Source organism: Aethalodelphis obliquidens, unplaced genomic scaffold (assembly GCF_003676395.1).
Source record: "Aethalodelphis obliquidens isolate GAN/ISIS:26980383/991018 unplaced genomic scaffold, ASM367639v1 scaffold19, whole genome shotgun sequence".
Taxonomy (NCBI): Eukaryota; Metazoa; Chordata; class Mammalia; order Artiodactyla; family Delphinidae; genus Aethalodelphis; species Aethalodelphis obliquidens.
The window spans coordinates 20216431-20288519 of NW_020837963.1; positions in this window are offsets into that span (position 1 = coordinate 20216431).

A 72089-nucleotide genomic window follows, 5' to 3' on the forward strand; every position below is an offset into this window, starting at 1 on the left:
CAGGACTGTAAATGTAAATAACATCTTTCTGAATTCAGTTGCCTATTAAAACTTGGCATCAGTTAGATATCAAATAATATCATAGCCCTATATCAAATACTCAAGTTGGAAGATGTTCAGTTCTGCTCTTCACCTAATTAACTGTTATAGATTTGAAAGATTGTTTATATAGGTTCATTCAATATTTTCACAAACGAAAGAATGCATATGCTCAATTAATTTACATGATTTGGGGTCCATCTCCTATTCTTTAGAATTTCTTTTATTTTCTTTATGTTATATGAATCCGAAGTGTTATATACCTTATCAGTTAATAAGTCGGGGGATGCATTTATAAGTGTAGATACTGGGCTTCCCTGGTGGCGCAGTGGTTGAGAGTCCGCCTGCCGATGCAGGGGACACGGATTCGTGCCCCGGTCCGGGAAGATCCCGCATGCCGTGGAGCGACTGGGCCCGTGAGCCATGGCCGCTGAGCCTGCGCGTCCGGAGCCTGTGCTCCGCAACGGAAGAGGCCACAGCAGTGAGAGGCCCGCGTACCGCAAAAATAAAAAAAATAAAAGTAAGTGTAGATACTGACAAGGGTGTGGTAAGGTGCTTTGTGATAAGACTTTGAATAAAAAAGCTTTTATTTTAATAGTGGTATTTGTTCTAACTATCTTTTAAAGGTCTTTGTAACATGAAATAGCTGTAATATAGATCCCTGAAGTAATTGAAAATTACACGTTTCCTTTTAACTCACGTATGTATGCTTTGAATTTCTTCTTCCAATTATATACATCTTCCAATTGTATACATCTTTTAATTGCTGTCTTAGAAAATTCTCAGTGATTAAAAAGAGACACGACATTTTCATCAAAGGAATTTTTGCCTACTTTTTTGTGTAGCTTAAAAATATTATAATTGTAAAACTCATTTTTAGTATGTTTCTTATAATTTGAATGCAACTTTATTTCATGCTTCCTAAAAAACAATTGAGCATTCCAATTATAAAAATTATTTTAGACAAATTGCAAAAAACATATTTGTAACAGGAACTGCAAGTTTCATACTGCTTTCAGAATGATTAAAATATTGTATCACATTTAATGTTAGTTGTATTTCTGCTAAAATATCTCCTTTAGGATGGCTTTCTGAGCTCTCATCCTCCTCCCAGGTGCAGTAAGTGCTTCTCTATGCATTTTCATTACAGTTCATCAGTTTTCCACCTGATATCTATACATTAATTGTTGGTTTCATTCTCTGTTTCTCCCCAGGATACCAAGGTCCCCTTGAAATTAAAGGCTATGCTTTTTATCATTGTTATTCACAGCCCATAGGACTATGTGTGTTGCATAAAAATGATGGTGAATATTCGTTATATAAATGAATTACTTGAAAATATACATTCAATTTTAGTACCTAATCTTGTAGTTATCATACTATTATTATACCGAATTGTAAACTACAGTGTGTTCTTTTAATGGAAAAATACTTTATGAAAATTTAGAAAAGTACATGAAAAACAACAAAAACTCCCAAAGTACTACTGAGAAAGAAAGCATGACTTTTAACTTCCAACAAAGAACATCAAAAACTTTGACCTGTAACTAGACCCAATATTTCAGTATTTTAAAAAGCCATTGTGGTTTCATAATTCCACACATGAGAGACACTGAAATGAGATAGCAAAGTACAAGCAAAGCAGCCATAAATATCTCTGTTGTGTTTCACCGCTAGTCTTTACCTAGCATCTTGACACATGTCTGGGCCTGCATCAGTAGTCATGTTCACTTCTAAACAGGATGTTTTTTTGCTGACACACAGTTTGAATCAGTATACATTATATTCCCCATGACAATATACTCTGGCAACATGAAGACAAATGCATTTTATTCCATTCTAACCACAGTGAGAAATAGCCCATATAACATTTACATGTATAAATTTGTTTCATACAGTTTTCTTACTGATAGAGTGTTTCCTTTTATAATTCAATGAAATACTTTACAATGCAAAATTTCAGGGTGATAGAAAAATAAGACCCCATAACGTATATATAGTATATATTCTATAGTAATATTATTTAAATATGAGAGTTGAGATAAATAGTATCAAAATTGTGTCTCAGTCTGACATCCCTACATGTAATATGCAGAAATGATAATCTCACTCCCATATTTTAATGTGAAAATGCCCAGACAGCTCCTGAGTCATGAGACTGTAGCTTAAACTGGAACAATTCAATTTGGATTTTCATGTAGCTCAAGAAATTCTCAGCCAGTGATTAGATATCAAGTTTTATTTAATCCCTGTATGAATATCAGGTAACGATACCTCTCAAGTACCCTACATTTATATTTGAAATATGATACAGCAGCTGGTAATTTCTTACAAAACTAAATACACTCTTAACCTATGATCCACAAGTGTGCTCTTTGGTATACAACCAAATGAGTGAAAACATATGTCTACATAAAAACCTATACATGGTATTTATAGTATCCTTATTCATAATTGCCAAAACTTGGAAGAAACCAAGATGCCCTTCAGTAGGTGAATGGATAAACAAACTCTGGTAGACCCAGACATGAACTATCAAGCCATGAAAAGACATAGAAAAACCTTAAGTGTATATTACTAAGTGAAAGAAGCCAAACTAAAAAGCATACTGTATGAATCCAACGATATGACATTCTGGAAAAGGCAAAATTATTGAGACAGTAAAAAGATCAGGGATTTCCAGGGATTTGGTGGTAGGGCAGACTGAATAAGAGGAGTACAGGGGATTTTTAGGGCAGTGAAACTATTCCCTGTGATATCATAATGGTGGATACATGCCGTTATTCATTTGTACCCATAGAATATACAACACTAAGAGTGAACACTGATGTAAGTATGGACTTTGGTTGATAACACTGTAGCAACGTTGATTCATCAGTTGTAAAACCGGTACCACTCTAGGGCAGGATGTAGTATGCTAGAGGTGGGAGAGGGTCTGTGTGTGATTTGGTGAGTGTGTGGGGAGGGTATTACGGGAACTCTGTGCTTTTTGCTCTATTTTGTTGAAAATCTAAAACTGCCCTAAAATATAAAGTCTATAAAAATATGCTACACTTCTAAATTGATGCACTTTCTTTGGTTAATTCTAATAAGCTTAGGACCCTCTTTGATTTTTGTATATTGGTGTTAATCCTTTTAACTATAAATTTAATTACAAAGGAAAAGGACAAAATTATCCTGTACAAAATATCCTACACAATATTCACTCATTTTTTTCCCCTTTACTGACAAAACTTTGTTCAGTATAGCAACTTACCCATTGAAAAATGACATTCCCCAACCTTCTTTGTAGTTAGGGGAGTTCATATTTCATAATTATGATCATGAGAAATATGTGAAAGACATCTGTGAATTTCTACTTTTTTTTCTTTTGTGACATACATGTCATCCCTTTTTCTTGTTTTTCTCCATTTTTCTTGCTGAAACATGGACATGGCAGTCAGTCACGGTGGCTGCAGCAGGCATATTGTAACCTTAATGAAAAGTTCAAGAATGTCTCAGTATCCTCAGCTTTGCCCGATTCCAGACTTCTAGCTTCATGAAACAAACAAATAAACAAGGACTTCTAATCTATTCTTGGAGGTGACATGATTTCTGTTACTCACAGCCTAATATAAGCCTAACTATTCAGAGAACCCGTATAAAATGCTAAAAGTAATCACTGACAATTGATTCTAATTGATAACGAATGCTTGGGCGGTTAAATATGGGACATTTTTGGCATTCTGGAGATTATCTTCTTTCTCTATTAACACGGAATTCCATTATTCAACTTTAATGTAGAATGAATACCACAGAGAAAGGCTTATAAAAAGTTTTTGTTTCCTATTACAGTAGCTTTCTTCCTTTCTAAAGCCTCTGTTTTATTTACACAAATGCCACAATCCCATATTAACTGTCCTTACTAGAAAGAGAGTGAAAGAGCTTCTGGGAGATAAAATGATGGTGAAGACATGGTATTTGCCCAAAGGTTTGCAATCTAGATGGAAGGAGAAAACATATGCAAAGAGATAAATATAATGTAAATGTGGAGATGAAGCAAAATATTTTTCAGTTCAGAAAGAGTAAAAAAGGAAAGAAAACAGAATAATATAGTTTGAGTGAAAGATGCCTTTAGACCAGAAATACAAGTTGATGCAAATTTGAAGAGATGTTTGAATAGAAGCTCAAGGCATTTGGACTTTATTTGAAAGGCAGTAAAGATATTAGTGTGTTTGCTTAAGGAAATGTTATAGAGTGCAGGCAGTGAAATGCAAAGAGACAGATGAGAGGTGTTTTTTGAAGTGAGAATTGACAGGAATAGGTAGCCATATTCACATTCACTCAATTGTCTCAGTAGAGTCTGTTTGCTCTTTATTGTAGAAAGTTGAGTTCTGAGAGAAAAAAATTTTGGGAGGGTGGGGAAGAGGTGAGAAAACAGGAAAAACATATAAATAAAGCTAGTTTCTTGATATTTATTTTTTGTAACAATTTTTGGTTCTTTCCCAATGATGAAGTTCTCAAGTAAAGAAATCTGTAAAGAGTTTCTTCTCTAACCATGCCATAAAGAAGATAAAGAATTTCTGCATACAGTGTGAAATAGAACACTTGGCTATTTTTACTTCGATCCAAGTTACAAAAGAACAGATAAATAAGTAGCTAAAATCTATGGAAATGAGAGGCAGAATTGTTTTGGAAGAAATAACAGAAAGGTTATTTCTAGCTGGGGAAGCAGCCACCTGGTGTCATTTCTGAACAGATGTAGAGAAGCTGAGAGTAGAGATGTTACGGAAAGGTTGTTTGATCGTTTTGTTAAAGTTTTTCAGAGAATTATGTGTGTTTGTCACAATATTGTGTGGTATACCTGACAAAGCATGAAATATTTTATTCTGATTGAGAATGACTGACTGTGAACAAATCTGATGTTGGAAAAAGAAAAAACATGGGACAGTAAAAATAATAAATTCAACTTCAAGGAGAGTATGGTGGTTTAATATCTTCATCTTTTATTATTTGCATTTTCATTGAATTAATTGCTAACACCTTTTATCCAATAGCACAGTGGAAATGAGGCAATATTTGCATGTATCTGGAGAGAATATATAAGAAAAAAGAGAGAGATTTATTATAAGAAATTGGCTCAAGTGATTACGAAGGCAGAGAAGTACAAGATCTGCCATCTGTAAGCTGGAGAACCAAGGAAACCAGTTATGTTTGAGGTATTGTTGTTACTCTTATTAACTGTTGTAAAAATTAGTGAACTACATAAGATCTCTGCAACTTCATGGTTCCCATGAAGTAAGTGAGAATTATAATACCAACAGCACAGAACTGAGTGAGCGTAAGACGAAGTACTGAATGCATATGGCATATATTCATTCATTGCTTCTAAGTGAAATTACTGTTACTACTTTTTTTTTTTTTTTTTGCGGTACGCGGGCCTCTCACTGTTGTGGCCTCTCCCGTTGTGGAGCACAGGCTCCAGACGCGCAGGCTCAGCGGCCATGGCTCACGGGCCCAGCCGCTCCGCGGCATGTGGGATCTTCCCGGACCGGGGAACGAACCCGCGTCCCCTGCATCGGCAGGCGGACTCTCAACCACTGCGCCACCAGGGAAGCCCTATTACTACTTTTCTTAAACTAATATAGTATCTAGCTCATGTTTTCTTTGCCCCCTCTACGGGTCTATTATAGTATCTAGTGATGTCAATTTTTTTAAAAAAATCCTCGTATTCAGTAAAATGTTTGTGTATTTTGTGTTTGTTTTCACTCATTTCTAGATCTCTAATGTCTATTCAGGGAGGCATTCAGAACACAATTGAAGAGGAGAAGGAGATTTGGTAGAGAAGGAGCCAGCTCATATATACTAGCCCAATTATAGGGAAGTAAAACTGGTAAAAGACTAGAACAGCTTCTAAGGAAAACAAGTATGAGACTGGAGTTATGTGGAATAACAAAACAAAACAATATAGGAGCTCCACTAGTTAGACGTCAAATCAGAGGACCTGGGTATTTTGCCACAGTCCAGTCTTCAAAACTCTTTTGGACTCAGTTTCTTCCTCTGTGAAGGATGAATATTATTAATTGCTTCAAAGAGCTGATATTTGTTGATATAATGTGATGACCTGATAAATAGTAATATGTGGGTTATCACTGCCCCATACTCTCCATGACAGTAGAGGACACCATTCTCTTGTTAAAAAACTGGCTGTTGCCCCCATGTAACAGCTAGCCAACCATAGGAATTCTACAAGCGTTTGTTACACAATGAAAGAATAAAGTGGGGTGATTGGTAATCTGTTCTCCCTAGGAAGACATAAAAACACCCAAGCAGGGTGAAGGAGATTTAAAGAATAGAACTTCCCATATATTTCAGTTGTTATTGCTTGAATCCATAATCTGAGGAGAGAGATGAAGAGGACCACCCCTCTTTCAATTTATCATTTGCCAGGTTTTCCCACTCAGGTTATCATGGTGAGGAGAGAAGCAAAGATACATTCTGTTTTTTAATAAAGACTGCTACTGACTGGTTCCTCTCTCATTTGTAGACAAAGGCATGACATATTGGATGCACAGAGAGAACTTAAATATTTAGACTCATACTTAAAATTTAATCATTCATTCATGAAGCACTTAACGCCATATTTATCAAGGCAGTGTGTCAGCATGTGGAATAAAGATATGAAGAGAAAAAGAGACAGAAAGAGAAAGAAGGAAATCAATCTCACAGCCCCATGTCCTCAAGAAATTCATTGTCCATCAGGGAAAACAAAAATATATATAGGCAAGCGCAATAAAATATGATTAAGAGCAGAGTTTGCACAGGGCCTGAGAGAAGGGGAAATTAACACTGCTTTGGGTATTTCATTTATTAACCTACTACTAAAGTTTATTTCCTGGTGAGTGATTTTAAAAACACCATGCTTCCTAGGTACAATTAAATTCAATTTAAAATGTATTTCGTGACATTCTGTGAAAAATACTTTACAAAATAGCTCAGCTCTAGGAAACATGCTGATCTTTGAGACACAGCTCTTATTCCAAAGGTTTTGGGGTATTATTATCACAAACATCTTACACACTTGTAAGTATATCTCTAGGTGTAAAATGTAATATCACCGGCCATAAGCACCACAGGAATTTAGAGTGGGGACAGAGTAATGTGATCTAAAGGAGTTTCAAGGGGTTGGGGGTGGATTTGGGATGTGAAATGTGGGATAAAGACAGTATTTGTGTGGCTAACATGTTAATGGGCATGAAATGATGAACTAGATAGTCTGAGCTGCCCTCGCCAGGCAGAGGGAGAAAATCTAATACTGTTGCACAGAGGGTATCATTGAGACATGGTTACTGTGTAATGGTGAACGTTTTTCAAGCTGTTCTCTAACTGAAAACTGCTTTCTGGCCAAAAGAGAGTGGAATGTAATTACTTCCAACATCACTTAACAGTGATGATCAGAGAGAAAGAACAATAGAGCAAAGAGCTGAGCACTTCACAAATAGAAATGCACTTTTATTTTCTTCCTGAAAAATAAAAGGAGAAATGAGAAAGCATACTGAAGGACTACAAACTAAATTTACATTTGCATGGATTTGCATAGTAGGTGCTAGACACAAGGGAAGCCAGTATTTTTTATTACACGGCATAAACATTTTGATCTTTGAGAAAGAAGACAGAATGAGGAACTGAATATTCTCTGAAATTAATAATCACAGCACAGAACCATGGCAAGCATACTACAAGTAAAGCAATGCTACCTTTGTGCTATGAGAATTCCCTTTAGCCTTTTTCCAAAAGTCATGAAAACTAGACTTGGAATAGAGTTCAGAAGAGTGAAAAATTTGAGTATCACTGGACCGAAATGAGATAGCAATTACAGAATGTCATCACTTTCAGTATTTCAAGGGCACTTGAAGAAAGCCCAGAAAGTTAGACATTCTGTCTGAACAAGATGGACAGAGGCTGAAAACAACCAGGCAGAACACAGCCAATCGGCTGCCTCTTTTTATAGACAGCACTGGTGGACTCCAGGCATTACCTTTGTAAAACTCGCTGTATGTTCTTTTACACGTTTTTTTTTTTTTTTTTTGGTTGTTGTTATTGTTTTTATTTTCAATCTTAATTTGAACTTCTAATCGATCCTAAAAATCAAATATTTTAGACTTTTAAGTTCATTTTAGAGGTGGCTCTAATGTCTTAGAATCCTATGAAACAAACCAAAACCTAAGCCAGAGTGAATTCCTGTAAACGAACTCACATTGGAGAAAACCAAAATTAAAGATAACCAATTACACACAGCCCCTTAGACTTTCCCAGATAAGGCTACTTGCATTGCTCCTGCATCTGCACTATAAAAGCCTATAAAATGCTCCTGTCCCCAGCATTCCAAACCACTTCTCGTTTGGCACTGCCTGACTGGAATCAAAATTTGCTCAAATAAACTCTAGAACATTTTCGTGTTCCTGAGTTTACCTTTTAACAGATTATTGTGCTTTTCTTAAATATATTATAGAGTACTCTACTGTTAGGGATTCTAACTATATAGCATATTCAATTAAAATATGCCAATCTTATGAATATTTAACAGATTGTAGTGAATATAATTCTCAACATGTGATAAAAAACCATGAGATGAAATGCCAGTTTTACCATGAGCAGCCATAGCTATAAAAGAAAACATCATCTTCCCTAGATACATTGCAGTTAGTCTGTGTGTGTGCAGGTTGAGACTGTGTATGATGAGACAATTAATAGCTTTTGAAACTGTTAAAATGAAGAGTCCGTTTCTCAAACATGAGTCAATACTCCAGCAGAAAGAGATCATGACCACCCTCCCAACTTCCTCTATTTCAACCCCTATAATAACCCAAATACTTGGTACTACAGATAACTTAGCAATGAAATTATAGTTTCTTTTTGCTGTCTCTGCTTTTGCAGTTTATACCATATGGATTAATTATGTAGAAATTCATGATAATTGATTCAGAATTTTCAATAAATAGCAGAGATACATTTTGTTTCAACTTCACTCCATGTTACTTCATCAAAATTAATTTTTTCTATTTTCCATTTTCAGATTCTTCATTTAGCTTTCTAATATATTGAAAAAATATATGCAAACATTATATAAAATCTATTCAAATATAAGTTTTTATTGCTTGTAATTCAAGCACTAAAAAAAACTTCACACTATTTTTGACAAAATTATAATTATATAATTATAATTTCATAATTTAAAAGTTTATCATTTAAAAGTTTAAATTTAAACATTATAATTATATAATTTTAAAGTTATAAAGTTTGGACTCCTGTTCAAAGAAAAAAGTAAATAAAAACAAATATTGTCAATGTATAATTAATGTTTTATTATAATCAGTGATTTTTATTATTGTTGGCCTTATAATTAACTTAGTGATAATGTGATATTAATTCAAATTCTTAAGCCATATTCATAAGCCAGTGAAATGATTCAGCACAAAAAATCTGTTTGGCTCTAGGTTCATTGGATTATATATTTTATTTATATTCTTATATAAAAATGTGGTTTCAGTTAGAAAAACTTCTAATCAAATCATTGTGTTTTAACTTGTGTTGTTAAAATAAATATCTGCTATATGAGTCATCAGTATGTTTCCTCTGAGGAAATAATATTGATTTAGAAAAATACTCCCAAAATAGATTGTAAAAAAATATTATTACAGTTACATAATCTATGACTAATATTTCTAAGAAAAGTCTTGATCTTATTTCTATAATATTAATGTTTTCTCTATATCTGACATTTAAATCTTGTTTTACAGATTTTTTTTAAGTAAAATATTCCTGGGGCTTTTTATATAAGATAATAAAACTATTTAGTATGATGAATAACTGCCATTTGTCAAGCTTCTGGTATATATATAGTCTCCCCTGACTTTTACCTTCAGCCCATTCATTCTACCCTCCATTTCCTCACTGAACTTTAGTCACAAAACTGGTTTCTTTGCATTGCTGAGCAGCTCCATTTCATGCTTCAGACCATCAGGCCTGCAGTCCTGTCCACCTGGACACAGGCTTCATCCGCCTCCTCATTGGCTGGATCCTGCTTGCCTGCCAGGCTTCAGCTTAAGTGAGACTTCCTTGGAACCCAGAATTTATGGAGGCTCTCTCACTGTTACCTATGTTGCTTCCTCATCAGAACTGCAATAGGGGAATTAAGGTATTAATTTTTGTTTTGTCTTTGCTAGTATATAAGAGTAAGAGAGGCAGAGGCTCACAGCAACAGACGGAGTGTTCACTATTCTTTTTATTATTGATGCCTTAGTCTTCTAGGGCTGCCATACAAAATACCACTGGGTGGATGGGTGGCTCAAACAAAATAAATCTATTTTCTCACAGTTCTGGAGGCTGGAAGTTCAAGATTAATGTGTCAGCAGGTTTGGTTTCTCCTGAAGTCTCTCTCCTAGATGTGCAGATGGCCACTTTCTCACTGTGTGCTCATAGCCTTTTCTCTGTGTGTGCATCCCTGGCATATTTCCCTGTGCCCTAAAGTCCTCTTCTTATCAGGACACCAGTGTGATTGAATTAGGGCCCACCCTAAAGCCTTGCTTTAAGGTAATTACTTCTTTGAAGGTCCTAACTCCAAATACACATTTTGAAGCAGTGGGGTTTAGAGCTACAACATATAAATTTTGGGGGAACTCAATTCAGTCTGTAACAGTTGAGGTCATCATTATTCTCTGTTCTCTATTTTATTCCAACAAGTTAGACTAGCTTATGTTTTCTTCCTGCACATTCATAAAGAAAACCTCCCTTCCTGAATTTTGTGGACTTTTCATCACGAATCATTTCAGCTATAGCACTTATCATTAATTATGTATATCATTAAAATAATAATTGTCATCTCGTTACAATCTTTTAAATTATCCTATCAATTATTTATCCTAGCTAATATTTAGTGAACATTGACAATATTCTATACATATTCTCAGGCCTTTCCAAGTACTAATCTTCATAATAACACTAAGAAATGGGAACTATTATGAGCACCTATTTTACAGATGAGAACATTGAGGGACAAAAGCAGTAGATGGAGCCTCTGGGATTTTATTAGAGAAACTCTGGCTCTAGAGCTCAGGCTCATAATCACTCCATTGTGCTGTGTTTCCTCTGTAATTTTAATATGGTAAGATTCATGAAGGCAGAGGTTGTCTACATCCTGGTCTTCATACTGTAATCTCATAGAGGGCTAAGACCACAATCCTTACGTATCAGAGTTAAAAATCTCTGACTTTACTCTCGGTTTCCTTGATGAACACTTCGACTGTCTCTTTTCAGAAACCCAGAGCTGTTAATTAATCTGTGACTCCTCACCTCTCTTGTTATTTCTTGTCTTTTTTTGCTTTCTGATAAAGGACTGAAGTGCCCATAACATATACATTATCTGCTAATTGCTAGGAGGTGGAGACATTATTACTCTGAAATAAAGCTTCGACTTTCCCATTTTTTTTTTTTCGGTACGCGGGCCTCTCACTGTTGCGGCCTCGCCCGTTGCGGAGCACAGGCTCCGGACGCGCAGGCTCAGCGGCCATGGCTCACAGGCCCAGCCGCTCAGCGGCCTGTGAGATCCTCCCAGACCGGGGCATTAACCCGTGTCCCCTGCATCCGGCAGGCGGACTCTTAACCATTGCGCCACCAGGGAAGCCCTCCCACGTGATTTTTTTGTCATCTTATTCTAGGATCGTTGACATTCCATAAATAGCTGTGGAATAAATGAAAGCATCTAGATTCTTCCATTAAATATGCCCTTTGTCTCCTGAAAATGTCTCCTGAAAGCATGCATACTATTTTTCCCATAGGGCCTACTAGAGTACTGAACACAGTGTAAGTACACAGCATACATTTACACAATGAATACAAACTTGATCAGAGCTGTATGATTAAATATTTTATACTTATTTTATACATGTCATAAAAAGATATTTAAAAAGCCTCTCAGCAGACTATTTTTCACAGCTTGTGTTTAAAAAGAGAATGGCTTCTTTTATAATGATGCGTGTGTATTAAATAAATGTAGCAGTTTTATTGAATAAGCCTCACTATATAAATTGTAAGTAGAAAATAACTTTACTATTTCCCAACACACCCTGTTAAAATCATTTTGTCCGTTTCTTCCTGTCCTTGAAAGAAATCACAGGATAAGTTCCATTGATTTTCTAGGTGTTCAAAGATGATAAACGTCAGGCTGTTATAGTCATCCGAACATTCTGATTTATTTAGGCCTGACTTCATTTAGTTTTCTTCTCCAATATCGGCTTTCTTGCTCAGTGAGGTATTTCCTGACCCGTCTGAGTAATAGAAAGCTCATACCTTCTTTATTCCCCTGCCCTGCTTTCTATTTCTTCACAGTTTATTGTCTCTCTTATTCAACTAGAATGCTGGTCCAGGAGAACAGGCATATTGGCTTTTTATTCACTTCTATAACCCCAGCACCCTGCAAGCGTGTCTATGACATTGTAGGTACTCCATAAATATTTGTTGACTGAATGAAAGTATTAATGAAGTTATTAACATAAAAGCCCCGTCCAGTAAAACTTCTCCTTCTTCCTACCCTCATCCCCATCCCCTCCTAGGGAGTCTTTTAGGCTTAGATACATTCAGTGGACACAGGGTAGAAGCAGGTTGATTTCTTCTTTCTTTTCTATCTCTACTCCCTCACCTTCTTGCTACTCCAGGACACATCACACCTCCTAGTGCATCAGAATTAACAGGACCTCACCCACAGTTTCAATTTCAGTTTAGCAGGTGTAGATGTTTATCAAGCTCCTCAGGACCTTGGCAGTGGTGTGTATGGAGGAGAGAGTTCTCACCAAGGTTCTCACCAAAGTTCTGAGTTGGGCTTAGGGGCTAGAGGATTAGGGGAGCAAATGCAGCTGTAATCTAGAGTTATCTCCTCCAGAGACTGGAGGCACAGGTGCTGGCTCTTTCTGTCCGGGGCTCTTTCTAGGAGAGCTCTTCCCACTGATCATACCTGGTACCCGTGTTCTTTACCTGCCTGTATTCTCCTCTCTCAGCCTCGGGCCATAGGTTTGTCTCCCCACACAGATTGACAATGATTGAACAAATATTGATCTTAAAGAAAGTTTCTTAATTGAAGAAATATTCATCTTACTCCCTAGTGATAGTATAATCTGAAGAATAATCCTAAATAATTTCTTCTAAAAGGAATCATGAAATTTACTTATCACTAAAATTTATATTTATCTTTTCTTTGAAGTATAAAACAATGTCTTAATTTTCTTTCCCTTACATTAAAAACCGCTTCATTAATATAGTTTCTAGGGAAACCAAGAACATCAGCATGGTAAATTATTCTAAAGAACATTTCTAAGAAAAAAAAATGTTTTTATTTGTCTGAGCTCTTCATTAGTAAAAATTAACCAAATGTCTAAATGTATATTGTACTAAGAAAAGATTGTGATAGACAGAAGTGCATATGAATCATTACTTCATATAATTGTTTGATGTTTAACAGCTTTGAATCAAATTCTACATAGATACCCCAAAGAAGTAATGTGTGTGTGTATTTGAGAAAAATAATATCTGCTAAATGTTATTGTAAACATATGTTAAGTATATGACATTTTAAAAAAAACGTATTAAGGTATAATTGAGGTATAATAAAAGTACATATTTAAAATATACTATATGAAGAGTTTTGATGTGTATATACAATTAGCAGACATTTGGTCCTGTCCAAAATGTCCATTGAGATATTTGGTTCATGCCAAATGGTCCTTGATATTTGGTCTTGTTGAAAACATCCATGCTTAGGAGACATCCCTGGGTTCAAACAGCCCATAACGTTTATTCATACATCTGGTTTACAGGATTAATATGTTAAAAATACTATAATGTTTTATTGGTCCAATGACTGTGTTGTCACTGTATAGCCAATAATAACCCTTGTGGCCTTGGTAGGCTAGCTGGTGATGGCACATGGGGTTAGGTAGGTGGCTCAGGATTTGAATCTTGTAGGAAAGCAGGATTTATATGAACTGTGTGTATTGAGGAAGAGCCTACAGTTAGAGAAATGCACAGAGGTTGACAAGCTGAGGGTGGAATCTTTCGATGCATGGCACGTTTAATATGTCACTAGACATTTGGCTGGATGTAGCTGGGTTGTTCAATAAGGGCTGAGTTTGAAAGGAGATTGGTCAAGCTTCGATGTAAAACAGGTGGCAAATAAACTTGATAGAAGGTCTCACTTGTTCAGGAGGAGTGAGAACAGGTATAGCTCTTCTACCACAGTGAAGGAGAGTGTAATAGCCACAATGAGGGGGATACTGGGCATTTAATTGACCCCCTACAACTATCCCATCACCCAGGGTTAATGGGCAATGTTTCCCTTCAGTCAATGTCCTATAGAGGTACGACTGCAGTAGACAGGAAGAGGCACCTGCTGCTATTTGGAGAGGTTTCAGTGGATGTAACTCTCACACTTATCTGCTAATCAGTGTCATCACCATGCCATCAGCCGGCGCCTACCTACTGGCTGATCCAGCCTGGCTGAACCAGGTGTCGAGACCATAAGACACTAGTAGGGTTTTCCCTACCAATAAACCTGTGACCATTGCTCAGATGGCTACTAAAGAAAAAATAATAATGATGATGCTTTTTCTGTTGCTTGGCAATATGATAACTTTCTTTGAAAATTCTCAGGGAATAAAGCAGAAATAGTATACTCACAACAAGAAAAGACAATGTTACTTTATAATGGTTTTTGTTACCGTTACCATTTAACAAAGATAGGAATGAAAATTACTGGAGTTGTGAAGGGCAGACAATCTGTAATGCCTGATACACAACTAGTTAGAATAACATTACAGTCATTCAAGATGGTACAGGGAAACGTCAGCACATGTTTGTGTTGAAGGGAAAGTAAGGAAAACCCTGAACAGGTTAAAACAACATGCAGAATAAGAATCAAATGCAACACTGTCCCAGGGACTTCAAAGAGCTCTTTGTGAGGTTCATGAGGAAGAGGTCCTATTAATGCTCCCAGAAAGAAACTCATTTGAGGCAAGTATAAAAAATAAAATCCAAAACAGACATCATTTCATGGAATCGAAATTCCAGAGGAGTATAAAGTAACCAGGCACAGAGAACCACTTCTTACACATGATTTCAGTGCTCAAGATGAGAAAAGAATTCTTATTTACACACCTTTGACATTAAGTTTGTATCTCTTCACATACTGTGAGTTTGAAACAGGGCAGCCCTTAGGTGTTGCTATAATTAAAAGTAAATAGAATACCAATCAATTCTTTGTACTTCAAGTATCACACTTCTCATGAATTTTATATTTTGAGTCATAAACCAAGGAAGCAGGTCTTTTATGTTATTTAGTCTTTGTCTGGGAAACTCTGTAGGTAGTTTGGGTTTAAAAGAATCCTTGTCAGTTTCAGAATTGGGAAGCTAAATTTAGAGAGTCAGTGTCAATATGTTTCCAAAGGAGGTTGTTTATTATATAGATGGATGACTTTAAGTCATAGGTAACTATAGACAAAAACTCATCACAGTTTTAGCTTTAGTTAATGAGTGCCAATATTTAAAATAAACAGGAGCAAGTTACAATAATTATTAATATTCTGACTTCAGAAAGGATAGCTTTTAATTATATTAATAGCACTACAAAAATCAGCATGAAAGCTTAAAATAGTGAAAGATTCAGCAAGTAAAGCTTTTTGGTGACAGAAGGGACGTACAGCTTCTTGCTAATTTACCTCAGGGATAAATTTTCTTTTCATGTACTGTTTTTCTTGCTGTAATTTTCAAAATTTTTTTAAATTTAAAAATACCTTTATATTCATGTACTTAAAAATATACAATCACCTGCATGGTGAAATGACAATATTATCCAAATGTTTCCATTCTGGTTCCACATCTCATATACTGATTTTATCACTTTAATGGAAGACAGAGCATCCATTACTTTATCATGTAATCAGAGATTTGCAAAGAGAAAATAATTTGTATATGGACAAAGATAGCAACTTAATTGGTACTTTCACACTTATATATGTCTTAACCTCTTTGGAAATTACCCAGTTAGTCAAAGTGACTTCACTAATTCACTTGATTTTATTATAGTCCAAGGACTCACAGTCAATTAAGGATCTTGGAAACCATATGGAGTATTACATTACAGAGCAGCACAATCACTACAGTCAAAGAGATGGTGTTTTAAACTTGCACCCATAAAACATAGAGTCTTTAAGTCCAAATGATACACAGTAGAGCACTTCTTGAGGTTTGTAAGAGCCAGTTCTTTTAAAAGATACCAGTCATTAAAATTAAATTTACTGGAACATTTTTATGATGTTAAATAATTCACAGAAATACTGACAATATATTTGACCCATGAAATTAAAGAAAAAATGGAGACTTCAAAATAATCATGTTTCATAAGAGATTTAAATATAAAAACTCAAGACCTTCAGAAAGTAAATATTGTGTTCTTATATTATTCTAAACTGAATGTGACCAGAGAGGAGACAATTAATACATTAAAAATTTTTAATCTAATTATTCAACATATATAATTTTTCAGATGATTTGCCTTCACTAGAAATATTCCACAACTGGATCACTCGATCCTTATTCAATTATTCATTGTTTATTTACAAAGTAAGTAATAAAAAAATGTTTTAAAAGTCTTTATTACTGCAACTTTGGTGACTGTTAGTCACAAAACTTTTGTGACTATTAGTTTCTGTCCTAGAGAATAAATGCATTTATTTATTTCATGTTTAGCAATCAGCTACTGTCTTCCCAGGCTGATTGTTATACAGCTTGTAAGATATATTTTTTTTTACATCTTTATTGGAGTATAATTGCTTTACAATGGTGTGTTAGTTTCTGCTTTATAACAAAGTGAATCAGTTATACATATACATATGTTCCCATATCTCTTCCCTCTTGCGTCTCGCTCCCTCCCACCCTCCCTATCCCACCCCTCCAGGCGGTCACAAAGCACCGAGCTGATCTCCCTGTGCTATGCGGCTGCTTCCCACTAGCTATCTACCTTACGTTTGGTAGTGTATAAATGTCCATGCCTCTCTCTCGCTTTGTCACACCTTACCCTTCCCCCTCCCCATATCCTCAAGTCCATTCTCTAGTAGGTCTGTGTCTTTATTCCTGTCTTACCCCTAGGTTCTTCATGACATTTTTTTTTCTTAAATTCCATATATATGTGTTAGCATACAGTATTTGTCTTTCTCTTTCTGACTTACTTCACTCTGTATGACAGACTCTAGGTCTATCCACCTCATTACAAATAGCTCAATTTCGTTTCTTTTTATGGCTGAGTAATATTCCATTGTATATATGTGCCACATCTTCTTTATCCATTCATCTGTCGATGGACACTTAGGTTGTTTCCATCTCTGGGCTATTGTAAATAGAGCTGCAATGAACATTTTGGTACATGACTCTTTTTGAATTATGGTTTTCTCAGGGTATATGCCCAGTAGTGGGATTGCTGGGTCATATGGTAGTTCTATTTGTAGTTTTCTAAGGAACTTCCATACGGTTCTCCACAGTGGCTATATCAATTCACATCCCACCAGCAGTGCAGGAGTGTTCCCTTTTCTCCACACCCTCTCCAGCATTTATTGTTTCTAGATTTTTTGATGATGGCCCTTCTGACCACTGTGAGATGATGTTTCATTGTAGTTTTGATTTGCATTTCTCTAATGATTAATGATGTTGAGCATTCTTTCATGTGTTTACTGGCAGTCTGTATATCTTCTTTGGAGAAATGTCTATTTAGGTCTTCTGCCCATTTTTGGATTGGGTTGTTTGTTTTATTGTTATTGAGCTGCATGAGCTGCTTGTAAATTTTGGAGATTAATTCTCTGTCAGGTGCCTCATTGGCAAATATATTCTCCCATTCTGAGGGTTGTCTTTTGGTCTTGTTTATGGTTTCCTTCGCTGTGCAAAAGCTTTGAAGTTTCATTAGGCCCTATTTGTTTATTTTTGTTTTTATTTCCATTTCTCTAGGAGGTGGGTCAAAAAGGATCTTGCTGTGATTTATGTCATAGAGTGTTCTGCCTATGTTTTCTTCTAAGAGTTTGATAGTTTCTGGACTTACATTTAGGTCTTTACTCCATTTTGAGCTTATTTTTGTGTATGGTGTTAGGCAGTGATCTAATCTCTTACTTTTACATGTACCTGTCCAGTTTTCCCAGCACCACTTATTGAAGAGGCTGTCCTTTCTCCACTGTACATTCCTGCCTAGTTTATCAAAGATAAGGTGACCATATGTGCGTGGGTTTATCTCTGGGCTTTCTATCCTGTTCCATTGATCTATCTTTCTGTTTTTGTGCCAGTACCATACTATCTTGATTACTGTAACTTTGTAGTATAGTCTGAAGTCAGGGAGCTTGATTCCTCCAGCTCCGTTTTTTTTCTCAAGATTGCTTTGGCTATTCGGGGTCTTTTGTGTTTCCATACAAATTGTGAAATTTTTTGTTCTAGTTCTGTGAAAAATGCCAGTGGTAGCTTGATAGGGATTGCATTGAATCTGCAGATTGCTTTGGGTAGTAGAGTCATTTTCACAATGTTGATTCTTCCAATCCAAGAACATGGTATATCTCTCCATCTATTTGTATCATCTTTAATTTCTTTCATCAGTGTCTTATAATTTCCTGCATACAGGTCTTTTGTCTCTTTAGGTAGCTTTATTCCTAGATATTTTATTCTTTTTGTTGCAATGGTAAACGGGAGTGTTTTCTTTATTTCACTTTCAGATTTTTCATCATTAGTGTATAGGAATGCCAGAGATTTCTGTGCATTAATTTTGTATCCTGCTACTTTACCAAATTCATTGATTAGCTCTTGTAGTTTTCTGGTAGCATCTTTAGCATTCTCTATAAATAGTATCATGTCATCTGCAAACAGTGACAGCTTTACTTCTTCTTTAACGATTTGGATTTCTTTTATTTCCTTTTCATCTCTCATTGCTGTGGCTAAAATTTCCAAACCTGTGTTGAATAAGAGTTGTGAGAGTGGGCAACCTTGTCTTGTTCCTGATCTTAGTGGAAATGCTTTCAGTTTTTCACCATTGAGGACGATGTTGGCTGTGGGTTTGTCATATATGGCCTTTATTACATTGAGGAAAGTTCCCTCTATGCCTACTTTCTGCAGGGTTTTTATCATAAATGGGTGTTGAATTTTGTCGAAAGCTTTCTCTGCATGTATTGAGATGATCATATGGTTTTTCTTCTTCAATTTGTTAATATGGTGTATCACATTGATTGATTTGCGTATATTAAAAACTCCTTGCATTCCTGGAATAAACCCCACTTGATCATGGTGTATGATCCATTTAATGTGCTGTTGGATTGTGTTTGCTAGTATTTTGTTGAGGATTTTTGCATCTATGTTCATCAGTGATATTGGCCTGTAGTTTTCTTTCTTTGTGACATCCTTGTCTGGTTTTGGTATCAGGGTGATGGTGGCCTCGTAGAATGAGTTTGGGAGTGTTCCTCCCTCTGCTATATTTTGGAAGAATTTGAGAAGGATAGGTCTTAGCTCTTCTCTAAGTGTTTGATAGAATTCTCCTGTGAAGCCATCTGGTCCTGGGCTTTTGTTTGTTGCAAGATTTTTAAACACAGTTTCAATTTCAGTGCTTGTGATTGGTCTGTTCATATTTTCTATTTCTTCCTGATTCAGTCTTGGCAGGTTGTGCATTTCTAAGAATATGTCCATTTCTTCCAGGTTGTCCATTTTATTGGCATAGAGTTGATTGTAGTAATCTCTCATGATCCTTTGTATTTCTGCTGTGTCAGTTTTTACTTCTCCTTTTTGATTTCTAATTCTATTGATTTGAGTCTTCTCCCTTTTTTTCTTGATGAGTCTGGATAATGGTTTATCAATTTTGTTTATCTTCTCAAAGAACCAGCCTTTAGTTTTATTGATCTTTGCTTTCATTTCTTTTACATTTATTTCTGATCTGATCTTTATGATTTCTTTCCTTCTGCTAACTTTGGGGTGTTTTTTTTGTTCTTCTTTCTCTAATTGCTTTAGGTGCAATATTAGGTTGTTTATTCCAGATGTTTCCTGTTTCTTAAGGTAGGAATGTATTGCTATAAACTTCCCTCTTAGAACTGCTTTTGCTGCATCCCATAGGTTTTGGGTCATTGTGTCTCCATTGTCATATGTTTCTAGGTATTTTTTTATTTCCTCTTTCATTTCTTCAGTGGTCACTTCGTTATTAAGTAGTGCATTGTTTAGCCTCCATGTGTTTGTATTTTTTAGAGATCTTTTCCTGTAATAGATATCTAGTCTCAAAGCGTTGTGGTCAGAAAAGATACTTGATACAATTTCAATTTTCTTAAATTTACCAAGGCTTGATTTGTGACCCAAGATATGATCTATCCTGGAAAATGTTCCATGAGCACTTGAGAAAAATGTGTATTCTGTTGTTTTTTGATGGAATGTCCTATAAATATCAATTAAGTCCATCTTGTTTAATGTATCATTGAAAGCTTGTGTTTCCTTATTTATTTTCATTTTGGATGTTCTGTCCATTGGTGAAAGTGGGGTGTTAACGTCCCCTACTATGAATGTGTTACTGTCAATTTACCCTTTTATGGCTGTTAGTATTTGCCTTATGTATTGAGGTGCTCCTATGTTCGGTGCATAAATATTTACAATTGTTATAACTTCCTCTTGGATCAATCCCTTGATCATTATGTAGTGTCCTTCTTTGTCTCTTCTAATAGTGTTTATTTTAAAGTCTATTTTGTCTGATTTGAGAATTGCTACTCTAGCTTTCTTTTGGTTTCCATTTGTATGAAATATCTTTTTCCATCCCCTTACTTTCAGTCTGTATGTGTCTCTAGGTCTGAAGTGGGTCTCTTGTAGACAGCAAATATATGGGTCTTGTTTTTGTATCCCTTCAGCCAATCTGCTTCTTTTGATGGAACATTTAGTCCATTTACATTTAAGGTAATTATCGATATGTATGTTCCTATTCCCATTTTCTTAATTGTTTTGGGTTTGTTATTGTAGGTCTTTTCCTTCTCTTGTGTTTCTTGCCTAGAGAAGTTCCTTTAGCAGTTCTTGTAAAGCTGGTTTGGTGGTGCTGAACTCTCTCAGCTCTTGCTTGTCTGTAAAGGTTTTAATTTCTCCATCAAATCTGAATGAGATCCTTCCTGGGTAGAGTAATCTTGGTTGCTGGTTTTTCTCCTTCATCACTTTAAATATGTCCTGCCAGTCCCTTCTGCCTTGCAGAGTTTCTGCTGAAAGATCAGCTGTTAACCTTATGGGGATTCCCTTGTGTGTTTTTTGTTGTTTTTCCCTTACTGCCTTGAATATGTTTTCTTTGTATTTAATTTTTGACAGTTTGATTAATATGTGTCTTGGCGTATTTCTCCTTGTATTTATCCTGTATGGGACTCTCTGTGCTTCCTGGACTAGATTAACTATTTCCTTTCCCATATTAGGGAAGTTTTCAACTATAATCTCTTCAAATATTTTCTCAGTCCCTTTCTTTTTCTCTTCTTCTTCTGAGACCCCTATAAATCAAATGTTGGTGCATTTAATGTTGTCCTAGAAGTCTCTGAGACTGTCCTCAATTGTTTTCATTCTTTTTTCTTTATTCTGCTCTGCGGTAGTTATTTCCACTATTTTATCTTACAGGTCACTTATCCGTTCTTCTGCCTCAGTTATTCTGCTATTGGTCCCATCTAGAGTACTTTTAATTTCACTTATTGTGTTGTTCATCGTTGCTTGTTTCATCTTTATTTCTTCTAGGTCCTTGTTAACTGTTTCTTGCATTTTGTCCATTCTATTTCCAAGATTTTGGATCATCCTTACTATCATTATTCTGAATTCTTTTTCAGGTAGACTGCCTATTTCCTCTTCATTTGTTAGGTCTGGTGCATTTTTATCTTGCTCCTTCATCTGCTGTGTGTTTTTCTGTCTTCTCATTTTGCTTATCTTACTGTGTTTGGGGTCTCCTTTTTGCATACTGTAGGTTTGTAGTTCCCGCTGTTTTTGATGTCTGTCTCCAGTGGCTAAGGTTGGTTCAGTGGGTTGTGTAGGCTTCCTGGTGGAGGGGACTAGTGCCTGTGTTGTGGTGGATGACGCTGGATCTTGTCTCTCTAGTGGGCAGGTTCACGTCTGGTGGTGTGTTTTGGGGTGTCTGTGGCCTTATTATGATTTTAGGCAGCCTCTCTGCTAATGGGTGGGGTTGTGTTCCTGTCTTGCTAGTTGTTTGGCATAGGTTGTCCAGCACTGTGGCTTGCTGGTCGTTGAGTGAAGCTGGGTGCTGGTGTTAAGATGGAGGTCTCTGGGAGATTTTCGCCGTTTGATATTATGTGGAGCTGGGAGGTCTCTTGTTGACCAGTGTCCTGAAGTTGGCTCTCCTACCTCAGAGGCAGAGCCCTGACTCCTGGCTGGAGCACCAAGAGCCTTTCATCCGCACGACTCAGAATAAAAGGGAGAAAAAGTAGAGAGAATTAGTAGAAGTATGAGGAAAGAAAGAAGGAAAGGAGGGAAGGAAGGAAGAAAGAAAGAAAGAAGCAAAGAAGGAAAGAAAGGAGGGAGGGAGGGAGGAAGGAAGGAAGGAGGGAAAGAAGGAAAAAAGAAAGAAAAGATACAGTAAAAATAAAATAAAGTATAATAAAGTTATTGAATTAAAAAATTCTTATAAAAAAAAAAAAAAGGGACGGAAAGAACCTTAGGACAAATGTTGGAAGCAAAGCTATACCGACAAAATCTTACACAGAAGCATACACATACACCCTCACTAAAAGAGGTAAAGGGAAAAATCATAAATCTTGCTCTCAGAGACCACCTCCTCAATTTGGGGTGATTCGTTGTCTAAAGGAGGGAAGGAAGGAAGGAAAGAAAGAAAGAACGAAGGTAAAGTATAATAACGTTATTAAAATAAAATTAATTATTAAGAAAATTTTTTTTTAAAAAAACCATGGACGGATAGAACCCTAGGACAAATGGTGGAAGCAAGACTATACAGACAAGATCTCACACAGAAGCATACACATACACATTCACAAAAAGAGGAAAAGGGAAAAAAATCATAGATCTTGCTCCTAAAGTCCACTTCCTTAATTTGGGATGATTGGTTGTCTATTCAGGTATTCAACAGATGCAGGGTACATCAAGTTGATTGTGGAGCTTTAATCCGCTGCTTCTGCGGCTGCTGGGAGAGATTTCCCTTTCTCTTCTTTGTTCTCACAGCTCACCGGGGCTCAGCTTTGGATTTGGCCCTGCCTCTGCGTGTAGGTCGCTGGAGGGCGTCTGTTTTTTGCTCAGACAGGACGGGGTTAAAGGAGCCGCTGATTCGGGGGCTCTGGCGCACTCAGGCCGGCGGGGAGGGAGGGGCACTGCGTGTGGGACGGGCCTGCGGCGGCAAAGGCTGGCGTGACTTTGCACCAGCCTGAGGTCCGCCGTGAGTTCTCCCGGGGAAGTTGTCCCTGGATCCCGGGAACCTGGCAGTGGCGGGCTGCACAGGCTCCGCGGAAAAGGGGTGTGGAGAGTGACCTGTGCTCGCACACAGGCCCTTTGGTGGCGGCGGCAGCAGCCTTAGCGTCTCCCGCCCGTCTCTGGGGTCCCCGCTTTTAGCCGCGGCTCGCGCCCGTCCCTGGGGTTCGCGCTTTTAGCCGCGGCTCGCGCCCGTCTCTGGAGCTCCTTTAAGCAGCGTTCTTAAACCCCTCTCCTCACGCACCAGGAAACAAAGAGGGAAGAAAAAGTCTCTTGCCTCTTCCGCAGGGGCAGACTTTTCCCCGGACTCCCTCCCGGCAGCCGTGGTGCACTAACCCCTTCAGGCTATGTTCAAGCCGCCAACCCCAGGCCTCTCCCTGCGCTCCGTCCGAAACCGAAGCTCGCAGCCCCGCCCGCCCCGGCGGGTGAGCAGACAAGCCTCTCGGGCTGGTGAGTGCCGGTCGGCACCGGTCCTCTGTGCGGGAATCTCCCCGCTTTGCCCTCCGCACCCGTTGCTGTGCTCTCCTCCAAGGCTTCGAAGCTCCCCCCTCCGCCTCCCGCAGTCTCCGCCCGGGAAGGGGCTTCCTAGTGTGTGCAAACTTTTCCTCCTTCACAGCTCCCTCCCACTGGTGCAGATGCCGTCCCTATTCTTTTGTCTCTGTTTATTCTTTTTTATTTTGCCCTACCCAGGTACGTGGGGGGGTTTCTTGCCTTTTGGGAGGTCTGAGGTCTTCTGCCAGGGTTCAGTAGGTGTTCTGTAGGAGTTATTCCGCGTGTAGATGTATTTCTGGTGTATCTGTGGGGAGGAAGGTGATCTCCACGTCTTACTCTTCCGCCATCTTCCTGGAAGCCATCTGAGCTTGTAATATTTTTGAGAAAAGATTTCCTAACAGGAAAAGCATGCACAATGCATTTTAAATTCCATTTCTAAAACTGCAGGCGCCTTGATCTTGCACTTCTTAGCCTCCAGAAGTGTGAGAAATAAATATCTAATTAAAGCCACCCAATATAAGGTATTTTAACTAAGACAACCTTATAGCACATATACTTCTATGTATAATTAATTTAGTGATTATTGAGTATAGTGTCCATGATTCAACTGATACAGCAAGAAATTTAAATCAGCTAGGACAATGGTAAAAATATAATTAAAATGTCCTGAGCAGACAAGAAACTGAATTTTTATATAATACAATGAGACTGATCTTATATTGTCATCACAAGGAAGTGAGTTTTCTTTTTTTTTTTCCATGAATTTTCCCATTCTACTTTTATTATCTGAGTCAAAAAGAAGACAAATAATTATACAAAATATGCTTTTTATTTTCAATTTGGCTTTTTATTTTTTATAAAGCTTGAATTTCCTGTTCCAAAAGAATTATTTAAATAATGTCATAATTATATTGTCATAATTAAATTATTTAATAATATCATTTACTCCATACATTGCTGATTTTAAAAGGCAAATTTGCGTGACTTAATTGACCAAAGATTTATAAGACAAATACCACAAAAGAAATATAAAGACAAGTAAAAACATATAGAAACCTCTAAAGGAAGTGTGTTCAATCTTGTTGGTATTAAAATAACAAAGAGCTGTAATCCTTCACCAAATTGATTTTTCTTTACTGAAGTATAGTTGATTTGCAATACTGTGTTAATTTCAGGTATACAGCATAGTGACTTGTTGGGTTTTTTGCAGATTTTATTCCACTCTAGGTTATTTCAAGATGTTGGGTATAATTCCCTCTGCTATACAATAAATCCTTGTTGCTTATCTATTTTATGTATAGTAGTGTGTATCTGTTAATCTCATACTCCTAACTTATCCCTCTTCACCTCCCTCTCCCGTTTGGTAACCATAAGTTTGTTGTCTATGTCTATGGATCTGTTTCTGTTTTATATATAGATACATTTGCACTATGTTTTAGATTCCAGACATAAGTTATATCATGTATAGCATTTGTCTTTCTCTGTGTGACTTATTTCACTAAGCGCAATGTTCTCTAGGTCCATTCATGTTGCTGCAAATGACATTACTTCATTCTTATTTATGGCTCAGTAATATTCCATTATATATATATATGTATATATATATATATATATATATATGTATATATATATATACACACACATAATCCTCTTAAGCCAATCATCTGTTGATGGGCACCTGGTTTGCTTTCATGCTTTGGCTATTGTAAGCTGCTATGAAAATTGGGGTGTATGTATCTTTTTGAATTATAGTTTTTTCCAGATATATACACAGAAGTGGAGTTGCTGGATCATATGGTAGTTCTATTTTTAATTTTTTAAGGACTCTCCATACTGTTTTCCATGGTGGCTGCACCAATTTACATTCCCATTTGCAGACTTTTTGATGATAGCCATTCTGACTAGTGTGAGGTGATACCTCATTGTGGTTTTGATTTACATTTCTCTAATAATTAGAGATGTTGAGCATCTTTTCATGTGCTTGTTAACCATCTGTATGTTTTTTTGTACCATCTGTACATTTTTTTGATAGAAAAAATGTCTATTTAGGTTTTCTGCCCACTTTTTGATTCAGTTGCTTGGTTTTTTGATATTGAATTGTATGAGCTGTTTGTATATTTTGGATATTAACTCCTTGTCAGTTGCATTCTTTTCAAATATTTTCTCCCATTCTGTAGGTTGTCTTTTGTTTTGTTGATGGTTTCCTTTGCTGTGCAAAAGCTTTTAAATTTGACTAGGTCCCATTTGCTTATTTTTGCCTTTATTTCTTTTGCCTCGGGAGACTGATCTAAGAAAACATTGCCATGTACTTATGTCAAGGAATGTTTTGCCTCTGTTCACTTCTAGGTGTTTTATGGTGTCATGTTTTACATTTAGGTCTTTAAAGCATTTTGAGTTTATTTTTGTATATGGCGTGAGGAAATTTCTAATTTCACTGTTTTACATGTAGCTGTCCAGCTTTCCCAACACTACTTGTTGAAGAGACTGTCTTTTCTCCATTGTATGTTCTTGCCTCCTTCATCATAGATTAACGGACTGTAGGTGCATGGGTTTATTTCTGGGCTCTCTATTCTGTTCTATTGATCTATGTATCTGTTTTGATTACTGTAGCTTTGTAGTATTCAGTTTAACATGGTATTGGAAGTCCTAGCCACAGCAATCACACAAGAAATAAATGGTATCCACATTGGAAGGGAAGAGGTAAAACTGTCACTATTTGCAGATGACATGGTACTCTATATAGAGAACCCTAAAGTCTCCACACAAAAACTCTTAGAACTAATAAATAATTCAGCAAGGTAACAGGATACAAGATTAATATACAGAAATCTGTCACATTTCTGTACACTAATAATGAAATATCAGAAAGAGAAAGTTAAAAAAAAAATTCTGTTTAAAATCACATCAAAAAAATACCTAGGAATAAACTTAACAAAGGAGATGAAAGGCCCATTTACTGAAAATTGTAAAATATTGATAAGGGAAATTGAAGATGATTCAAAGAAATGGAAAGATATCCTGTGCTCTTGGATTGGAAGAATTAATATTGTTAAACTGACCATACTACCCAAAGCAATCAACAGATTTAATGCAATCCCTTTCAAAATACACGTGACATTTTTCACGGAAGTAGAACAAATAATACTTGAGTTTATCCAGAACCACAAAAGACCCAGAATTGTCAAAGCAATCCTGAGAAAAAAAAAACAAAGTTGGAGCTATAACTCTTCCAGATTTCAAAATATACCAGATTGATATTTTAAACTACATCAAGTTGGTATGAGCAGGGAATTATTAAGTTTTGATTTATGAGAATATTTATGTGATAGTAAATTTATTGAAATTTTAAAGGGCTACCTCTTTGATGATGTTTATTCAGTTTATACGAATGGGCCAAAAAGATTAAGATTGGTGTTTCAAATTTTATTTTAACATATTGTGCTGTAAATATTAGTTTTTATTACGTTTTATAATATTAGCCTCAGAGAGGCACTTATCCAAATATATTCTTGATCTCACATATATTTAATAAGAACCTATTCAAACTTTTCAAATAATAAATCTAGCTCATGTAAGTATAAATCATGACATTAAATACTACAGAAATGAGAGAAACAAGTGATACATGAGAATTGCTATACAACTTCACATAGAATAGAATTTTTTTTAATTTATTCAACTCTAATTTTAAAATTGTTTGCTTCTTAATAATGGAAGAGTCCTTGATGTATTACTTCAGTTCTTTCATATGCAAAATAAATTAGCTGGTCTGAGAAAATACTCTCCAACTTAAGTGATGTACCAATATTTTAATAAATATTTATTTACTTGCTATTCAATGGTAAAGATTTAATTTATCTTGTCAAGATATTCCTTACCTTTTAATTTTACTTTGACAATTAAAATGATACAGTTAAAATTGGAGTTTTATTTAAAAGCTATAAACAAACTCAATTTGACAATTTTCACCAGATGTTTAAGTTTATGCCATAACTTATAAAACAGAATAAGCAATCATAAAATAGTATTTAACATGCAAATTACCTGAAAAAACACATCTTCTTCTTTGTTCTCTATCTTTCATTACCAAATAAATACATTTGGAATCATTTCTATTAAACAATCAACAGAATTTATTGTTGAAGAAAATATTCTGAATATTAAGACAATATAAATATGTATTCAAAACATTTGAGTTGTTTTAGTTTATGTTTAGTTTACATAATGTTATGAGTAGTAAATGAAATAATTTCCTCAAATCTACTGTATAAAGACATTGAGAGCATGTTTTCATATTAATATTTTTTCTAATGTTATGGTTTTTTCATTCAAATTTATTAAAATCACCTTTCATATAAAGATATCAATTTTGTAATAATAGAGAATTTTATTTTGTGTCATGGGTTTAGAAATTTATACATGACTAGAAAACACAGCCCCTAGATAGTATTAAAAATGCAACTGAGGGCTTCCCTGGTGGCGCAGTGGTTGAGAGTCCGCCTGCCGATGCAGGGGACACGGGTTCATGCCCCGGTCCGGGAAGATCCCACATGCCGCAGAGCGGCTGGTCCCATGAGCCACGGCTGCTGAGCCTGCGCGTCCGGAGCCTATGCTCCGCAATGGGAGAGGCCACAACAGTGAGAGGCCCGTGTACTGCAAAAAAAAACAAAAACAAAAACAAACAAACAAAAAAAATGCAACTGATTGACTATTCCAGAGTATAATGAACACATTAATAATTTTTTAGATAAAATTATTCTATTACTGTTGTTTTGAATTTGAGAATGCTGATTTTTTATGCACTTAATCTGTTTCAGGCCCCATTATACTATTTATTTTTTGATCCATTTTGAAAACTAGTTATTGATTCCTGACATTTATTGACTGGAAATTTACACTTTGTTGTTTTTGGTCTTTCTGTGTCTGAATCCAGAGTTAAATTAATCCATTTCTATTTTGCCACTTAAATTATTTCTGAAATATGATGGAGTATAAACAAAACTAAATAAACATACTGCCATTTGTAAAAATGTTGAGAACATTTTTAAAAGACAGACTAACGGGTACAGAAAATCATATTTAGCATTAGACTGATAGTTTGCTTAACAGTCTTATGTTAATAAAAGTAAAATTTCCTAGCTAATTTAAAACTCAGCCTGCTCTTCATAATCAAGCTAAACAATAATAAATGAGAATAAAATGTGCATTGCTCTAATATGTATTCTCAATCTGAAATAAAGTAACCAGAAGTTACATTTACTAAAGGAAAGAGATGACCTCTCTTAGGCATTGAACTTTGTTTATCAATAATTAATTATAGCAATTTCTTGGGCCAAGTCATTTATTAAACCAAATGTTTAACACATCAGTAACTTTAATTATATATTAATTGTTTCTTTCCATTTTATTAGATTCAAGCTGTTTGTCTATTAACCATGTAATGATGATTCAACAATGATGATATGCTCTTTGAACACAATAAAAGGTTATTAACTTCTATTTATGGAAAATATGGGTAAAGCATTCTGTTTACTATAAAATCCTATTTTTAGTATCAAATTTTCAAAGAAAAATTTTGAAATTTATGACAGAGAAATTACTACAACATCCACATTTTGTTAGGAAATTCTGTTTTTTTCTACTAGGTCCTACTAATTGCAAAATTTATTTGATACAATTTTAGAAATAAAGATAAATTTAAGGAAGAGGTTGAGTTTGTCTTCAGTCTTAAAGAGACTGTTTACTATAAATTTGTTTGTGCATCCATAAATAAAATTATTCTATCTTTAGATGTTAAACTATAGTCAAAAGCATACTAGAACATTCTAATTAAGATTCTAAAGAAAAAAGATACCAGTTTACATCATATATACATAAGCTTTTGTTATGATTCAGACCAACACAATAAATATAACCAGAAATAGAATGTATAATTTGGGAAAATGAGATTATATATATATATCTTATTATTTGGAAACATTTTGATTATATACTCAAAATACAAGGAAATTAATTGAGAAATTATTTGAATGTATAGGAAATTCAGTAAACTTCTTCAATACAAGACAAATATTAAGTAAAGAAGCCTACTTAAAATCCTAGATAGAAAGACTAAATATTGTAAAGATGTAATGTTTATCTAGTTAATTTAAATGTATCACAATCATATTTAAGTGACCAAGTATATGTGATAAACTTAGGAAAAAACTAACAGTAATGGAAACCAAAAGGGTTTCTGGGATGTATCAGATATGAACTAACAGGAAAAGAAGACATATATATATATATATATATAATAAATCACAGTGCTCAGTCATTACCACAATATTTGGCTTAATAAAATTTTACTGCTATTATTATTGGCATAATTATCTTTATTATACAATTATCACAATATATTAGAAGCTCAATTCATGTTTAAAAGCAAAGACTCCAAAAACCAATTCCAGCTATGATAACAGTCCCAATGTAAAATAAACAATAAATGAGAAAATAGTTTAATAGAATATTTTCAGGAAAGCATGGTAAGAAACACTCTTTTTTAAGAGAAAATATATAAATATCATATCTTGTGACAAAATGATTAATAAATATGACTATTAAATTAATAAAACAACTTGTACTGTAAAATACAATGTAAAAAGTTTTTTAAAAAATCAACAATAGGAGACAATATTTTCATTGTCATAGCTAGCAAAGAATTAGTATCAAGGATAAACAATTTAAATCAATAAGGCAATGCAAATACCTATGTTTTACAGAGAGTACAGAGAAAAAAATGCCAATACGTGGCTGGTGACCTTAACTTGGTACAATCACTAAGGGTAGCTATCAGCAGTATTTGGTAAAATTGATGGTATCCATAGTTTCCTACCTGCTTCAGTCGGGGTAAACATATCCCCAGGTTTTGTGAAAGCTAGACCCTTCCAAAACTGCCTTTGAAAGTATTTTTCCTCAGGGGAGGTGGCAGGGAGGAGGGGTGGGGGAATGAATTGGGAGATGGAGATTGACATATACACTATTGATACTATGTATAAAATAGGTAACTAATGAGAACCTACTGTATAGCTCAGAGAACTCTACTCAGTGCTCTGTGGTGATCTAAATGGGAGGGAGATCTAAAAAATAGGGGATATATGTATACATATAGCTGATTCATTTTGCTGTACAGTAGAAATTAACACAATATTGTAAAGTAACTATACTCCAATAAAAAAAAATTTTAAAAAGAAAGAAAGAAAGTGTTCTTTCCTCCAGTGGGTCTCCCTCTATTGGCCAAACCTGAGTGTGTCCAGAGAGAAAAGGACCCTATGGATGAGTGATGAGGTCAGCCTCCGTGTGCACTGCAGGGCACAACAGGATCCAAAACAAGGACAGAGGGACACAGTGCAAATGTTTAGCCAATCCCCTAAAGACACGTTCACAGGTGAACCCTGGAAGACGGTAATCATTGGTGGACAATTTTTATAAAAGCAAAACATTGGAAGTAAAGCATACCAACAGAAGACTAAGAAACCAACTTGCCACAGTAACAAATGGGACATTCACTAGCAGCAAAATTATTGAACTAACACTACCTATATCAACATGGCTGCATCAGAGAGTTTTGAAACCTATAAAAATATTTTTATTTCTCTACCAGTATTTAGGAAAAATTGAAACAAACATGAAACTAAACAATAAACACCAGACTCAAAATAATGAAGATGAATGGGAACTGGGATTAGGGTAGGGATAGATTAGAAAGTAACATCTATATTTATAATGATCTAATTCTCTAAATATATTAGAAGCAAATATGTCATGAATATAATAATTGATAAGTGTCAACCAGCCATATATCCATTAGTATTTTCATATTGATACTAGAGTAGTCTCTAAAATTAAACGAAGAAAACGAAAAGAGCCTCAAGGAAACAATAATGGAATATAAACAGGGAAATGAAAGCTTCACATTTATCAAATTGAGAACAATTATTCTGATAAAATTAATATTGGCAAGGAATTTGGCATATGGGAATGCTCATGAGAATATACTTTGTTGAACAAAATTACTTTGAAGAGCAATGTGTAAATACCCAGTGAGTACGTATTATGCCACTAACAATTAGAGGTGGGCATCTGCTCTAACTGAACACCTGTTCATAATATGCACAAGAAAATCTTTCCCAGACTGCTTGTAACATTTAAAAGTGTTAACAGCATCTGAATAGCCATTATCCAGTCTTACTAGGGAATGTATTAACAAAGTGTTGCTTATTATTTTTGAAAAAGCAAATTATGCAACATTAAAAATAAATAAATTTGTTCTATATGCAATATTATACATGAAGTTCAAAAGCCCCAAATTAAATAATCGGAAGTTATAGCATAACCTATGTCAATGCAAATATTTAAACATATAAAACAATAACATATACATTTTTAGATATGTATCTTGGTAGTAAAAGTTTTCCAAGACTCATGTGAATTAATTATACCAATTTCAGAAGCTAAATTACCTGTAGTGATAAGGAGGAAGTATAGATAAGAATCAAAACTTAGCTACATATGTAACAATTTATTTCTTAATTTCTGAATCACTATATTTCAGCTAAATTTAGGGCTGAAATTTCAGCACTATAAGTATGTTTCATCTTAGTTGTACATACTTAGATGATTATTATTTTTTTCTATCTCTTCATCTATGAAACTTTTATAAAGAAAACAATTTTTAAAAATATTCTGAGGTTGGTTCCAAAGCTAGCATTGTAGAAAACAACTCAGGTTATCTCAGTCAGAAAGTTGATTGGGAGGCTGTTGAGTGCCTCCTAAAATTGACAAGAAAGCTAGAAGGAGGCTCACAGTGTCAACAGGAAGCATGACCAAGACCTAGCCTGAAATATGGTGCCTTTACCACTGATGGTGCCATTTGGTGTCCATGACTTAAGTACCGTGAATTTTAAATAGGATTCAAGCAGAATTATTTAAGCACAGTAGTTCTATTCTGTACAAAGCCTGATTTCTGCTCTGTTCTTTATCAACTCCTACTTGAAGAATAAGTAAACTGATGGCATTTGCTGTGTATTCAAGTAATCTTGACAGCTGTTTTCATCGCCATAGCATGCATTCTCTTGCGTTCTTTTGGAATAAATCCAAAATTTTTCCTTTCATCTTCATCAACACCATCTTCTAAGAAAATAATAATTTACAGTATTTTCTTCAGCAATACATCAAATGATATCAAGAAACACACTTCCACGCAAGCAAGGGAAAATGGAACTCCAGATTATGTTTCACAGTGAAGTTAGCCTCACTCATTGCATGTAATCAGGTATGCATTTTGATTATTCAGCTACAGCCTTATTAAGTCACAGCATTTAGCACTTGCTTGCCACACAGTGCTTGGCATACAACTTAGCAAAAAACATAAGCTGTTATTAAAAACTGTTTTAAAAAGTAGACAGCCATTAATATCATTATCAGAGCAAATGAGAGTGCAGGGGAAAATTATTTCAAAATCTCACCATAAACACTTTGACAGAGGTTTTCTGTGGTAACTGCAAATCATTCTGTTATACCTGATTTGGAGACAGAGTGTGTGAAAAGGTAATGCTCTGTTATTTTAATCCCGGTTAACTTTATTATGATCTAGAAAAGCATGGCTAAATCAAAGGTCTTCTTAAACAAATTCCAATTTTTTTCACCATTTACTTTTATTAAATCCAGCCTTGAAACTGCCCTTAAAATGTTAAGATAAGGGAAAAAAAGCGGGCAACTGGAATAAGCTGAAATGACACTTTTCCCATAATTTTGTGACCAGAATAGCCAAAAATGACAGCCTTCCTTAAATTGGTCATTGTGGCATCCAACAGAGGGAAGATGGCAGACTATATGGGAGAAGGCTTGACTGCAGCCATTTTTCTCCATGTCCCGCCCACTGTCCCAACCCTCTAAGAGTGGTATCAGCAAGTAAATTGGGAACATCTGATATGATTTTATAAAATTTAAAGAAAAATGCCAGAAAACTTGGACCATGCCTTCCCAAACCAAAGATCCATTAACTTTTTCTTAAGAGAAATAAAAAGGTAAGAAACCTGTACAGGTTCTACATGTCCCCAAACAGTTTTAAAACATTTTTAAATAGATAATTCAACATAAAACATTTAAAAGGAAAATAATGCAAGAGTGCAGACATGATGATTATTAGCTCCTTTTACAACAAGAACTAAGATGTGTGGTACATTTTACAATGTTGGGAGAATAGACTCATGCTGGTAATTGGTCAGGCAGAGATGACTCATTCCAGTCTGAGTTTTAGGTTTTGTTTTTGTTTGTTATCACTTTTTAAATGCACATTAACAAAATTTAAGTTCCTCTGCTTATCAAATTTGTAGATTTGTGTTGCTTTGTGTGTCTGAAATAATATATTATTTGTAACTTTCAAATAATTTTTCCCTTGGTAGTTTCATTAAACAACAGGGTATCAGCATTGTGCCATAGGGCTGTTGTACAGTGAACAATACAGACCTGGAATTTTCACTCCAGGGTGGGACAGAGTAAACCAAAGCACAGACATAAAGCTGAAAACTCTAGTCAATTCTATAAAAGAAAATAGGACTGCCATAAGAGTATATTAGAGTGAGACCCATTTCCTTCAGAGAACTTCCAGTAGGCTTTTCTGGAGAAATGACATTTTTGTTGAAATTTGAAGAATCATTAAGACTTGAGAGACTAAAAGTGGGAGGAAGAACATTCCAGGAAGTGGAAAAGGTTTGTGTCCCTTATGTGGAAACAGCTTGGTCTGTTGAAGACCTGGAAGAAGGTCATGAGGCAAGAGAGTGAGGTCAGTAGATAAGGTTGCAATGTTAGATGGGGCTCCCGCTGTTCAGGGTTTGTACAGAAATCAAGGCTGCTTTATTTAATCCTAGTGAAATGGGAAAACCTTTATCATGTTTAAGAAAGGCAATGACGTGATTATTTTGGATTCTAAAGCAATTGTTTGAATTGCTGAATGGATATTGGATTGTAGGCAGGCAAAAGAACAATGGAGACTCTGTTTCGAATTCCATTATAATAATTTAAGAAAAAGATGGTAACTTGAGCTAAGGATGTTACAATGGAAGAGTGAAGCATGAAGACTTGAGATGTACTCCCTCCCCTGGCTTTATTGCAATGTTATTAAATTTGCATTTAATAATATGCATACATTTCAAATGTAACTTTGATGAATTTTGGTAGTTATATAAAGTTCTGAAATCACAACACAATCAAGATATATAATGTTTCCATCACCCTAAAAAGTTCCCTCAGTCCTTTCTGCAAAAGATCCCGGTCCTTGGCAACCACTCAGTTTCTGCCACTATGCTTTGCCTTTTCTAAAATTACCTAAGAGTAGAATTATATATATATATTATTATATATATTATATATTATACATAATATAATATAGTCTGCATTTGATTTCTTTTTCTTAGTATTTTGTTTTTACAGATTCATCCATGTTATTAAGTGAATCAACATTCTAGTCTTTGTTATTGCTAAGTAGTATTATATAACATGGAAATAAAAGAATGTGTTTACCAAATCATTCATTGATTAACATGTGGTTTCTTTCTATGTTTGAGTTATTATTAATAATGGTACTTCGAATATTTGTTTGAAAGTATTTTGTGGATAGGGCTTCCCTGGTGGCGCAGTGGTTGAGAGTCCGCCTGCCGATGCAGCGGACACGGGTTCGTGCCCCAGTCCGGGAGGATCCCACATGCCGCGGAGCGGCTGGGGCCGTGAGCCATGGCCGCTGAGCCTGCACGTCCGGAGCCTGTGCTCCACAACAAGAGAGGCCACAACAGTGAGAGGTCTGCGTACCGCAAAAAAAAAAAAGTATTTTGTGGATATATGTTTTCATTTGCCTTGGATAAATTCTACACTCAAACTCATTTTTGGATAAATTTCCAGATATTTCTAATCTGTGGCTTGACTTTTTATTTTTCAGCTGCTTTTGAAAAGCAAACTTTGTTTTCTTTTATGGTTGGCACTTTGTGACATTTTGTGTGTGTGTAGTTTAAAAAAATGTGCTCTAACCTAATGTCACAAATAATTTCTTCTACATTTTCCTCAAGAAGTTTTAGCTCTAACTGTTAGGTTTATGAGATTTTGAGTTAGTTTTTGTGGATGGTGTGAAGTAAGAATGAGAGTTCATTTTTTCCCCCCTTTTCATGCAGATACCCATTTGTTCTAGAAAAATTTGTTGAAAAGACTATCCTTTCTACAGTGATCTTTGGCATCTTTGTAGAAAATATTTTTTTACCAAAAGTATGGGTCTATTTCTGAAATATCTTTTCTGACACATTGAGTTATTTATCTAACTTTTCATAAATAACCCACTGTTTTGATTACCATAGCTCTATACTAACTCTTTAAATCTATTAATTGGGATATACATTCTCCAAACTTGTTTTTTTACAAAAGTTTTTTACTATTTTATGTCTTCTGCCTTTCAATAAAAAATTTATAACTAGACAATTTATTAAAAAAGAACAAAAACAAAACCTTGCTAGTATTTTGATTGGGATCACATCCTGAGACATTGGTAAATCTACTTGTTAATTGTAGTAACCTTTTGTTCATTCATTAGGAATTTTTATGTATACAACCATATCACCTGAAGATAAGGATTTTTACTATTTCCTTTCCAAAATGTGTATCTTTTGTTTGTTTTATTTGCCCTACTGTATTGGTGAGAACCTCCAGTTACATAGAAGTACTGAGGGTGGATATTCTTGTCTTGTTCTGATCTTAGGTAGAAAGAATTGAATATTTCATAACTGAGTGCACATTTAACTGTATCTTTTTCACAACTGCTTTTAGTCAGAATGAGAAAGTTACTTCTTATACCTAAGTTTTCACAAATGAATTTTTAATGCCTTTTTTGCATCGATTGGAATGCTGATATTGTTTTCTCCTTCAGTCTATTTAATTGCTTAACTATATTTATTAATTTGAAAATGTTATATTAACCTTGCATTCCTAGATAAATAGCAATTGCTCTTCATGTATGATCTTTTTTATATATTGTTGGATTTTAGTTGATAAAACTTTGCTAAGAATTTTTTGTATCTATATTCATGCAGGATATTGATCTGTAGGTTTATTTCCTCTTGTGATATATTTTTCTAGTTTTATCATCAGGGCAATACTGACAGTATAAATATGAGGTTTCTGGAAATTTGTATATTATCTATTCAATTATTTTTATTCTGAAATATTATTTATTCTGAAAGCTTGTTTTTATTTATTAAATATATGATAGAATTTCCCAATTAAGTCATGGGCAGGGGGTATTGATTTTACACTTTCTGTTTCTTCTTGAGTCTGTTTTGGTAGTTTGTGTCTTCAAGGAATTTTGCCATTTCACCTAATTCTTCAAGTTTGATTAAGAGGGAAAACTGAATGCTAAACAATTAGCTTTTTTATGCAAACGGTGTTTTACTTTGAAAAAAATTACACTGATTATCATTGTGTCTATAAATCCCAGATCAATCTATTTAGAATTATTTCTACTGTTTTTGTTTTTCAAAAGTCACTAATTTTATATCATTAAAATTACCAGAATAAATTTATGTTTGTCCAAAACATAATTAGGGTTAAGAACAGTTCATGAGAATCAACTTAACATATCTTGTTCCCATACAAGTTGCTTTCTTCTAATCACTAAGACATGATTTCCCTTAATCACTAAGCCTTTGATGACTCTGAAAGTTACTGTCAGTCTCATGAGTTGTGTTTTTTTTTTTTTTTTAATGATTGGATCATTGTAGCTAAAACAAATGTGAATTATAAATACACAGGTGGATGGTATCTGTAGAATTCTTTTGCTGGCATCACTGTGTTTCTAAAGAGAAAAATTACAGGTTCTAATTTGCATTGTAAGTTCATAATATGATTTCATACATTTATTCTGAGAAATAGAAAAGCAGCCACTGGCAAGCAGGAATTGTTCTGGCTCTTACAACTAGGTCTCGATATTCTTCCATTGAACGCAACCAACCTTACATCAGAAAAGATTTGTCTCTGGCCTGGATGGATCAAGACAAAACAGTTTCACTCCATATCATGTTTTAACAAAGATACAAACATAAATACCGTACAAACCAAAAAATGATTAAATGTCCTTATCCTGGCTAACACAAGTGACTTCCACTTCTTAATTAGTTACAGCTTTAGTTTTCTTCGTTTCTCCCACCTTAAAGATAAAATTTATTAAGACACAAAAACATAGAATTGCCCCATTTCCTGACAGCATTCAATATCAGGCAAAAACCCTGATTTCTTGAACTCTTCCCCAAATTACCCAAATCCTATAATTAGTGCATTGTAATATCCTCTTATTGTGGTGACTACAGTTCCCCATAGTGTGATCTCCTTCATTGCAATGAGTTACAAACTCAGCTTCTGCAGCTACATGTGTGTACCTGGTAGTCTTTGAATGGACGGCGCTGACATATTCAATTAAACTTTCAAAGGAAATGATATTTCTATTAATTATAAGTAGTATATTCTACGGTGCTTTACTAATCTTGCTACCCCCTTCTTCAAATGCCAGTTGCTATGGTAGCAGTATATGATGTTTGACAATGAAAAGAAAATCAGGCTAACAATAATTTTGAAGAGTTATTTCAGCTCTCTCTGAGATAAGTCTATCTTTAACTTCTGTCTTTATTTTAGTAAATGTACCTGGTACTGTAGAACATATATAAATTCATATTTAACTGTGTTTATTTACTCCTGAAAGATTAATAGTCACCACATGATACATTAACATTGATTTCGTAGTACCCATTATAAATAAATAGGAGTCCTTGGTATATAAATATGTCTAGCAGGCTATTGATAGCAAGTTGTAATATTTCAGATGGGTATTGCATTCGCATTAAGTTAAATTTTATTTATTTTATTTTTTCTTGTTTTTTTTTTAACATATTCATTGGGGTACAATTGCTTTACAATGTTGTGTTAGTTTCTGCTGTATAACAAAGTGAATCAGCTATACATATACATATATCCCCATATCCCCTCCCTCTTGAGTCTCCACAGCACCCTCCCTATCCCACCCATCTAGGTGGACAAAAAGCACCGAGCTGATCTCCCTGTGTCATGCACCTGCTTCCCACTAGCTATCTATTTTCTATTTGGTAGTATATATATGTCAATGCTACTCTCTCACTTTGTCCCAGATTACCCTTATCCCTCCCCGTGTCTTCAAGTCCATTCTCTATGTCTGCGACTTTATTCCTGTCCTGCCCCTGGGTTTATCAGAACCATTTTTATTTTAGATTCCATATATATATATGTTAGCATACGGTATTTGTTTTTCTCTTTCTGACTTATTCAAGCCTGTATGATAGATGCTAAGTCAATCCACCTCACTACAAATAACTCAATTTCGTTACTTTTTGTGGCTGAGTAATATTCCATTGTATATATGTGCCATATCTTCTTTATCCATTCATCTGTCGATGGACACTTAGGTTGCTTCCATGTCCTGACTACTGTAAATAGAGCTGCAATGAACAATGCGTTACATGATTCTTTGTGAATTATGGTTTTCTCTGGGTGTATGCCCAGTAGTGGGAATACTGGGTCATATGGTAGTTCTGTTATTAGTTTTTGAAGGAACCTCCATACTGTTCTCCATAGTAGCTGTATTACTTTATATTCCCACCAACAGTGCAAGAGGGTTCCCTTCTCTCCACACCCTCTCCAGCATTTATTGTTGGTAGATTTTTTGATGATGGCCATCTGACTGGTTTGAGATCATACCTCATTGTAGTTTTGATTTGCATTTCTCTAATGATTAGTAATGTTGAGCATCCTTTCATGTGTTTGTTGGCAATCTGTATATCTTCTTTGGAGAAATGTCTATTTAGGTCTTCTGCCCATTTTTGGATTGGGTTGTTTTTTTTTTATATTGACCTGCATGAGCTGCTTGTAAATTTTGGAGATTAATCCTTTGTCAGCTCCTACATTAGTAAATATTTTCTCCCATTCTGAGGGTTGTCTTTTGGTCTTGTTTATGGTTTCCTTTGCTGTGCAAAAACTTTTAACTTTCATTAGGTCCCATTTGCTTATTTTTGTTTTTATTTCCATTTCTCTAGGAGGTGGGTCAAAAAGGATCTTGCTGTGATTAATGTCATAGAGTGTTCTGCCTATGCTTTCCTCTAAGAGTTTTATAGTGTCTGGCCTTACATTTAGGTCTTTAATCCATTTTCAGTTTATTTTTGTGTATGGTGTTAGGAAGTGTTCTAATTTCGTTCATTTACATGTAGCTGTCCAGTTTTCCTGTCACCAATTATTGAAGATGCTGTCTTTTCTCCATTGTATATTCTTGCCTCCTTTATCAAAGATAAGGTGATTATATGTGCATGGGTTTATCTCTGAGCTTTCTATCCTGTCCATTGATCTATATTTCTGTTTGTGTGCCAGTACCATACTGTCTTCAGTACTGTAGCTTTGTAGTATAGTCTGAAGTCAGGGAGCCTGATTCCTCCAGATCCATTTTGCTTTCTCAAGATTGCTTTGACTATTTGGCATCTTTTGTGTTTCCATACAAATTGTGAAAATTTTTGTTCCAATTCTGTGAAAAATGCCATTGGTAGTTTGATAGGGATTGCAGTGAATCTGTAAATTACTTTGGGTATTATAGTCATTTTCACAATGTTGATTCTTCCAATCCAAGAACATGGTATATCTCTCCATCTATTTGTATCATCTTTAATTTTTTTCATCAGTGTCTTTTAATTTTCTGCATACAGGTCTTTTGTCTCTTTAGGTAGGTTTATTCCTAGATATTTTATTCTTTTTGTTGCAGTGGTAAGTGGGAGGGTTTCCTTAATTTCTCTTTCAGATTTTTCATCATTAGTATATAAGAATGCAAGAGATTTCTGTGCATTAATTTTGTATCCTGCAACCTTACCAAATTCATTGATTAGCTCTTGTAGTTTCTGGTAGTGTCTTTAGGATTCTCTATGTATAGTATCATGTCATCTGCAATCAGTGATAGTTTTACTTCTTCTTTTCCAGTTTGGATTCCTTTTATTTCTTTTTCTTGTCTGATTACTGTGGCAAAAACTTCCAGAACTATGTTGAATAATAGTGGTGAGAGTGGGCAACCTTTTCTTGTTCCTGATCTTAGTGGAAATGGTTTCAGTTTTTCACCATTGAGGACGATGTTGGCTGTGGGTTTGTCATATATGGCCTTTATTATGTTGAGGAAAGTTCTCTCTATGCCTACTTTCTGCAGGGTTTTTATCATAAATGGGTGTTGAATTTTGTCAAAAGCTTTTCTGCATCTATTGAGATGATCATATGGTTTTTCTCCTTCAATTTGTTTATATGGTTTATCACATTGATTGATTTGCGTATATTGAAGAATCCTTGCATTCCTGGAATAAACCCCACTTGATCATGGTGTATGATCCTTTTAATGTGCTGTTGAGTTCTGTTTGCTAGTATTTTGTTGAGGATTTTTGCATCTATGTTCACCAGTGATATTGGCCTGTAGTTTTCTTTCTTTGTGATATCCTTGTCTGGTTTTAGTATCAGGGTGATGGTGGCCTCGTAGAATGAGTTTGGGAGTGTTCCTCCCTCTGCTATATTTTGGAAGAGTTTGAGAAGGATAGATGTTAGCTCTTCTCTAAATGTTTGATAGAATTCTCCTGTGAAGCCATCTGGTCCTGGGCTTTTGTTTGTTGGAAGATTTTTAATCACAGTTTCTATTTCAGTGCTTGTGATTGGTCTGTTCATATTTTCTATTTCTTCCTGGTTCAATCTCAGAAGGTTGTGTTTTTCTAAGAATTTGTCCATTTCTTCCAGGTTGTCCATTTTATTGGCATAGAGTTGCTTGTAGTAATCTCTCATATCCTTTGTATTTCTGCAGTGTCTGTTGTTACTTTTCCGTTTTCGAATTCCGAAATTTCCCTTTCCGAATTTTTAATTCTGTTGATTTGTGTCTTTTCCCATTTTTTCTGATGAGTCTGGCTAATGTTTTATCAATTTTGTTTATCTTCTCAAAGAACCAGCTTTTAGTTTTATTGATTTTTGCTATCATTTCCTTCATTAGTTTTCATTTATTTCTAATCTGGTGTTTATAATTTCTTTCCTTCTGCTAACTTTGGGGGTTTTTTGTTCTTCTTTCTCTTAATGCTTTAGGTGTAAGGGTAGGTTGTTTATTTGAGATGTTTGTTGTTTCTTGAGGTAGGATTGTATTGCTATAAACTTCCCTCTTAGAACTGCTTTTGCTGAATCCCATAGTTCTGAGTCATCGTGTTTTCACTGTCATTTGTTTCTAGGTATTTTTTTATTTCCCCTTTGATGTCTTCAGTGATTGCTTGGTTATTTAGTAATGTAATGTTTATCCTCCTTGTGTTTGTATTTTTTACAGTTTTTTTCCTGTAATTGATATCTAGTCTCATAGCATTGTGGTCAGAAAAGATATCTGATACGATTTCAATTTTTCTTAAATTTACAAGGATTGATTTGTGACCCAAGATATGGTCTATCTTGGAGAATATTCTATGAGCACTTGAGAAGAAAGTTTATTCTCTTGTTTTTGGATCTCATGCCCTATAAATATCAATTAAGTCCATCTCATTTAATATGTCATTTAAAGCTTGTGTTTCCTTATTTATTTTCTGTTTGGTTGATGTGTCCATTGGTGAAATTAAGGTGTTACAGTCCCCTGCTATAATTGTGTTACTGTCTATTTCCCCTTTTATGGCTGTTAGCATTTTTCTTATGTATAGTGGTGCTCCTATGTTGGGTGCATAAAGATTTACAATTAGTATATTTTCTTCTTGGATTGATCACTTGATCATTATGTAGTGTCCTTCTTTGTCTCTTGCAGTAGTCTTCATTTTAAAGTCTATTTTGTCTGATATGAGAATTGCTACTCCAGCTTTCTTTTGATTTCCATTTACATGGAATATCTTTTTCCATCCCCTCACTCTCAGTCTGTATGTGTCCTAGGTCTGAAGTGTGTCTCATGTAGACAGCATATATATGGGTCTTGTTTTTGTATCCATTCAGCAAGTCTGTGTCTTTTGGTTGGAGTATTTAGTCCATTTACATTTAAGGTAATTATCGATATGTATGTTCCTCTTACCATTTTCTTAATTGTTTTGGGTTTGTTATTATAGGTCTTTTCCTTCTCTTGTGTTTCCTGCCTAGAGAGTTCCTTTAACATTTGTTGTAAAGCTGGTTTGGTGGTGCTGAATTCTCTTAGCTTTTGCTTGTCTGTAAAGGTTTTAATTTCTCCATCAAATCTGAATGAGATCCTTGCTGGGTAAAGTTATTTTGGTTGTAGGTTTTTTCCCTTTCATGACTTTAAACTTGTCCTGCCACACCCTTCTGGCTTACAGAGTTTCTGCTGAAATATCAGCTGTTAACCTTATGGGGATTCCCTTGTATGCTAGTTGTTGCTTTTCCATTGTTGCTTTTAATATTTTTTCTTTGTATTTAATTTTTGATAGTTTGATTAATATGTGTCTTGGCATGTTTCTCTTTGGATTTATCCTGTATGGGACTCTCTGCGCTTCCTACACTTGATTGACTCTTTCCTTTCCCATATTAGGGAAATTTTCAACTATAATCCCTTCAAATATTTTCTCAGTCCCTTTTTTTCTCTTCTTCTTCTTGGACCCCTTTAATTCAAATGTTGGTGTATTTAATGTTGTCCCAGAGGTCTCTGAAACTGTCCTCAATTCTTTTCATTCTTTTTTCTTTATTCTGCTCTGTGGTTTTTATTTCTACTATTTTATCTTCCAGGTCACTTATCTGTTCTTCTGTCTCAGTTATTCTGCTATTGATTCCTTCTAGAGAAATTTTAATTTCATTTATTGCATTGTTCATCATTGGTTGTTTGCTCTTTAGTTCTTCTAAGTCCCTGTTAAACATTTCTTGTATTTTCTCCATTGTATTTCCAAGATTTTAGATCATCTTTACTATCATTAATCTGAATTCTTTTTCAGGTAGACTGCCTATTTCCTCTTCATTTGTTTGGTCTGATGGGTTTTTACTTTGCTCCTTCGTCTGCTGAATATTTCTCTGTCTTTTCATTTTGCTTAACTAACTGTATTTGGGGTCTACTTTTTGCAGGCTGCAGGGTCGTAGTTCCTATTGTTTTTGGTGTCTGCCCCCAGTGGGTAAGGTTGGTTCAGTGGGTTGTGTAGTCTTCCCCGTGGAGGGGACTGGTGCCTGTGTTCTGGTGGATGAGGCTGGACCTTGTCTTTCTGGTGGGCAGGACCGCATCAGGTGGTGTGTTTTGGTGTGTCTTTGAACTTATTATGGTTATCGGCAGCCTCTCTGCTAATGGGTGGGGCTGTGTTCCAGTCCTGCTAGTTGTTTGGCATGGGGTATCCAGCACTGGAGCTTGCTGGTCATTTAATGGAGCTGGGTCTTAGCATTGCGATGGAGATCTCTGGGAGAGTTCTCACCGATTGGTATTTGTGGGGCTCGGAGGTCTCTGGTGGTCCAATGTCCTGAAATCGGGGAGGTGTGGATAGTGACCTGTGCTTGCACACAGGATTATTGGTGGCTGCAGCAGCAGCCTTAGTGTCTCATGTGTCCACGCTGATAGCCGCAGCTCGTGCCCATCTCCGAAGCTTGTTTAGGCGGTATTCTGAATCTCCTCTCCTCGTTCACCAGTTTGGGAAGTCTGAGGTCTTCTGCCAGCGTTCAGTAGGTGTTCTGTAGGGGTTGTTCCATATGCAGATGTATTTTTGATGTATTTGTGGGGAGGAAGGTGATCTCCATGTCTTACTCCTATGCCATCTTGAAGGTCCTCCAAATTAGATATTAAAAAATGATTTGACTATCTATAGTACAGGCTACAGTAGAATCAGCCTTAAATAAATTATATTAAAGTCCAAGTGCATTTATGTATAATCATAATTCCACTCTACTATAGGGGTAAAAGAGAATCATAGGTAAATCAAACAGCCTGATAATGTAAGAAATAAAACATATCTATATATACCTGTGGAGAAAAGGGAACTCTAGTACACTGTGGTGGGATTTTAGATTGGTGCAGCCACCATAGAAAACAGAATGGAGATCCTCAAAATTTTAAATTTAATTACACTCAGGTCATTAGCAAAACCTATTGGCTGGATGTAGTTCTAGAATATAACAGCTCCAGTGTGGACTGAGATTGTTATTGGAAGAGTTAACTATTGGAGGAGGAATTCTGGAGTGCTATCAGTTGTCTATTTTTAATATGAATGATGATTACAAGAGTGCTAACACTATAATTATTGGTCAAATATATATTTATGTTTCATAGATTTTTCTGTATTTTATTATCACACACACACACATAAATGAAGTTGATAAAAAGAGTGAATAGGCAACAGCACACTAATTCTACTCTTCCATTAACCAAAGGAAACCAAAAGCTCTATAATTATAGTTTGGGTTTGTTGCCTTGGGAAAGACATAAAATGATTTTTAGACCAATGTGAACTGAAAGGGCTCAGCAATGTGTGTGGCTAAAGAGATTTTGATTCTGGCTTTTTTTTGTCTTTATGTGGGAATCAAATTTGCCCACAGCTGTCTCACTGACATCTAAATTACAAACTGCTATACGAGACTATTTACCCAGAAAACAGACAGTAAGGAAAAGACAAGGAAATAATGTTAACCAAAGTAACCACAAGTGGAAAAATATATTTTGGTGAAAAAGCCATTTATTAATAGAAAAGTATAGTGAAATCTGTTATTAAAGATTTTCTGCTTTCAGTTTGGTAGAAAGTCTTTAGAAAATTATTTTGCTTTTTGCCTTTATTTTCTTCCAACGTTTAATTTATTGCTCCAATATTCCTCTTTTGGAATAATAAACCTGAAAGTGTCCCAGGTTTTGAGTTACCTGTGGAGACAGCAAGACTATTCCCCTGCAAACACACATTGAGTCCACGCTCAGTCTGAGAAAACATCAACTCTCTTTCTTTCCTCCATGTAAAGCCGTAGTTTTGTAAGTCTTGGGATGTAAAAAGAAGGTGTTTCTGGAGATCATTTAATTCAATATGCAGATTATTGGTCAATGGAGATCAAAGTGATTAAACAGACCATTTTGTACCAAAATGTTTTGAATAGTCTAGACAAAAGTATTTTTTCAAATTTATTAAATTGAGTTAGATATTACTTTATCAGACACAAATGAAACTAAAGGAATGAACAATAATAACAACCACACAAAACTGCTTCAGTCTGCTCATAGCACATTAGAATTTCTTTCATTGTTCACCTACTAGATGATTTTGTAAAAATAGCTTTATTTACAAGACATGTTTTAACATTTACACTATAGAATTTATCACCTACCCCATGGCAGCTGGAAAATTTTTATTTTACCAGGTAAAATTCATATTCATATGCTCTGATGCCCAATTTGCTTTGCAACAATAACATGTGTTTCTGTATGTTATGAGTTGCGGTGCTGTCAACATAGTGCTTAATGGAATTAACCAGTGCTCTGAGATCAGCAATAGGATAACGCTCAAAAGCATCTTGCATTTGAATGCAATATTATCTGAAGTAAAGCGGTCAAGGTCCAAATTTGCTTTGGTTTTGTTTGATTGTCCTTCTTTGGCAAATCCGAAATCATTTTAATTAACGAAGTAATCACATTACTATGTGCAATGAGAATACTCTATAAAAAAATTCATTTAGTTTCAGAAGAGCTGTTCTGGCTTACACAAGTCGGTGCTATGAAAGTAAATTACCTAAATAAAAACAGGGAAAGTTCCTAGTTAGCAGGCTTTATGACAATGATTATGTGGTGTGTTTAATCTCTAGATCATATTGAGTATAATTCTCACTAGTAATGTAATAAAGTGAGATGAATAAAAAAGAAGAAAGAAAGAGAGATTACTTTCCACTAAAACAACTTATGCCATCTGAGCATCTCTATGATAAATATTGTAATTACTGCTTATGATATGAGGACTCAGTGATGTGTGAAGGCAATGCTAACTTAAATCGATGAGATGCAAAAGTCAATTTAATTGTCACATGGTATTTGCTATTACTAGCATATTGATGTGGCACACTTGCATAATAACTCCTTTAAGCAAAAGCACCTTTCTTTTTTAATGGAATGGAGTGACTTCATTATTTTCCTAACCTCTGTGGACTTTTAGAAGATGTACCTTTAGTTTGCATGGGAATAAGTTAGAAAGCTTGTTGCCTATGGTTGCTTTAAGCAGTTCAGGAGAAACCAGAAGAGTTTAATTTTTTTTTAATTCATTTACTTGTTTATTCAACAAATATGCTTCATTGTGCCAAGTGGTAGGGAAAGAGAAGTGAGCGAGACAATCTGGCTGATGAATTTATAAAGTTTATAATCTACTGGAGAAAAGAAGTATTAAGAAATACATACATATATACATATATGTATATTGTTGACTTAAAAAAATTCACAAAATTCACAATATGAGAGTTGCGAGTTAAGTTTTATTTGGGGCAAAATGAGGACTATAGCCCAGGAGACAGCATGGAGAAACTGCTCCAAAGAGGTGGGGGGGGAAAGTCAGTACAGATGTGATTTTGGTGAAGGGGGAGTCCATACAATGAAGCACACATTTTTTGCAGGTTTCTGCTAATCTCGTGAAGGTTACTGCTAGTCACGAGGAGCAGACGTCACCTTGAAGGATTTTAGTGCTTTCCTAGATATGAGGAGATGCAAGAATTGGGCTCATAAAATCAGCTCCTGAAAATATCTAACTATCTGAAGACCTGTTCTGCCAGTTTTTCCCAGAGCACAGAGTGCCTCATTTCTGCTCTCCACCCTGAACTCCTGTCAGGGGGTGTTGAAGGTCAGCAGCTGTAGCAGCACGTGATTTAATCCTCGTAGAGGCAGATGGCAAGTGTCCATGGCAAGTGCCAATTTGTAGTTGACAATATGTATACATATGTATATATACGTATTTATTTATACATAAATTTTCTAGTTAGAATTAGGTTTTAGGTTAAGTGCTACAACAGAGAACTACCAGGTGCAATGAACCCATGTGCAGGGAGACCTAAATTACTAGGAGGAGTTGGGGAGGTCTTTGAGGAAGTAATATTTAAAATGAGCCCTGAAAGATGAGCTAAAAAAGGAGTGGGTATCTGGATTGTGCTGAAGAAGAGAAATCAGTTGACACAAAAGATCTAAATTGACAGGAATGTGGCATATGTAAGGTACAGCTGAAGCTTAGGGATCAAGGGAGGAGCTGCATGGTGAGGACAGAGTGGAAGGCAGGGAAGGGATTCACACTTAATCAGTTACTTTCTTCCTGAACTTCCTTCTTTACTTGGCTCTAAAATCCCCACATCTCCCTCATCTTCCTCCTAATTTCCTTCTTCTCATTCTCTCTGCTTAGTCTTCCAGATGTTCCAGTTCCACGGGGCCTAACCCCCTGCCAGATTCCTTCTAAAAGTACTGTACTCCCTGGATGATATTCACTGTCCTGTCTTTAAATGTTGTCTACGTTACAATTACTCTAAAAGGTATGCCTGGGGCCATGACCTCTGCCCTGAATCCCAGACTGCTCAGAAGTCACCTGAATTTCAACACCTAAAAGGTAATTCAAAAGTACCATGTCCTAATGAGTAATACAGTTTGGCCCTCCCCTGGATTCATATTTTTATAAATAGTGCCACAATTCACCAATTGCTCAGATCATTTATCTTGCATTATTCCTCAACTCTCATGTCAACATAAAAATTCATGAGTACTATCAGTCATTTTGACCTCTAAAATATACCCCCAATGCATTACTACCACCTTGAAGGACAAATAAAAATAAAAAATGAGAGGATTAATTCTCCCTGTTAAAAATAATGAAAGACACACTCCTCCCTTTCCTTAGAGCATATCTTTTCTAAACTTGTAATTGTAAATTCTTTCTCTACCCCTTAGAGATTCACATAAATTTCCTTCTAAATAGCTTTTTGTCAGGTTTGCAACCCAGTACTGTCTTTCTTAAGAAACTGGAGTTGAATGTAAAATCAAGGGAGATAAGGAGGCGCTTATTCCAAGCGTGCAAGGCACGTTCAACGTTTGTAAGTCAACCAACATAATCCCACACATCAGGAAACTAAAATAAAAATCAATCGATACAGAAAAAGCACTTGACAAAATCCAACATCTGTTCATGATTAAGAAAAAAACAAACAAAAACAAAACAACTCTCAGCATACGAGGGATAAATGGGAATTTCTTCAACTTGATAAAGAACGTCTATAAAAACACCTACAACTATCATCATACTTGATGAGAAACTGGATGCATTCCCCCTAAGAGCAGGGATAGGGCAAGACTCTCTTCTCTCATTTCGTCTATCCAGCGTGATACTGGAGTACCTAATTAGTGCACTGATAGTAGAAAATGAAATAAAAGTCTCTTTGCCTCTGTGGTCTTTCTCCTAAAAGCCTGTAAACCCAGCTAACCATGAGAAAGTCTCCAGGAAAATCCTAATTGAGGCACATTCTACAACATATCTGAGCAGTACTCAAAACTGTCAGGGTCACTGAAAGCAAGGAATGTCAAAGAAACTGTTACAGCTGAGAGGAAAGAACCCCAGGAGACAGGGTTATTAAATGTAATGTGGGGACCTGGATGGGATCCTGGGGCAGGAAAAGCATTAAATAAAAACTAAGCAAATCTGAGTAAAGTCTGGACTTCAGGTATTTGTGCTGGTTTATTAATTGTAACTAATGTTCCAAACTAATGTAAGATGTTAATAATAGGGGACAATGGATGTGAGGTATACAGGAATTCTCTGCATTATCCTCACAATTTTTCTGTAAATCTAAAATTGTTCTAAATTTTAAAAAATATTTTAAAAAGGAAACAAGAATAACCATTGAAAAATATAAATCATATTTAATTCTCCTTTAATAAGAACTTTCCAGTGACATATCTTCTACATATCTTTCCATTCTCCGCCTATGGTTTTGCCCTTCTTCGTTCTGTTCCAATACGTTGCCCTCCATTTATCTCAAATTCAAAACCACATTGGATCTTTGCCTTATTCTCATCTCTCTGCCTGAAAAACACTGAATTTCATGGCTGTCTGTCAGTCTTCACTCAGTACACTGTTTAGGTGCCACCTTCTCTTCGAATCCTTCTTTGAAATAAATTAAATTGCATCTATCTCTTTATCTCCCCTTTTCCTTGAATAAATGGAGCAAGAAATTAGAAGTTCATTAAATATATCTAATTTTAGTTATTTTCAGTAAAATATTATAACTCATCAGCTGTGAGAGTTTGAAAGAATGAGATGACAGTTCTTATGCCAGTTTACTGACACAAGTAATTAACAATGAATAAGTCATGAAATATTGAGATGAAAAGTCTGGAAATTAATGGTGCTTAGATTATGGAGAAATCATGAGTACAGTTTTAACATATTCACTTAGATAATTATAAGTGGAAATGTCAAATTAATATTTGAGTATACAGATGTAGAGATAAAAATATATGATATTTGAAGCCATAGTGATGGAATGAAATAGTCTGTGGTTGGAGCATAGGTTAAGATGAGAAAAACGAAAGACCCAGGATCAAACTTGAGGAACATAAATGATTAAAGGCCCTACATAAAAGAAGACACCAAAAATAACTGAGATATAGAAGCTGAAAAGTCAGAGGGGAAAGGAAATGGGTGCCAAGTCCCAAAAAAGGATTTTCCCAGGATGCTGTGGTTGAGTCTGTTGGTACACAGACAGGTTAAACTAAAAAGAAAAGCGGTCTGAAAATTGCCATTGGAATTAAGAACTTTCATGAGATTTTAGCAAGAAAAGATTGATGATGCCTAAAATAGTAAAGACGAAATTCCTACAGACTGAAGAGTGGAGTGACAGGTGGCCAGAAAATGGAGGCAGAGTGTAAAGCAAATTGTTTTGTAAAACTTGGCCATTAAAAGCTTCAGTTGAGAAGAATGAGATCCAGAGGAAATATGTTTACTTTTTGAAATGGAAGAAACAAGAGTATATTCTCCACACTGATTGGAGAGATCTAATAAAATGGGAAGAGGTCTAGAAACAGGAAAAGAGGAATTTTTGGAGAAAGTATTGAACATAAGCATGAGGGGCTTAAAATTTTCTATTCACATTTTCAAACCTACATACCTGAGAGGGGTATGTCTTCCTCCACTTCCTCTTCTTCAGATTCAATCCTTCCCTCTTGAGAATGTTTGAGATGCTCTTTTCCTCTATTCACACCTTTGGATCTCAGGATATTTAAGGGAGAGATTCTCGGTATGTTGTCTATTTTTCAGATCCAATCTCTCCCTGGGCCAGGTTTTCACATGTACTAATCCTAGGACAGAAAATAGGCAAGCAAATTGTGGTCACTTCTAATTTGTATTTTTCAATATCACTTTATCATTACTAGAAGCTACTTTGAATTCTACCATTTAAATTCCAGAGTGTTGCATCTCAATTGTTATAGAATTTGAATTGGGCTTTAAGGCAGGAGTGATTAATCAACTTGAAACTATACATCATGTTGTCCCTTTCTATTTATTGCCTTATTACCAGATGTAAGAGTAAATATGTCTAGAAAATGAGTAGTAGATTGGTCTCTTCAATACTTCTAGCTTTAAAATTACTTGATTATTAATTTCATACAATGCTTGTGAATTTCATATCCAATGTATAAAAATACTTTGGCATAGTCATATCTATAAATAAAACTAACAATTAAAGTAGATGGTTTTATGTTCAGATTAAACCCTAATCAGCTATTACAGACTTTTTTTTATAGTTGTTTTTTGATTTGGGTTTTTTTTTTTTTTTGTAGGGACCACAAATGTAATAAGCAAAGCCATTTATTAGTGAGAGACTGTTGGATTACCCGTTTGTCCTTCTATGTTCATTCTCCAAACTTCTGTGCTGTGCATAACATTTGTCCAGGACCCTAATGGATATGGATGGCGTCAGAGGTCTCTTTTGCCCTAAGTCTTCCACTTGGGTTCAGCCAGTGGTCAGCACAAGCAGGAACTGGAAGAGAAGAAATGGAGTGAGGCTGAGGTGCTTATTCCTTCAGCTTATTTCTGTAGGATTGTTTTAGGATGGCCGAATCCCTAGACTGAAGGGCACAGCTCCTGCCAGATGGGTTTCCCTAAACAGCCTCCTTCTAGGTCCTAGTGATGGCTCCCTTACCTCACCAATTCACACCTGTTTACTAGCCTGTTACCCTTAATAGTTACAGGGTACTGTACTATTCATTGTAGATTCCTTGCACTTTGGTCACCTTGCTTGCTTGCTTTAAATAACGTCTTATATAAAATGTTATTTTTAAAAAGCTTTCGAATTACCAATTTTGTCATATTGGCAAAGCATAAGATATAGTTAAGCGCTCGATTTTAAGAAGAAAGTTTCAGGAGATTAACAGATCAATTTAGCAAATTGTGATTCTTGCTTGTTCATTTAATAAATATTATGGAAAAACTGCTGTACGTCAAGAGCTCTTCAGGCTGCTAGGTATACAACACTGAACAAAAAGGTCATGTAATATTTGCCCTCATGGAGCTTCTGTAATAGCTAGCAGTAATACTTGGCCAGAAACCTAGTACATCATCAAGTTTTAAATGTTGTTCTCTTTATAAAATGAACAAAATACTGAATTTGTTTATTTATTTTATAGATAATAAGTTGTAAATCTTTTACCAGACTATACCATTATTTTCTTCTAATAGCTATTTTTTATTCACAAACTTCTAAGGTTTACTATTTAATGTGATGAACAATTTAGGGTGTACTAACTGCTCTAGCAAGTAGTTCCAAAACTACATAGTATCTAAAATATAACAGAAGTTTGTTTTCCTCACACAGCAGTACCATGAAGTAAACAAGGCAACAGGGCAGCCCTGTAATCCATCTTTAACTCAGGGCTTCCACGTTTACTCTGGCAGCTGTCTTCAATCCAGCCAGCCAGAAAGGCAAAGGAGCACAGAGTTGGTTTCCATGGGCCATTCATGAATGTGTCATATGACACTTCTGCATATGTTCCAGGCAAGCACTCAGTCACATGAGCACTGCTAATCTCAAGGGAAACTAGGAAGTGTAGTCTAGCTGTGTGTCCAGGAAAGAGAAGAAAGTTTGGATTTCAATAATATAGCAGTCTCCATTGTATTGCATATTGCATAAACACATACCCATATACATTTGGGTTATACATTTATATACGAATATCAAAACATATATATGTGGAATATTTATGTTTGTATGGAGTAATTATCCTTATGTGCACTGTGACTGTTGTATCAGAAAAACATGACAATACTTTAGTTTCTTTTATTATCTATTTGAGATGATTGTGCTCTACAGTGTTATTATTACTCAAACTAAATGAAGCTAGAATTAATATTCATGGTACATCTAGACCTCAGGACTTTTGGAAGATTTATGAACCTTTTCAGTACCTACTTTGAGTAGAGATCAGAGCATAAGAGCATAATGCCCTATTCCTTGAGCCTCCGTAGTTAAACAGATGTTCTCGATTTTAATGTCAACTTTATGTTCTAGGTGACCTGTATTATGGTCAGGCTCATCTGAGCTGATTGAAGAGAAGAGAAATTCCCTCAAACATAGGATTTTATTGTGATAATACACCAGAGAAATGAACCATTGCTTGAAACAGCCTTGTCATCAAGCCTAGAGACCTCCAAGGTCTTTTAGAATATGGCAGCAGGATCCTGCTATCTCCTCAGGGGCAGGCTTTCATAGCACCTAATTCTGCAGTGGTGAAATTGAAATATTTAACCAGCAATAAGGCACATCCTCAATCAACCAGAATAAAGGCTCCAGGCTTTAACACCTTAGCTCCTGGAGGGAGGAGTAGCCAGGGCTGGTGGTGGTGAGGGGTAGACGTGCCGGAGCCTCAGAGAGGCAGCGATTTACCAAGCATTTTGAATTTATTTCAATGTTTAAGTGACAACATGGCCATGCCAGCCTGTGCCAGCTGAGTGGTAGCACTGCATTACTCACTGGACTGCTCTTGTGATGTGGCTTTTCTATTTCTCTTCTCTGTCTACATATGAAAACACTTTCAGTGGCTTCTCCTTACTATGCTTTTCCTACTTCAGGATATTTTGTGGTCACGGCTTCCATAACTTCATGGCTCTTATGGTTTTTCTTTATGCCTTTATATGTGTTTCTGTGTGTTTTGTGTTCAAGATCCCTGAAGATCAGATTGGTCTAATTAGTCTCAATCAAAATAGGGTGTCTCTTTTGGCCAGAGTTTCATACCACCTTATTTAGGCTGTTGAAAACTGCCCTTTAAAGACCTGTCACAGTTCCCTGTGACCCAGGCATCTGGTCTCATGATTTAAAGGAATGTATCCCAGGTGCAAATAATCCCTGGTGGCTACTTTTTTAGGAGGCACCTCGAACACATCAGGCAAGATGAGTATCAGAGTTTCTTCTCCAGATCAAACATGCTCCAGTGCTCTGCAGAGCTAAAAACCTCACATTCTTACAATATTATTTATCATTTTCCTTGTGAGAAGACAACTAGAAAAAGAAAATAATATGCAGGGATTTCAGCAAAAAAAACATTTTATTAAGTGCCCTCTAATTCCTTTCCCTAAATTATTACCACAACCATGTCTAGGCAAAAATGACTTTGGAGGGAGTGAGAAAAAACAACAACAACAACAAAAACAAGAATGTCACCTTCATAATGTTAAGCATGTAACTCTGTTAACCATTTTTAAATTAATTATTCACTTGGGAACCTACTGAAAAAATTAATTTACTTGTGAATATGACCAGTCATCACTGCTTTTACTGTAATTCAGACATATTCATCTTTGTCTACAATATCCAGCATTGTTGGAAAGCTAACAGACAAGAAGGCATTAAAACAAACCCCAAAGGATCAGTGAAATGAGTTTATAGTTTATGGCTTCATGCCTATATTTTCAGACTGTTGCTAATGGGACAATTACACTCTGATGACCTTCCACTAAGTGTAAGCCAAAAATATAATTCAGTTTTGTATAAATTAAAACAAACGAAATGGCTTTCAATTTAGCACTGCCGACATCTCTCTTCAAAGAACCATTTTTAGAGTAAAAATACTAAGATTAAGACTATTTAGGGGGAAATTACTTATTTTTTTCCTTAGCATAAAATGCAAAATTGTTAATATAGTCAACAAGATCTTACATCCTCTGTTCCTGCCCAACTTCCCTCCTCAGCATCGTATTGTACAACTCACAGCCTATCAGCCACCCTGACCTCCGTCCTGTTCCTTAAATAAACCAGCATCTTCCACCCTCATGAGTTTTGAACATGTTGTTTCTTCTTGAAAATTATTTTTCGCAGATCTTTGCTGCCTCGATTCTACTCAATTCCATGTCTCATAAATTTCACTCAATGAGACCTCCACTAGTTTTCATCTAATTTCAGTCCTGTTGAGTGTCTATTCTAAAATTTCCCTTCACAGTGTTCATTAACATTTTTTTTCCTAATTACCTAATTTTGTGGCTATGTAAAAGCACAAACAAAAACAAAACAAAACAAAAAACCTATACTTTCTCTTACTTTATTAGTTTCAGATATCAGGCGCTATTTTTTTGTTGTTGTTCATCATGGTATAAGCTCAGCAAGTGGTTCAGAACCTTGATTTATAAAAGGAGCTTAGTGACCGAAAAATGCATATTTATATGAATAAATAGATGGACATGTTTATGAAGTCTATTCTTATATAACTCAATAGTTATTTAAGACAAGATTTTAAACAGTTAAATAGGATGAGGGTCCATGGAAAAGATGGGACTTGAACCTTTTAGACATACAGTATCACAAGGCATTTTTTCATATGAATGTCAGTGATACCTTCCCCCCAAATACCTCTAAGTGTATTGTTGTAAAATATAAGCAACAAAGAACAAATGAAATATTAGAATATGTTTAGCTTATGCTTAACATTGTTTTTCTTTTCTGCAATCAAATGTATTATCATTACCCAAGTATTTCAAGTTTCATCACAATCTTAATTATTATTGTTAGAACACAGACAATATACAGCCCCTTGAAACAAGAAAGTGTCAAAAAAAAAAAACCTGTTTTCTTCCCTATTAGAATTTCTATTTTCAGATTCGCACGTTCTATATTCATTACTAACCCTTTAACGCATATGAAAGTTGTGCTTCCTAATTTTTATATATCAGAATTTACATTGTGAAAAATTATGGTTTAGAGGAAAAAAGAAGTACATAGGTATAGATAGCATAGGTATTGTTCTCCCCGCCCCAGACTCCTCCTCGACCCTTCGGGACAGTCATAGCATGGAGTTCGGCTAGGTTGCGGGGAGGGGCTTTGGCGCAAAGGCTGTCCAGGGGCGGAACTGCGCACGCGCGTGGCACAGTTCTGCAGCCTTCCGGAAGGCCCAGGTTAAGCTGTGCCGCTTTGTGGCGCAGAGTCTGGGGCCCCAGTGTGAGGTCCGCCGAGGTCCGAAGCCACAGCAGCCCTAGCAACCTTCCATCGCACAGCCTTGGGGCCAGTTGTCCCTCTGGGCAGCTATGAGGTATCTAGCACTCGTCCTGGCTTTTGCTTGAACAGCCCCAGGGCCCTGCTCTCCTCCTGACCCAGCCCAGCTACCCGCACCCTGCGAAGGGGAAGCTATGGCCTCCCGCAAACCGCTGCATCGGGAAACCACGGGGGACGACCAGGGCCCAGGGGCGAGGCCTGTGCAAGTGGGTGGAAGATGTGGAGTTTTCCAGAAAGGCAGACAGGGTGCGGTTGGAGCCCGCAGGTGGCTTGAATGTGGAGGGCAGTAAGTGTGGCTCCTAGTGGACGGGCCGGGGGAGGATGGGCGGGGATACGCGTCGGGCAGCTCCGTGAATCGCTGAATCTGGCGCCAGGCCCTGTTGCCGGCTACAGCTCTTCCCGGAGGCGGCCCAGTGTCAGGGTCTCGGGATATATAAAGGGGCCACAGGGGAGGCCTGGGGTCAGAAACACCTGGTACCACGGGTGCCGGCGGCCCCTCGCCATATCCTCGGCTGCGAGACTCACCAAGCAGACCCCAATCTCCTTCGCCATCCCTGCCCCCACCCCCAAGCCGTATGTATATCAATAAACTTGTCTGGTTAATAGACATAAAATATGCTTTAAATAATTAATAGTAAGATATATTAAAATTAAGACAATTAATAGTAAAATGATTTAGAGTTAAGCTTAGAACTTAAAACGAATTAAAATTTAAAGGCATAGCATGTTTCCATGTACTATAACAGAGGATACGTGTTTTATATTTGCTAGTAACAGGATGTTATAATACTGGCCTTACAAATTCTATTGTTCCATTCCATCTCATAAATGTCTTATGTATTTATTGAGTTCCTTCTGTGTACTCGTAGATCATGGGAACACTGAGACAAGTGCCTGCCCTTAAGTATATGCATAGAGAAAGTATTATTGATTGACACTTTAGGAAAGGAACTTGGCAGTATGTAGAATGAACTTTAAAAGTGGTCATAATAATTCCATTTGCAATAGTACATCCTGTGAAAGGATGTGAAAATAATTTAAACAAGTTGGTTATGCTCAAGAAAATAAATTAAAAATGGTTTATAAGGGAATGGGTTAGGGACATTTGATCAGATACTCTGCCAAAGCAATAATAGCAATTAATGGGGCTGCAAGCCAGATCATACACACCGTGAGGATAACTATGTAGGCATTATGATGTTTATGGACAATGTTAATTGTAGGAAAATGCTTATGAAGTAAATATATTTGATCCAGAATTAACACAAAAAATAAAATCTATATGAAAATGCCGGAAGGAAGCACAGCAGGATATCTCCTGATGTTAGAAGTGGGTGCTTTGTTTATTAGATTTTCTGTATTAAAGTAAGGCAAAATAACTGTTGGTTGGAATGTAAATTGATACAGCCACTATGGAGAACAGTATGGCCGTTCCTTAAAAAACTAAATGTAGAACTACCATACAACCCAGCAATCCCACTACTGGGCATATACCCTGAGAAAACCGTAATTCAAAAAGGGTCATGTACCACAATGTTCACTGCAGCTCTGTTTACAATAGCCAGGACATGGAAGCAACCTAAATGCCCATTGACAGATGAATGGATAAAGAGGATGTGGCACATATATACAATGGAATACTACTCAGCCATAAAAAGGGATGAAACTGAGTCATTTGTAGAGATGTGGATGGACCTAGAGACTGTCATGCAGAGTGAAGTAAGTCAGAAAGAGAAAAACAAATATTGTATATTAACGCATATATGTGCAACCTAGAAAAATGGTACAGATGAACCGGTTTGCAAGGCAGAAATATAGACACAGATATAGAGAACAAACGTATGGACACCAACGGGGGGAAGCAGCGGGAGGGTGGTGGTGGTGGTGTGATGAATTGGGAGATTGGGATTGACATGTATACACTGATGTGTATAAAATGGATGACTAATAAGAACCTGCTGTATAAAAAAATAAAAAGAAAAAAGAGAAAAAAGTAAAAAAATTATATTTACTTGAAACTTCATTGGAAATAAACTATTTGATCTTAAAAAAAAATAAAGTAAGGCAAAGTAGTATTTCTAAAATTCCTAACTTATAAAAGTAACATCTTGCTTTTATTTTCTGTTATGAGAATATGGAACATTTTTGTGTTCTAACAATTATTTTTCATTTAATAAAATCTTATTTGGATAATAAAATAGTAACAAAGCCAAGACAAAGAAATCAATTCATAAATAACAATTACATATGCACTGCATATAATGCCCAGTGTAAAACTTAAAGAATTAGGGATACTTTGAGTTGGTTTTATTAAGAAAGATTTTATAAACATAAACCTCACCCATCCTCAAAGCAACAGCTTAGTAAGGTACTTCAGAATTGGCTTTTGTTGTAAATATATACTTGCTCATTGTGTACCTGAAGTTAGTTTTAGGGAATATTAAAGAATTTTACAAGGACAGCATGAAATGTGATTTTTCATGAATAACCTTTTCTGGGAAATAAAAAAAAAGGCTGATATGCTGATTACTGTAATTTTTATGTCAATCACAGTAGTTTTATGTTTCTTGATTTTTGCTTCCATTTATTATTGGTCATAATTTAATTGACCATAATTTAATGACCATAATTTAATTGGTCATAACATTCTTAAGTGATGAAAGAATTTGTTTTCATCTTTAAACACACAAAACTAATGAATGTGTGTTAGAATATTCTACCTATTTTGTGTTTACACTTTTATGTTTTACTGAAAGCCCCATACTCCTTTTATAAACAGATATCAAAATTGTATAAGTCATCATTTCATGATACTCTTTTCATAATACACCCTAAATCTTGATCAAATAATACTTTACTTCCCTATTAAAAAGAGTTCCTAGACTGAAAGAATCTGAAAGCATCCAAGCTCCTGTAACGTCTAGATTCCCATAGTCTGAAATATTACTCATGGAGGTGCAGCCCAGTTACCCCGTGGTGGGCTCTGGCCAGTGCCTGTCCAGTACAATTCAGCAGGTCTTTATCCAGTGAGTCTAGCTGTGGTACTACTGGACCATGTGCCATATTTGTTCTGACTTCATAGATAATTTCATGTTATCTTGTCTTATCCCCACTTTTCCCTGCAGTTGTGATAACAACACCCTCCTTTGGGTTTTCTTTTATTTTTGTTGATAGAAAAATGCAGATACCTAGACCCCTGCCTGATAAACTGTGACAGACACCAAAGTTTGAAAGTCATTGCTTTAGCTTCACTCTGATTAAAGAAAATACAGTTGCCAAAATGACTGCATTCTCTTTTCAGTAAGGTAGGTAAATATTTTTGTGATTAAAATCTTACATCATTTCAGAGTTGATGTGATTGCCAATGAGCTGACCAGTAGAACATGATTTTTATGGAAAGATTTTTGTTTTTTTGAAAAATGTTTTGTATGCTGGTGTTCTAAAAGATAATTCAACAACAGAGATTTAATTACTGAAGTGCTCATTAGAGTAGTGAGGTTTATGCCCCAGAAATCAACATGAGGAAATAATGACTCAAAGTAGTAACAGAGGTTGTATTTTTAAACCACCTATATAGTCAGTAAAATTTAGCATACCATATATTAAAACATATTTCATGTACTAAAAATATTCTGCATTTTAACTAAACCACCTAAAACCTATGTAAAAATTATGCATTGAAGTTTAGTTACTGGGGCTAAGAAAATTAAATGCAGTAAAGATTCAGAACAAAGCATAGACCAGTATTTTCCCACACTGTGTAGGTAAACAGCAGTCGTGTAGTTCTTTCACACAGGGACTTGAATGACTCCTTTATGATTTTTTTAATTTGTATCAAATTAACCAATTATAAAACGATTCCAGAGTTGTTTGTTTACTAGATATTGGCTAAAATAATGATTCTTAAGTATTGTAATGATAAATCAATATTTTATAAGACAGATTTAATTAATGTGATCTAAACGTACTCATTAAATTTCCTTACTATAGTAACATTATTTTAATTTCCTTTATTGAAGTGATTCCAAAATTACCATCACAGATCAGAATGCAGCTAATAAAATAAAATTCTCAGAACCTAATATTTTAAAGATTAAAAGATACACAAGAAAGGGCAACACAAGAAAGTAATTGTTTAAAAGGATTACTAATGACAGCCAAATAAGACTAACAAAAAGCTTACATAATTGATTTCAGTGTTTATAGATCAGAATGAAATTTTATTTTCTTTTATGAATCAAACTAAATTATGCTATCCTTTTTATCATTCTGTGAATTGATATCAATTTTCTGCTGGATATTATACATATCTTTCTATAGTTTTTAGAAAGAAGACTCCTATAATTACTTTACTGAATAACATAAAACATGCTGCTTTCTTTACTTGGAGATAAAAAGATTACTATTTGTACAATTACTATTTTTCCTAATTTCTAAATAAGTTTCAAAAGTATTGGAAAGTCTTTGATTTCAAATTATTTTCTACTTACCATCCTCCTATAAAAAATATCTATATATGTGCATGTGGACACATTCTGAGTGATTTTCTGAGGTCAAATATAGGGAATATCGGATTCACTATATTTTTGTAGTCACTACAAAATTTTAATAAGAAATTTCAGTGTTTGAAAGTTTGAGATATAAGATGACATGATAAATTGTGTGACTGTGAATTTAAATATATGTGACATTTAATTAACTATATTTTGAGTTTGAGGTCAATGTTAATTTAGGGAATGAAGGTGTGGGAGAAAGTTCAAGGAATCATTTAATAAAAAACTAATTTTTTCATTGATATATATGAAATTATATATGTATAAAACTGTATATATATCAAAACTGTATTCAGTTATATATTTCAGTTATGTCTTATTATATTACTAAGTAACATAACAAAGAATTAACTTATACTCTATTTTATATATACTCTTACACTTAATCAAAATTAAAGTCACGGGGGCTTCCCTGGTGGCGCAGTGGTTGAGAGTCCGCCTGCCGATGCAGGGGACACGGGTTCATGCCCCGGTCCGGGAGGATCTCACATGCCGCTGAGCGGCTGTGCCCGTGAGCCATGGCCGCTGAACCTGCGCGTCCGGAGCCTGTGCTCTGCAACGGGAGAGGCCACAACAGTGAGAGGCCCGCGTACCGCAAAAAAAAAATTAAAGTCACGGGTATATATGATACAGTATAGGTTTTTGTTTAAGGGGGTTTCTAAACTTGAAGTAATTGCACTGACAAACTCTTTTTGGGGAGGTGTTATTGACCTCTTGTATTGATTCTTCTAAAGTGTACGTAGGATAATGTAACACATTCTCTAAAATCACCCAAACCTCAATGACTGCTAATCCATTAAACCACTGAAAATGCTGACGAAAACTAAGACTTTTTAAATCAATATTTATGTAGTATGACAGGTATTTAAAATCTATTTAGATATACTTTTAATAATTAAGGCTAAGATGAGTTTCTGGAGGGCTATTTTATTATTGAGAGTATACTTAACTGCTATCAGAAAACCCTGCTGCCTGTGAGATATTATTCACTGTGTCTCATTTATTGCTATCTGTTTTAATTATAATTTGAAGAAACCTAATCAAGCTTTTTCCCTAACTAAACAAACCACTTAGATCAAACTGCATTTATCCTTCTGAAAAATTTACTATTGTTCCAGAAGCTGCAAATGGGTATTTAAACTTCAAATAGAGTTTATATGGGAAGGTCGATGTTTATTGACTTACCCTATCTTCCAGAGAGTCCTCTTATTTACCAAATAGACTTCCTAAATTAGTAAAGATAGGGCTTAAACATTCTGTGAACTATCTGGAACGTGTGTATTTTAAAGTGAAAATCTGTGTAGTATGTTACAGAGAAAAATCAATTTGATCCAACTATATTTTAGTTTCCTTACACTAATTGGATCTAATCAGGAAGTTTTGTTTTTTGGGCATCTTTCAGACTACAATCAATAAGAATCCACCTACTCTGGACTTGAGAAATAAAAAATCTGAATGATTTTTTTTTTCCCCAGAGTTAGGTTGTGGTCAAAGACATTTTAAAGAATCTAGCATTGTTAACACTTTTTTTTTCCCTCTGAATACAGTTTTGTTCCCTTTAGACCTCTTCATTATGCCCAGTATCAGCTAGTATTTCGTATGGGAATTGCCTTTGCTTACGTATCTAGTTTGGTTTTGCTGTAATAAATACAGGAACGATGCTTTAGGAAAAATATCTGACTTATGTTGTTATATTAAAAAGTAATGAAGAGGACCCTTTGTGGGTTTCATTGTAATTTATCATTCTGCCATTGCTCTAGGAATTTACCGTTACCCTTGGATTATGTATAAATGCTCTACTTCCTCTACTGTTATTGCTCATCAGTTTACTTAAGATAATACTTTTTCCTTCACAAACTGTATCTCAGAACAGAAAGCCTGTAGCTAGTCCTGGGTGTTGAGACTTCACAGGGCTCTAGGGTCACAGTCTGATGCAGAGCCGCACCTCTGTGTGTGTTCAAAGAATGACTCACAGAAAGTCTGGAACCTGGAAAGGTCACTTAGTTTAGAAAATGATGAAATATTCCACCGTGACTCATTTAGGTCATAATAAAATTCTCTTTTCCCACGTATTTGGAGAACTTTAGAACTGCTATAGAAGAGTACACAGCCAATAAACTTGTGTGGTGCACAGCTTCTACAGAGTGCAAAAATGTTTTATACCTGAAAACCTTGCCCTGAAAATTGGAGGAGTATTTGGGATTCCCATGGCACCGAAACCACTAGAAACAGGTTGTTCAAAGAGTAAAACTTTCTCCACGTTTATGAAAGTGTGGTCTGGGTTTTAACTTGTGAGGAATGAAACGCAGACAATAAATTTTGAGACTGAGAATTCAGGAGATTGGAATATTTGGAAGTTACTTGGAACAGAAACTGAAAATTGGAAAACAAATGATGAGGCTAATGAAGATGATTCGCAGTGTATCTTTTTATTTTCCTTTTCACTCTTACGAATAAGAATTTGTTACCAAACCCTACTAATATGTGAAACTGAAGAAAGAGAGCATGCTTCTGAAAACTCATACAACAGGGTTTTAGGAAGAGCTGAAGGTGAAAAAGTCTGTTGACTGTGAAATAAACCAGAGAATAAGGATCAGTCATCTCATCAGAAAAAGAGACAAAGAAGGACAATTTCTTGTCTCCACATTCAACATAACTGACGCACAAAAAAGTTTTGGTATTAGGAGTCCTATTTCCAAATTCAGTTTTCCATTTAATATATTTGTTGTGTATGTCAGTCAAATCTTTCTATATACAATATAACAAAAGTTCATTCTAATTCAAGAGTTGAACATTACATTTCGATGTTCAAAGTGAATAATGTGTATGATGTGACAAACCTTATGTTTAAATTATGGTTAACGTGAGGGTAACCTGAGATTTCAAAGAATGGGTTTGAAAAGAGATTTCAAGAATGGGTCAGAAATAAAACTTTTTCATAAGTTTGAGAAATTCTATTTCAGTGTTTACTGCACAGAGACTATTTTTTAATGTTCAGTTTCTACAACTGTCATTTACAATGAGAAAACCGAATTCTTGAAATATAAACATTGATTTTCTATTAATAGTAGAACTCTTTGCATTCATCAAGTCTGTTGTTTTAGCACGTTCTTTCCAATACTGTTTCAACTTTCCTTAGCTCCCTGAAGGCTAATCCTTGTGATTATCTTTTAAATTTTCTGTTACCTATACTTTTTCCTCATAGATTATCCCATTTTTATTTACTGATGGCCTAAATGTTATCTCTTCTATTTGACTGTATCTTACTACCATCTACTAAAGAAACGACATGGCCTTTGGATTTCTCCAAATTCTCGTGTCTAAATTATTTATACCCATTGTTTCAAAATTGCAGTACTAACACTGATGTATAGTGTGGATTTTGCTTACATCCAATCACATACTTATAAGACAAAGTCAAAAGTTATGTTTGCTAACGTTTTAAAATATTTTATCATTTGTAATTATCTTATAAAATTCAATATACATAATAGAAATTACTCGTCTAGCTCTAGATTCTGTTATAGTTTTTTTTTTTTTTTTTAAATAGCCCTGTTCTGTTCAGGAAGGAGTAGATCACTAAAAAATAATTCTTCTCTCTTAATTATTGCAATAAAGAGTTAATAGTTCCTTAAATAATTGGTTTAAGAGCAGTAAGTATTTACTTTTAATCACTATGATTAAAGCACCTATGTGAAAAGAATAACTTTTGCATTTTTCTTAAAAACATTAAGTGGAACACAGTATTATTCAATGCTGGGAAGTTTTTATAATCACTATGTAGCCCTATACATAAAATATTAAGGAAGTTCAGGACTTTAAAACAACTATAAAATATGATCATGTACGTTGCTGTGAAGTTCCTTTCAACAAATCCACCCTAAAATTCATAATGTTTCTCAGAGAAGAAAAGAAACAGTTTACAATTAATTTCATCGTCTGTATTCTATTTGATATACTAATATAGATATCATATCTGCTTTTCAAATATGAGAATTAACTAATTTCTCATTTTTTATAGAGAAGGTATTTAATTACCTCTGTCTTTAATTAATCTGAAATTGAGAAATATTTTTCTATGAACTATGATAAGATAGAAATATCTATTTATGTAAATTAATTTTAAAAACCTGATTCTTAAATATAACATAATCTTTGGTTATTAATTATGACAAAGACTAAAATTCATAGTTATGTAGGCTTTGTATTAAATATATACTTAAAAATAAGTCAGTGGGTAGACCAAATGTTTGTGTCCCCCCCAAATTCATATGCTGAAACCAAAATCCCCAATGTGATGGTATTGGGAAATGGGGCCTTTGGGAGACGATTAGGTAATGAAAGTGTAGCCCTCATGAATGGGATTAGTGCCCTTACAAAAGAGACCCCAGAGAGTTCCCTTACCCCTTCTGCCATGTAGGGACACAGCATGAAGACAGCTGTCTGAGAACCCGGAGGCAGGCCCTCACCAAACACCAAATCGTCCTGCAACTTGATTTTGGACTTTCAGCCTCCAAAACTGTGAAAAATAGATTTCTGTTGTTTATAAGCCACCCAGTCTATGATATTCTGTTATAGCAGCCCAAACAGAGTAAAACAGTTAACTGATTTTAGTTCTCAACTTATCTCTATGACACTACTAGCTGAAAGGTGATATAATCAAGTTAGACTGGTTTTACCAATTGGAGATTCTACTGAACATATGAGGAAATGATTACAATGTCTACTGTGGGAAATTTTAGATATTTCTTTAATGATGACTTAGAGTTTTTCCAACAGCAGATTCCAAACATGGCCATGGGCACAAGTAGTATATTTGAGGGGTAATCCCTTAATGCAGCAAGCTGGGGGAGTGAGACAGAGAAGGAGGAACAGGCAATCGATGATTGTTGAACTGGTTGTCACTGAGCAACTAATGCTTCATATAATGTTCCTGAATTTTACTCCAAATGAACCTTGGAATTGTTTCTCCAGAGAGTGGAAGGCTGGAAATTTATTCACATTTTCCTTCCCCTCACTGTTTTGAGAATTGACCTAAGGGACATTAACTGCTGTGCACTTAATAACTGTTGAAAAAGTTTGTAAAAACTCTGTGGCAGAAAACCAAGTGATCCAGCAGGTACATGCTGTGGGAAGCAGCCTGTGTTTATAGGAAGCCTATAGCCCAGCTGTAGCTGAAATCCAACCTTGGTCATGGGATAGAGAGCTGCACACGGAAGTGGTCTGTTAGACTCAATTTTGGGCATGATTAAAGTAATGAAAAGATTACACTAAGGGGAAAAATCGATCATAGGTTTTAATATGTACTTCCTTGGGAATATCGGCTTTTTTATTATTCCTTACTAGAAAAAAGGAATATTCTACATATTACTTTTATCCTCGTTGTCTACCTTTAAAAAGGGCTTTATTTTATGCTTTAGAGTGTAGTCCTTTGTTTTAACAGTCACCTTTAATTTTTTTTTATGTACCTTATGTACTTTTGTAAAGTAATTCATATAAAAATGCTCAAATGAGTATTTTGTATATTGGTTAGTTATCTTTTTTTTAATTTAATTTTATTTATTTATTTTTATACAGCAGGTTCTTATTAGTTATCCATTTTATACACATTAGTGTATATATGTGAATCCCTATCTCCCAATTCATCACACCACCACCACCCCCCGCCCCGGCCACTTTCCCCCCTCGGTGTCCATACATTTGTTCTCTACATCTGTGTAATAGTCACCCTTAATTTTTTAATGTGGATTCTTCTTTATAGATTGTTTTAGTGAATTCAAAAGCTGTCTTCTCCCTCATGATGGTTATTGACAAGAATTTTATCATACAATTGCCCATTGAGCACTACCCCTCTCTTTATTATTATTGCAAAGTTTAACTTTGTTTTCAATAGTTATCATTGTGTTAGTCATTCATTGCTGCATTGAAAACACCCCAAAACTTTGCAGCTTAAAATTACAAATGTTTATTATCTCAGAGTTTCTGTGAGTCAAGAATATGGGTGTAATTTAGGTGGATACCTTTGGCCCAAGGTCTTTCAAGCTGTTATTCTTGGCTGTGGCCTCTTCTGAAGGCTTGATGGAGACTCATCTGCTTCCAAGCTCACTTACACGGTTGTTGGCAGATCTTGGTCCCTTGACACTTGGATCTGTACATGGTGCTGCCTTACAACACAAAAGCTGGCTTTTGCCTGTGTGAGATGCAAGGGAGAGCAAGAGAGAGAGTGTCAAAGCCAGCAGCCACAGTTGTTTCTGTAACCTAAGCTCAGAAGTGACATTTCATCACATCTGTCATATTAGAAATTAATTAAAAGTTCCAGCCCACACCAAAGGAGAGGTAGTGGCACAAAAACTTAAATACTAGGAGGGGGAGATTGTTAGGGGCTGTGTCAGGGGCTGCCTATCTCAATAATTTCAACTTGATATCATTTAAACTTTAATTAGCTCACAATTGCATCCCTTTTTCTTGTATTTTGTATGTTTTATCTAAGTACACATTGCTACTTTCTGAATATCCTTTTTAAATAGTTTATATCTGTGAGTAGTAAAACATTGTACCTTTATAGGTCGAGAAATAACTTTATCTATACTGTTGTTAACAGTTTGGTTAAGTTAAAATTATCTTCTTTTGAAAGTATTCTATCTACTGTCATGGAAGGGAAATCTGATGTCAATCTACCTGAAACTCTTTTTTTCAGGTCTTTTTGTCTTTTCTCTGATTATTTAAAAATATTTTCATTATCCCTGTGAATCTGTAATTTTATTGTGGTATGTTTAGTTTTTCACTTTTTTACTTAAGTTGTTTAGTACTAAGGAGTATTCTTTCATTAAGTCTTATATCTGTACATCTTCTGGAGAATATTTCAGAAATCATTCCTGCTTTTTTGTAGTATTTTGTTTCTCCTTCATAATCTCTCACCTTTTCAAACTGCACACATATGTTCAAAATGTATGTATTGAGGACTTATTCACTAGTTAGTGGGAACACCAAAATTAAAAACAAACAGAAAACACAGACATGATCCCTGCCCTTAGTTTAACTGAAGTTATTCTTTCATTAATTTCTTTGAACATCTTAAACATAGTTATTATAAAATTATTTAAAATTTTCCCTACAAACTTCATTTTCTCCGGAATGACTTCATGTTCACTAAAATGAAATTTTCAGGAAGGCTGATTCCTTGTGTGATGTTTTAACTCTGTTTTTATAGTTTCTGGAACAATCTCTCACACATTTAGAGACACAATAAATAATTGTTAATGAATGATTATTGATTTTGTTGATTCTCTTCCATACTAAGCTGTCTCTTCTTACATTCTGAAATTTGGGCTTGAAGGACCATTTTTTTTAAGATTTTTTCTTTAATTTTTTTATTACGTTTTAGAATTTTAAAAAATTATTCAAGTATAGCCGATTTTAATGTTGTGTTGATTTCCATTGTACAACCAAAAGATTCAGTTATACATGTATGTGTGTATATATATATATATATACATTCAGTTATACATGCATATACATACATAAATATATACACACGCACACTTTCTTTTTCGTTTGGTTTCCTTTCCACTATGGTTTATCCCAGGATATTGACTATAGTTCCCCATGCTCTGCAGTAGGGCCTTGTTGTTTAGCCATTCTGTAGGTAATGGTTTGCACCTGCCAACCCCACTCTCCCAGTCCATCCTTCCCGCCAGCCCCAGCAACCACAAGTCTTCTCTCTCTGTCTGTGAGTCTGTTTAGTAGATAAGTTCATTTGTGTCATATTTTAGATTTAACATATAAGTGATAATCATATGGTGTTTGTCTTTCTCTTTCTGACCTACTTCACTTAGTATGATAATCTCTGGATCTGTCCATGTTGCTGCAAATGGCATTATTTCATTTAAAGATTTTATTTTTTAAAGCAGTTTTAGGTTCACAGCAAAATTGAGGAGGTACAAAAATGTCCCCTATACCCCTCACCTTCGCACCCGAATAGCCTCCCCCATTGTCAACATCCTGCATCAGAGTGGCGCCTTTGTTTTAATTGATAAACCTACACTGATACACCATTGTAACCCAAAGTCCATAGTCTACATTATGATTCACTCTTGGTGCTATACACGCTATGAGCTTAGACAAATGCATAATGACACATTCATCATTGTAGTATCATACAGATGCTGCCATAAAAATCCTCTGTGCTCTACCTATTCATGCCTCTCACCACCTGCAGGATCAGTTTCCTTTGGAGAGTTTTTTGGGTTTTTTTTTTAATTTCCTTTATGTGTCCAGTTTCAAATATCCTTTCCTGCCAACTCGTTTAATGTTTTCTTCATTTAGCACCCCGAGGCTTCCTCTATAATAGCATCTTTGTCTTCTGTGCCAAAGTGATACTGGGGATGGTACAGATCCAGATGCCCAACTACATGTGGCTGGATTCAGTTCCTGATTGAGAGAACTAGCCTTTGTTCTCTCTCTGACTAGAATCATGGCTGATTATTAAACCAAATCCCAAGGAATTGGATAGTAGTAGGTTTTTCATCCCCATTTTAGCACATGCTTTCAAGGTGTGAGTCGGTCGGTTGTAGTTGCACTTCCGGAGAAGAGCAGCGCTCACTCTCAGGGCCGGAACTCCACTGCTGCCTGTGTCTTCACCAGAGGCCAGCGGCTTGAGCTGTGAATTTGCATTTCTTTGATTTTCTACAGCTCACATTCATATCTCCATCTTCTTCTGAGTTTGACCTTACATTTCTGGTTATTTCTTTTTTATAAATATATGTCACCCATTTTTGCAGTGTGTGTTAAATGGTTTGCCCAACTGTGACTCACTAGGTAGATGTGTTGTGAACCAAGCAAAGTGTATCCTGTGCAGCCTGTCACAGACTTTAATGACCTCAGCAGTTATTTCACGGAGAGTCATCCTGGGCTGTACCTATTTTTAAATGGCTGCTGTTAACAGACACCAAGGAGCTACTGATGGGTTATCGCCAGGTGACTCCCATAAGATGAGTATTCTATTGCAAACATAGAGATTAAAAAGGGAAAGAGTATTAGTAAGAAAACTTAGAGACTAGCACAGCAGATGATGAAGGCTTCAAGTCAGGCAGTGGTGGGGATAATACCCTTGGTTTGTGTCATGTTTGCTTTAGGTTCTGATGAGTTGGAAGATAACACCAGGTAGATTGGTGATATAAGTCTGTAAATATGGAAACTGACTAAAAAGTTGAGGAAAAAAATAGGAATTACTATTATTAAGAATTAAAGACATTAAAGTGAACTGCGTATTGAGTCATACAGTCATTCATTGAACTTGCTTGTATTAAGCAGCCATCATCTGTCAAATACCTTTTAGGTGCCGAGGTTACAGTAGTAACTGAAGTAGACCAAAATGTTTGCCCTAATAAGACTTTGATTTTAGTGGGGAAGACAGAAAATAAACATATAAAACAGTGCAATATCTACTTCAAGCGATGAAAATTGCTACTGAGAAAGATAAAGTGAGGAAAGATAGATGAATGCCGTTTGGGAGCTTGCTGTTTTTAGCATGGTTGTTTAGGAAAAGCTTGCTGATGCAATATGATTTGAGACTTTATGGAATTAAGGAGTCATGGTAATGAAGGATGCTCTGATATCCCTGGGATTCTTGCAGTAACTGACATAAAGAGGGATAAAAGGCATAGTGAGACTAGGCAAACAGGTGGCAAGGAAAAGTAGGACTCAGGGACAGAAGGAAAAGATTTTAAAAGGTATCTAATGCTGTACTGAAAATAGGCAATTTTGTTTAATAATTAAGTTTTACTTAGCAAATTTGAGTGTCCAGTTTCATAGCATTATGACGTTTGAAGACCAAATTGCAATGGGTATGTAATAACTTTCTAGAAGTGAATAAAGTTTGATTAGAGAAGGTTGACCAGATATAATAATATACTAATAAGCTATAATATTAAAAATGTGATACTGAAACAAGAAGGAGAAAAAATAAATAGACCCATAAAGAGGAATTTATTATGTAAGAAATAAGACATTTAAGATCACAGTTGAAAAGATGGAAGAGTCAACAAATAATTAAATTATTTAAATATAATAATTAAATATTAAAATAATTATTTGTTCCTTGGGAAAATATCCTAACAGATCCCAACACTGCACAATTCACAAATACGTATTTTATTTAAAATGGATAAAGAAGACAATACAGAGAGAATAATACAGTAAGTGCAACAATCTCCAAAAAATATTGGAAAGAAGGTAAGTGATTACTATTTAGCCCACTGGAGAAAGCTGAACAGTATTGTAGGAACAAGCATGTATTGAGGCATGAGAAATATAAGAGGCGTGGGAGACTGGTTCAGATCACCAGTTTTCAGAGAGATCCAGAAATAGTAATGTTACCTCAAACGTGGGATGTGATGGGGCTGAAACCAAAAGATTAGTTGAAAGTCTGTATAAGAAACTGATAAAAATATAAAATACATATAAAGTCACTAAGATCTCTCTCTACACACACACAGAGTAAACTCTGCTGAGCCATGTGTCTATAGCTACTCTAACCCTACTGAAGACTGCAGGACTATTTTGCAGAGAAACAAAAGCCATGAGACCCAACACTCAGTGACAAGAATCACAGCAAAGGACCCGGTAGAGAAGAACTACTGAAAACACTTCCAGGATGGAAAGCTGAAGTTAACACATTGAATGGTGAGCCCCTCCACTTCCATTGCCTGCCTTAGCTCCAAGAGTCCTGGCAGAAGAAGCTTGGAGTCTTCACCTTATGGAAAAGCACCAGCCTGGGAGAAAAGACCCCAGCAACTGGTAATGACCTGGTCAAGCCCATACCCTAAACAAGGATTTATAAACAAGGATTTATAAAAGACCCGAAACAAGGATTTATAAAAGACCCATAAGAAAGTACGTTATCTTCAAATTGCAAGAGACCTGAGATAAAGAGTCAATCTCCAAAGCTCCTAGATTAAAATACAGGCCATCATGAATCATTATAGATTAGATAACTTGGTACTACTCGACAAC